The sequence below is a fragment of the Pogona vitticeps genome, chromosome 3, assembly GCF_051106095.1.
Source record: "Pogona vitticeps strain Pit_001003342236 chromosome 3, PviZW2.1, whole genome shotgun sequence".
Lineage (NCBI taxonomy): Eukaryota > Metazoa > Chordata > Lepidosauria > Squamata > Agamidae > Pogona > Pogona vitticeps.
The window spans coordinates 38,703,500-38,775,588 of NC_135785.1; the positions used below are offsets into that span (position 1 = coordinate 38,703,500).

At 39.7% G+C, this 72,089-nt stretch overlaps 1 long non-coding RNA gene across 2 annotated transcripts; it reads right to left on the reverse strand.

Annotated features, from left to right (window-relative positions):
• Positions 1-10,463: 10,463 nt before the first annotated feature.
• On the reverse strand, positions 10,464-41,611 carry LOC140705516 (uncharacterized). 2 transcript variants are annotated; one of them, XR_013542999.1, is made up of 3 exons: positions 32,994-41,611; positions 13,795-13,927; positions 10,464-11,293 (listed from the first exon to the last, which is right to left on the reverse strand). It is a non-coding gene; the product is annotated as an uncharacterized LOC140705516 (long non-coding RNA). The 2 variants fall into 2 exon arrangements; XR_013543000.1 differs by lacking the exons at positions 10,464-11,293; positions 13,795-13,927 and adding an exon at positions 16,024-29,705.
• Positions 41,612-72,089: the final 30,478 nt, after the last annotated feature.

Genomic DNA, 72,089 nt, shown 5'->3' on the forward strand with positions numbered 1-72,089 from the left:
GGGGCCATTGTGAGATACAGGAAGCAGGACTAGATGGGCCCTTGGCCTGATCCAACAGAGCTCTTCTTAGGTTCTTATGTATAGTTTTCATTGCTACATCAAGTTGCACCATGAGAATTTCCCCCCATAGTGAATAAGGTTTGATTAATGTCATTTCATTGACCCAAACCTGTTGCATAGTAAATCACACTAGAGTAGGCTCATTGAATCAATGGGGATTTAGCGAGTCAGCTCTTCCCTGAGTTCCATTGATCCAAATGGGTGTACTCCAACTGTGATTTATTATGCTAAATTAAGTCACAGTAAGAGTAGGCCCATTTGAATCAAAGGAACTTACAGTGTTGACATACAAATCCCTTTGATTAAATGGATTTTGATCCGTGCGTGTAACACAATCAACATGCTTTGGAGTCTGTATCCAGTATGAGCTAACATGGAGGAGGGACAAAGGCCACAAGGGCCTTGTATATTGCATATAGGGTTACAGCAAACAACTGTGAATACCGGTCCCATAGATGCAGGAGTTGTCCTGTAATGTATTTGCCATTTCCTAGTGCAATTGTGCGTAATTTGATTCTTGTTCAATTCTTGTTCCCTCTGAAATTGGTCTGTATGACGGTTTCCTACAGACCAATTTATGTACTATTGCCATGGTTCAAAGATTCCTTTATGTGTGTATTCTCAGAATGCATATACATTTATGTTCATCTGATTAAATCACCCAGTAAGACCAGAAGAGCAAGGGTAAAGGGAATAAAGTAATTTCTGTCACATCAGCCTTCAAAATGTCTAACAAGCCTCTCTACCAAAAAGATGAATTTAGATCTTGATGTTACTTGTTTATCCATAGGTTTCTCAATCCATTATCCAATCCCAAAAGCTTTCCAAAGCAGCATACTAAAAGGTTGCTATCTGCATTTGGAGAACTGGATTGCAGCCCCCAAAACATTATTGTTGTTGTTGCTTAGTTGTTATGTCCGACTGACCCTTCATGACCCCATGGACCACAGCATGCCAGGCCCTCCTGTCTTCCACTGTCTCCCGGAGTTGAGTCAAATTCATATTGGTCGCTTCGATAAAACTGTCCATCCGTCTCGTCCTCTGTCATCCCCTTCTCCTCTTGCCTTCACACTTTCCCAACATCAGGGTCTTTTCCAGGGAGTCTTCTCTTCTCATGAGATGGCCAAAGTATTGGAGCCTCAGCTTCAGGATCTGTCTTTCCAGTGAACACTCAGGGTTGATTTCTTTCAAAATGGATAGGTTTGTTCCCTTTGCAGTCCAGGAGGCTCTCAAGAGTTTCCTCCAGCACCACAATTCAAACTTACAGCATCATATTTTGTTTCTGTCCATGGAGTTTTCTTGGAAAAGATCCTGGTGTGGCTTGCCAGTTTCTGCTCCAGGTGGATCGCGTTTAGTCAGAACTCTCCGCTATGACCTGTCTGTCATGGGTGTTCCTGCACGGCATAGCCCATAGCTTCTCTGAATTACTCAAGCCCCTTCGCCCTAACAAGGCAGCAATCCATGAAGGGATTCTGCCCAATTCAATTTGTTAATCTAAGATGTCACAAGATTGTTGGCTAGCTTTGCTGTATCCGATTACAAATTAACACAGCTACCAAAGTGGAAGAATGGGACATGGTGGTGCTGTGGGTTAAACCCCAGAAGCCTCTGTGCTGCAAGGTCGAAATCCCCACGATGGAGTGAGCTCCTGTCACTTGTCCCAGCTCCTGCCAACCTAGCAGTTAGAAAGCATGCAAATGCAAGTAGCTAAATAGGCACCCCCACGGTGGGAAGGTAATGGCGTTCCGTGTCTTGTCACACTGGCTTCGTGACCATGGAAACTGTCTATGGACTGGCTCTACGGCTTGGAAATGGGGAGGAGCACTGCGCCCTAGGGTTGGACACGACTGGACTAAATGTCAAGGGGAACCTTTACCTTTACCAGTGTGGAAATTTATATACCATATGAAACAAATATGTTATTAAAAATAAGAAATGCATTTATCAGGAGAAAATCAAAATGTATTCTGCTTATTATAAAGCTTTATTTAACCATGCTCTCTTACAAACGTAAATCATGCACAATAGGAAAGCTTGGATGTCTTGATCATCTCTTTCCCAAACTAATTCAGGGGCCATAAATTATTTAAATTGGCACCATATATCCTCCCAATTAAATGCAGAAATGGGATGGCCTTTACAACCATCCAGAGACCATTTGAAACCCCTCACCTGAACCTTCCAGCACACAACGGGAGCAGTTCAGCATCAAATTTCAACCTCTCTCTCTTTTTCTCTCTCTCTTCCTATGGAAATTGTGTTTTAATGTGTAGCCTGTATTTAATCACAGTCCCTGCCTTCTCTGCATAAGAGAACATCAGGAACCAAAATTTTATTGCAGCAGATTTATTTCCCTCCTGATAACCTCTCAAGCAAAAGGCAAATCAGAAAACTGTGGTTTGATTTCCCTTTTCCACCTTCGACTAATAGACCTATAACTATAACGCCAGCCAGGTCCAAGCCTCAGTTAAAATTAAATCTACCTCTGTTGCCCAATAAGAGCCTCCAGCAGGACAAAATAAATCCAGGCCACTGGGAATAATGAAATCATGCTGCAAAAAGTCTGAAATACCTGCCCGTCTGCAAAAACAAGCCCTCTTCTCTCTGAATTTCCCTTGTTGCATGGTGTACAGCCCGGGAGTTAGTTTTGGCTCTTCTCCAAACCCACTCGAGCAGTAAAGCAGACCGGACTATTTGTGCACCCAGGAAGGCTCTTTAAAGTTTCTTCTAACCTTCAAACTATGATTTAGATTGGCTGGCTGACCTAACTCATTTCCTGCCACTTCATAAAACAGAAGGGCTCAGCATTCAGATGCTAGCCAGTGTGCTAAATGGCTGGCTTTTGTGTGCAAAGCACTTTGCTGTTCATCATAAGGCTGGTGGCCTGCTGTGGAGGTGCTAAGTCACGGGAATTTTCTCAAGCTCTCTTTTGTCCATTTCTGTTTCAAGGTCAACAGTATAAAATGAATGCCAAGCAGAAAGCAAGGCCTGTTGGATTTCAAGAATGTACGCGTTCAAGGGAGTGTGTACAGCCTGGCCATAATTTCTGCTTTTGTCCCTCCTGGCCCGATCAAAATGTTCCTAAAAATACTTGATTCTCCCTCTATTGAAGATGCTGTTGTATCTGAGTAACATAATCTTTCTATGCAATGCTCAGGAAACAGTTATTTGCAGTCTGGTATGGCAGACTTAGAGGAAAAAGAAATGTAGCTGATCTAAACTTAATGCCACTCCTGAGCCAATTTCAGTGAAAGCATCCAAGGCTGGGGATCAATCTTGGTTACTTTGACCCATGGTGTAGAGAATAGACCTAATGAGTTTTAGCAACTTTTCAGATGACTAATCACAAAACTAAACAAGCCAATCTGCAATGTACTAGAAATTTGGGGAGGAGGATAAGCATGTTTAACATGAAAAGGAAGGTTTTTCTGAGTGGACAAATGTTTCTTAAATTATTTCTGCAAGTTCATTGCTATTCATTGTGCCAATCAGATGTACAAATGTCGTATTTTTTATGATTATATATATATTTTATATTGATATACTTTATGTTGTAAGCCGCCCCGAGTAGACATGGTCTAGAGGGGTGGGGTATAAATTTAATAAATAAATAAAATAAATAAATGCTTGAAAATCATATTTCCTTCAAGAGTACTTATTAGTCCCTACTATAAGAAACTCACTGAATCAATTGAACTTTCAGAAGTACTAAGTTACGAAGTTCACACTGATACAAAGAGTTTAACAACTGGATTTAGGTCAGAAATATCATACAATCATAGAATAAGTGAGTTAAAAGAGACCTATAAGGCCACTGAGTCCAACCCCTTACTTAATGCAGGAATCCAAATTAAAGCAGATCTGACAAATGTCTGCCCAATTTGCTCTTGAATGCCTCTTTTGTCAGCACATAACAATCAAACCTGGCCTCATCACATTATCAATAAAAGCAAAGAAAGTTCAGAGGGAGGGCATTGGTCATTGTATTTATTTAGATTAAAATCTCAGCAATCCTTTATGGAGCCAAAGTTAGTGTGCACAATTTTCACTCTTAATGTTATCCTCACAATGTGTCTATGATGTCAATTGAGAAATAGCTTCTGAAATCCTATTCTTGAGGTTATGCCATAGGAGGCTGATAACATCATCAGTACTGGCAATTTTTCAGAAATAAAACACATCTGATTCCTCCCCCAACCCTTTTCTCACCAGGAAGACATTGGAAGTAAAATGGGGAAAGTCTTTACTTGCTGAAAATCACCACCTGTGCCAAAGTCATCCCATGAGTGACAACTTCCAATAATTGAGGACATCCTCCCCTTCCTATCACCATCCCACTATTTCAACAGCTTTCCAGCAATGAAAGGAATTCCACAGAAGGCCTGGGAACTTTGGTGGGGGTATTTTATTTCTGAAAAATCACTGCAGCTGACAATGTCATGAGCCTTATGTAGTGTAACTTATGGAACAGGATTTTAGGCAGCATCTGGGAACTGAAACTAAATTCCCATTAACCCAGATGTTTTATGAGTTTATTCATTTGTAGTTCAAAAGACCACAAATTAAAAACATGCATTTTAAAAAATCTACCCATCCTCAGGAGGAAGTCACATGCAGCAGATATTTTGCCCCAACTTCCTTGTGTGTAAATACATATGACTAAAAATGTTTTTAAAAAACAAAATAGAAATGTGCTGTAGTATATGGGGAATATGTGCAAAAATGGGGTCATTAAGAATTATTTAGGAAGATCTATATCAAAAGATGCACATAATGCTCTATACAAAGGTGAGGGGAAGTCTTGCAAGCCGCAACAAAATGAGGATGTGATGAAAATGCTGGAAAATGGACAATTTTCTTATTCACATTTGTGACTGGCTCAAGATAATTGAAAAAGCTTTCATGGATTAGTGTAAATTTGAACCTGGGTTTCCCAGACTTCTTCCTACATTCTAGCCTGCTACACTGCACAGGCTTTTGCAGGAACATGCTTCATTAAGAAAGCATATGGAATCATGTTTCTCCTCCTGTGTTCTGTTTCTCTATGGAGAGAGGATAAGCATTAGCATGCTTGAAGCCCAGGGTAAATTCCATGAAACTCAATTTTTAAAAAAGTATAAGGGTCTTTTCAGCTCCTTTAATCAAAAACATTAAGTGCTTGTGCTTTTAATTATATCCACTCCCTATGAGAAGAGCAATTTGACATTATGCAATACATTTATTAGACTGACCTCCAGAAGAAGGCAATCAAAATTACATTAAAATGTTATCAATTTTCAAAGGCTCATTGAAGCAGCAACGAGGAGGTGGAAATACCAACTAGTTGCTAAATCCCTGATTTATATTTATCCAATACACTGCCAAGACATTTATATCACATCCATGACCATATTTTTGGCAGATGTGTTTTTCTTTCTATATTTTCAATTAATTTATTTTCATGCAATATCCCACACCCTGGAATACTGATGGATGTCTACTGTTGCCTCCCATCATCTGCTGTTCAAACACCTCTGATGGGGTGAAAGAATCCTTTCTTTGATGTAAGGGCGCAAATAGCCAGAGAAAAGGGGATGGAATCTTTTGTTTTGTTTTGGTTTTGACTGGGTTTGGTTTGGCAGTTATAGTCCAAAGAAGTAATTTTCTGTCAGTGCAACTTATACAACACCTTTCAGTGATCTTCCTGCCATCTGCCACCACCGTTCCAAAACTCATCATTTTTTCAATGAGAGGTATTGATTTATTAGAGGAACATAAAGGTATATTTAGGGACATGTTTTCAAAGGCAATACTGTACATAAAATGATTAAAATTCTACTGCGTAGCATAGTAAATCAAAATAAAGTAGGACCATTGAAGTGTTTCATCCACAAGCAAGATGTTTCAGTTGCCAGGTCTTTGTACTTTGTTAGTTTTTCCAATTCTTTATCTTCAACTCTGGCATCCCCTGGAATTGCAATGTCAATGATTCAGACATTTCTTTGTTCTATTACTACTATGCCTGGTGTGTCTATCAGTTTAGATCTGGAGGTGTCTATCAGTTTGGATTAGAAATCCTACAAGACCTGGACTTTATCATTTTCTGACACCTTCTCTACCTGATGTTCCCATGGGTTTTTTGAGACTGGCAAGACATATTTTGCATAACGACCAGTGTACTAATTTTGCTACTCTCTCCTGTCTGATTTTGTAATCTGTTCATGCAATCTTTGGACATTCACAGATGAGGTATGATACAGTTTCATCTTTTTCTTGGCAGAGTTCACATTTACTGTTAGCACTAATTCCTTGAATCTTAGCTTTCATCACATTAGCTTGGAGTGTTTTTCTTGTGCAGCAAAAATCAAGCTTTTGGTTTCTTTCTTAATGGTCCCTAGTTTTAGCCATGCCCATCAATATTTTTCAGGTGTTGTCCATGTAGTGTTTTATTTTTTTTCAAATATCTTTTTCAAATGTTTATATTGAGCCTTTGTTTCTGTTGTTTTCAAAATATTTTCCGTTTTCACTGCCTTAATAATTTTTTTCTCTACTTGTACTAATATAAGCATTTAGGCTCCCCACCCACTCCTTGCTGTAATATGGCCTCAATTTTTTTGTTGTAAATGTAATCTGTTTTTTTTGGGGGGGGGGTTGGACTTATATACCGCCCCCATAGCGCTACAAGCACTCTCCGGGCGGTTTACAATTTTAATTATACAGGCTACACATTGCCCCCCCCCCAGCAAGCTGGGTACTCATTTTACCGACCTCGGAAGGATGGAAGGCTGAGTCAACCTTGAGCCGGCTACCTGGGATTTGAACCCCAGGTCGTGAGCACAGTTTTAGCTGCAATACAGCGTTTTAACCACTGCGCCACGAGGCCCTTCTGTTGAAATCACTTTTTGGATGTACTACATATTTCATTGTTTTCTATGGTTTTTTGACTGAATTCCTCAAATTCATTTTGGGTATCTCATTACTAGAACTGTTCATGTTTCAGTTGCCAGGTCTCTGTAGTTTTTCCAATTCTTGTGTATTTGGCTTTGATTCTATTTCCACCATTTAATTTTGACTTTAAGATTTTCCACAGACTTTTCATATATTCCTTTTTTGTCAGTTCCTTAACTTTCATGTGCACAAAGTTATCTCTTCTAGTATTCCAAGGTATTTATAATTTTCATTAATAGTAATTTTGTAATATTGCCATTTTAAAACTCTATTCCATCTAGTTTTTGGATCTTTCACATTTTGTAGACAGAACTGCACATTTGTCAATTCCAATTTCATTTTAATATCTTCACTAAATATTTGCATTGTGTTTAGCAGTGATTCTATTCAGTGGAACTTTTAGGTCATCCATGTATAACAAACAATTGACTTTTTCCTGCTTGTTCTGAAATATGGTAGCCCAATCCAGTTTTATTTAAAATTATTGACATGAGGGTTAGTGAGATGTTAAACAGCAGTGGTGACAAAGAATACCCTTGAAATAGTCCTCTTTGCTATCCCAACCCTGGAATAAAGATGCAAGACAATGATATGGGTTAAATATGGGCCACACTTTATTGATAACATCAAATGCGAAACTTGCCATCCTTTGGCAAAAAGAGGGGGCCTGCTGTAGTGCAGAAACAAGTGAAAGGCAGGGGTATCCAAATACCCCTTGATCAAGAAATGGGCGAGTCCCCAGCCCCAAGTTCCAGCAGTCTCCAGACAGCAGGAACTCGGCCAGCTGCTAATAAACACCTCCAGACCTCAAGCCATCTTTCGCTGATGACAGTGGCCTAGCACATCTTCCCCCCACAGGCACTGTAATCGCACAGTCCGCAGTGCCAGGAGGTTGGGTGCACTGTTGGCTTACCTGAGATTACAATTGGGACACACCAAAAATACCTGTTCTTTCCGCACTACCCACCTGTGCGAATAAAAATTTTCCACCAAAGTTCCAACAACCCTCCTCCAGTGTGGGATAGGCGGAAAACCCCCGCATCCAAAGGCCAATCAGGATGAAGGTAAAAAATTCCCATCCAGCCCTAAAAGATGACCAGAAAAACTCACACTAGAAAAAAAGGGCGGGCAGGTGGGTGCCTGAAAAAGAAGAGGGTGGTGCGAGGGGGGAAGCCCTTTAAGTACCCTGGGCTTTCCCACCCTTCACACAAGTCTTGAGAGACTTAAAAACGGTCTCGCTCCATCCCGGGTGGATGGCAAAGAGCGTTCGTGCTGCCCAAAGTCAGGGACTTGGCAGTGATCACCACATTTGATGCTAACTGCCAATTTCTTCAAAATGGGCCATTAAGACAGTTTTCCATTTTTCCATGTTTTTCTTGAGGAACATCTGAATATTTTTACTAATGCCAAAACCGTTTAGGCAGGTGTTAATCCAAATGTATGACGATGAGTCAGATTTCTTTTTACAGTCTATCCAGGCCATGCTAAGATTTATTTTCCATCTTTTTGCATTCTTTAGTATAACTTTATCAATAAGTAGATAATATTTCGTGCCTCTTGACTTTTTAAAGTTCCCTTTCCTGTTCAGTTGGGTTAAGGGAGTTTTCAATTAAATAATTATATATTTATCTTGCAAGTACTTCCGTGAGGAGCTTGAACATTATTGGAAGGCATGTAATTGGCTGATACTGGGTTAATTGCCCTTTTGATGAAAGTTTATTATCAGAAATGTGTGGCCTGTTGTCATCCAATCTTCAGTTGTAGAAAGTTGAAGTAAGGGATTAAATTGCATTGCTATATGTTGATAAAGACTTGTTAATTCACTAAAGGTCACACTGTCTACTTCACATTAAGGTGGCATAACTTCATTGTTTTTATTTTTATTTTTCTGTTATATATGCTGATACATGCTAACATGACTCCCTTTTTTGGAAATATTTTTAAAAAACAACACTGAAAGTTGGGGAAAGGGGAGGAAAAACTCTAACAGTTCTATAAAGCAGATACTGAGGTGGTACCAGATGATATAAATAGGGATGCATACTGTCTTTGGACAAAGACATAAATACAGACCATTTAAGGGCCATTTGTGCTTTCCCACAATGACCATGGTGAGGAGCAAAGAGCCCAGGGGTATTCACTAAGTGGTTCTTCACCTCCCCACAAAACACACGCATGCCTCTCCAGTTAAATGTGGCATTTGTATGGCATTTGAGTGATCAAACATCATGAAAGAGGAATCAAAAGATTACAACTTTATAAAGAAGACACTGAGCTGGCACCAAAGGAGGTCAGAGAGAGCTTCCCAAATAAAATAAAACAAAGGAAATCAGGAGTTCACACAAGCTCAATTCTTCAGCATAGAAATGGTTTTAATCAGTCCAAAAGTAGAAATCTATATTAGCAAATCAGTTTGGGAAACAGCTTCCTTTCTTACATTTCCTGAAAGATTTATCAGCCAAGTTTTGATTGTGACTCAAAACACCAGCTAGCAAATGATTCCTGTGGCAATTGAAAAAGGCAAGTGTAGGTCATGATACAGTGGTGCCTCGCTTAACGAGCGCACCGTTTAACGAAGAATCCGTATAGCGATCCCTTTTTGGGGATCGCTATACGGATCAGCCCCAATCGCCACACTCGCTTTGCGATGATTGGGGCCTCCGGCGGCCATTTTGGAGCCGCCGAACAGCTGATCGGCGGCTCCAAAATGGCCACCGCATGACCCGAAATGGCCCCTATCAGTGTTTTCGCGCCCTCCCCTTGCTTACGGAGGTCGCAAAAACGCTGCGGGGGGGCATTTCGGGCCATCCGCGGCTATTTTAATGGCTGCGGATGACCCGAAATGCCCCCCCGCAGCGTTTTCGCGACCTCCGTAAGCAAGGGGAGGGTGCGAAAACACTGATAGGGGCCATTTCGGGTCATCCGGCGGCCATTTTGGAGCCGCCGATCAGCTGATCGGTGGCTCCAAAATGGCCGCCGGAGCGAAAACATCGCTGGAGGGGTAAGTTTCCATGCTTATTGGAATGCATTAAACTAAGTTTAATGCGTTCCAATAGGCTTTGCTTACCCGCACAGCGATGTTTTCGTATAGCGACGGTTAATCCGGAACGGATTAACCTCGCTATACGGGGCACCACTGTATGTCATCAAACTCCAGTTTGCTGCTTTCATCAACCAGCGTGAGAAAACAGCCCCTCACTCCAGACCTAACTTCTAGTACTTATTCATAAATTGAGCAGTGAACAACAGCAGCTGAGAAGAAGGAGGAAGAAAGAGAAAAAGCAAAGTGTAGAAGTGTCTAGCCTTCAAACCTTAAAAAACGGCATGTCTTCAATCTGGCAGAGAGAATCAACCCTCTGAGACTCAGCATGGTGCCACATTTACATGATTGTACATGAAACTACCCCAAAGTTGTAAGTATGTGCATGTCCCCATATAAGTGTTCTTAGAAAGCCAAATATCACAGGAAAATTGAGTTTGGGTTGAGAATCCAGGCAATGCCGTGTCAGATAAGATCCAGTTTAGAGGAGCAAAATAGGCATGCAGACCAAAGCAGGGAATCTATCCATAGCCCTGCCTCAAATACTGTTCGCATTTCTATGTTATGTTAAAAATGCACTCAGCTCCAAAACTAGCTTGGTATTTTTTTCCCCACACATAGTCCCTGAAGAAGACAATCTGCCTATTTTTGTCCAAATCTCAGGCCTTCTGATTTCACTGTCTGCTATATAAGTGTGCCATATGCACAGGATTTCTGTCAGTGTCTTCTAAATGTCTCCTAGTGGAATGTGTACAGATTCAGCAAAATTATCAACAGTGGCGAACATTAGGGATAGCATTGCAAAACATCCACTTTTCTTTCATTTTGTGTTCTTTCTTTGGGTGCCTCTTTAGCTTCTCATGTTTTCTACACTGGTCCTTTCATTTAACATGAAATGGACCACTTCTTTGAGGTCATTTTGTTTCCTCTCCCCCTACCCACCCAACCACTCCATTTTGTTTTCTGGCACGAGTCTTAAAAAGAACCTGTAAAAATTGTAAGAATGCAGAGAGAAAGCAACAGTTAGCCCAAGTACTTAAAAAAATATCAGACAACAGTACAACCAAGAGGTACAACCATCAAACAGTCCCACAAAACCTCATCAAAATATGACCTTTAATGGAATAAACAGTAAAGGAACCAAATAATATATGTTGTTCAACAGTAAATGAACCAAATAATATATGTTGTACCTGATACAGGTACAGGAATGGAGGTAGCACAAGACAGTGGGTTCAAGGAGTCACATATCCACAAGGAATGACACTGAAACAAAAAAGAGAACTTCCAGTAGGTTCCAATCAATCCAAGCACTTTTACAGAATCAAAATTCTCACTCCCAAGGACATTCTGATGGGCTGTTGATAGCAGTCTTTGTGATTATATTGGATGAAAAAATTCCCAGGCAATTTTACATGCAAAGAGTGAAAGAAAGGGTAAACAGACAAGAGAAATACAAAGGTACAAGAAACATTTATTTTCCTCTCTTCCATCAGTATGAATCATCCATGTTTAAAAGGATGTCTTTTGGGAATCAATGACAGAACATTAAAAAAAGAGAGAGAGCCTCTTTTGTGTTTTTCCCTGCTAGCCAACATCTTATGAGAACAGCTGGTCAAAATGGTATTGTCTATTTTGGTTCATCACTACATCATGAAGTGTATCTCTTGAAATTGCTGTGCTTCACCATAAAGTAATGATGTTCATTAAACAGTCTGTTTTTCTGACAGAGAAATGTATTGCCCATCAAAAGGACTGTGCTGATTTTTTTAGAGGTTCTTCTAGTCTGTTGGGGTGATCACAACTAAAACTCTTAATGTACACCACTTTGGATCACTATATCATGCTTTGATTCTTCTGAAAAAATAGCTATGCATTTATATTCTGTAACTGGACATCAAAATAAATACCTTTTGCTTATTATAATCTATCTAACCATTACTTAAATATCCTTCCTTCACGTCCTTCATTGCTATGATTCATCACAACACTTAGTCTTGTCAAAGGAAACATGAAGCATCATGTTGGCTGTAGGAGATCACTCTGGGGAGAAAATTAGGAGAAATTCCTTAACTTCACATGCACCCCCATGCACATACAATCACATGGCATTGGGCAGCTGCAGAATCTTTTTGTCCACTTCTGGCCCGCATAGGTTTCTGTTTTGCTTACAGCAGAGTACCACAGCAGGTATAATAATTTGTAGGTATAATAACTCTTAAAGACAGGGCATTGTGCCCTCCGGAGAGTTACCTTCTGAAGCAATCATAGGCTTGGCAATCCTATAGACTGCTAAATTAAACCTATTATTGTTCAGGTCCTATGCTCTAAGGAGCAGGCTCTGTGCCATCAAAACAGATGGACTAGAGGCAATGCAAATAGCCGAAGTCCTTTTATGCACATTAAATATGTTCACTCTGGATATAATTCCTGATTTGAAACAATGCATTAACAGTCTAGCTTCTTATAAGAGTACACTGTTTATCTATATTCGATTAAATTCATGGGGATGTCTATACGCATTTGTTTGTTTGTTTCTCACATTACTATGCACAACTAATAGCAGCAGAGAGAGTCAGAAATTGTGTTTAGCTTTCTTTCACATGTAATTCTTTGAAACCAATGTATGTATTCATAAAACTATAAGTCACATGAATTGGAAAGACTGCAGTAATCAGACAATATAATCTCATTTCTCAGGAAGATATACAGAAATAAATATGGTCTCTTATTTAAACAGACTTATCAATACCACCTTTGCACATAAAGAAATTCCCAGTAGATCATGTATACTCCATTGTTGATACAGCAAGCTAGTTTGTACAATGGAAGTCCATTTTAAGGCTATTTGCATTATGTGCTTCATGAAAGCAGTAACATACAAACAAAATATATATCTGTCCCTGTGCTAACGACAACTCCTCCTAATTTTAAATAAATTGGGTGCAGAGACATAATTGTATTAAAAACAACCACTCATGGGAGACAGCAGGTTCCAATGAAAGGAACTTAATAATTAAGCTGCAAGTCACACAGGAAGCAACAGATGGAGGAAGTGTAAAAAAGGTGTCAGACTGTGCTGCCTTCTCAGACATAACAGAAGGCATTTCTATTCTCTGACAAACTCTGTGGGCAGTGAAAGTAATGACAAAATGCAGAAGAGTGATTTGTGATAAGATACAGACAGATCATGCATCACGGGTGGATAATGTCATTTTATAATTCAGTCACCAGGTGGCACTTGACTTTGTTGTGTCTGTGCAGTGTCAGGAGTTTCCTGCTCCTGTTCTGTTCTCTTTTGACAGAGACAGTACGTTTTTCTCCACCTTTGTGATTAGCATGTTTTCCAAGCTTTCCATGGCAAACCCTTTAAATTTTACAAAACAAGACTTCAAAATATTTTCTTGTAAAGGATGCTAATAAGAAAAAAACTACAATTAATTAAACTATGTTTAAAAAACAAAACCTAGTATGGATCAAATGCTGCACTTAAAAATAGTCCTACTTAACCACCAGCCATAAGTCAAGTCTCCATCTGGGAGAGTCCTATTTGGCCAGACACTTCTACACAACATACTTGGTAAAATAGTTAATTCAAACTTCCTCTCCTTTTTAATTTTATAACAATTTTAACACTATAGTACTGTATAAATAGTTTGACTCCAAATGATTACTATTAAGCACTTATGTGAGATTAACAAAGAACATGTTTACTCTTTAACCACAAGAACTATAAACACTAAATCAAATTATTTTAAATCCCTTACCTGTCTTTATTTTACTTCAGAATACAGAGTCTCACAATTCAGTTCCTTCTTCTCTGCATGATGACTTCACCAACACCTAGAATTGATGATGTGCAGTTTCTTGCTCTGCTTTAGGTGTCAATTATGTCATCAACTGTTTCAGGGTGAAAAGAGAGAAATATGATATCCTACAGGATTTGGAAGTTAAGAAGTCTTTAAGATTATTCATAAATAGTAGACTAACCTCTAAGGGACCCCACCAATTGAGACAGTTGGGAATTATGCCACCGACTGTCACAGAAGCAACGCTGGGTTCTGAGGGAGTGGTCTGTTAATGCCTCTCTTAACACCTGAACCACTTTTTCTAACACCAGCCTGACAGTATTCTGTACTGAATAAAATCTACCAATGCAGGCAGCTGCACTTGGGCAGATAACTCAGTAAAGCGCCAGACATCCTGTAGATATTTTGAGGCCATCATTGCTGATTTATATTTTGGCTGTAGCAGTCATTTTTCTTGCTAAAATAAACACTGAGGCTGCACATGAAACATTTTACATTTTTACCGTGAGGAAAATTGTGCACAGAGTTGCAAATACACCTTAAGTTTCCAAGTCAGGGGTGTGGAGTTCCGCTGCATTCTGTGTAACTGTCTGGGACTTACCTCCCACTGGTGCAAGATGGCTCCAACACAAAATGGTGCCAAGGAATCTCATCGCTGCAAGATTCTAAAAGCACCATGCCTGTAATTCCGAAGAATTCTTGGATCATAGATGAAGTGCTGAAAGACGTGTTGTTTAGTCATTAAGTCATGTCTGACTCTTTGTGACCCTATGGACCAGAGTATAAAGATAAAAACAGCATTAAAATAACTTTGATCAGAAAAGCAAAAAATCGATAAAGAAAGCAGGATCCAACATGGGAAAGAAGTTATGAAATGGGAGGGAGGGAGGCCTGCTGGAAAGACCAAGTCTTCAACTTGTTTTTAAAAATTTCCAGTGAGGGTGCTAGTCAAATCTCTGATGGTAAGGTATTCCAAAGATGTGGGGCCACCACCAAGAAGGCCCAGTTTCTTGTTCTCTCCTTCCAGGTTGGAGTTAAGCCCCTCAGGCATCCGGTCTGGCTTGATTGGGTGACATGAGTAGAGCTAGGTGGCAATAAGCGCTCTGTCAGGTATTGAGGCCCTAAACCATTTAGGGCTTTATATGTAAGCATTAGTACCTTGAAACCAACACGGAAGCAAATGGGTAACCAATGTGAGGCTGCCAGAGTGGTGGAAATATGTTGATGTCTTTTCACCAACATAGGACAATAATGTATGTGAAGAGCATATAGCGATATGTGTGACTTCCCTTTTTCTTTTTGTCTCCATTTTCATTTCCTTTTCTTTTTTTTCTCTCTCTGCAAATAGTTTTTTCTCTCTCTGCAAATTCTCTCTCTGCAAATTGACCAGGGAAATGTTTTACATTTGCCGGAGTCGCTGTCTAGCTGAGGCTTTGGGCAACACAACTCAATCTTTGTCCCCACCCCCAACAGATGGCACGGGACCTTACAAGTCTCTCTAGAGTTGTTTGAGGATGCAAAAACAAGCATGGCTATATAAAGGGTGCTCCCCTTCTTTTTCTGGCACCCACCTGCCTGCCCTATTGTATTGTTTTTCTGGTCGCCTTTTGGTGCCGGATAGGAATTTTTGACCCTCATGCTGATTGGCCTTTGGATGGTGGAATTTTTTGCCTATCCCACATTAGTATAGGTTGTTGGCAATTTATGGTAGAAATCTGGTCACACTGGTGGGTAGTGCAGAAATAACAGGTATTTTCTGGTGAGTCCCACTGTTAACATCAGGTAAGCCAACAGCGCATCAGACCCCCACAGGGCTGTGGATTGTGCAATTACAGCACCTGGGGGAGAAACATGTGCTGGACCACTTCCGGACCAACAGTCATCAAGTAAAAATGGCTTGAGGTCTGAGGGTGTTTATTTAGTGGCCAGCCGGGTTCCTGCGGTCTCTAAGACTGAGAGAACTGGGGGCCGGGGACTCGCCCATATGTGTATGGATTTACGTGTTCCTGCGCTACTGCAGGCCCCTCTTTGCCAAATGATTGGCAGATTTTGAATTATAATTAATAAAGTGTGGCCCGTGTTTTAACCCATACTACTTGTCTCGCGTCTTTATTCTGGGTTTGAGGGGGGCAATGTTATAACTTAAAAAAAAGGGAATGTTCATCATATTTGCAGATGGCACCAAGCTGGGAGGAATGGTTATACTTTTAGAAGACAGAGATAAGATTTAAGATAATGTTGGTATGATAGAGAATTAGGGTAAAACTAACATAGTGCAATGCTGGTAGACAGAAGCATAATGCTCTGCATTTATGCAGGAAAACCAGACATGCAAATATATTATGGACATCTGGCTTGACATGAACGTATGCGAAGAGCATATAGGGATTTCAGAAGATTGGATATTCCATATTGCAATAGAGAATGTTATACTCTACTCTATTGACCTCACGTGTGTAATGTGCAGTTTAAAAAGGACATTGACAGCTGAAATAGTTCAAAAGGAGGATGTCAGAAACAGTGAGGGGACCTGAAAAGCTAACACTGTGGGGAACGATTGAAAGAACAATTGAAAGAAAAGACAAGTACTGTATCTTTAAATACCTGGAAGCCTCTCATACAGAAGTGTAATAAACATGTTCTTTGTTGTTCAAGAGAGCAGGGGCTGAAAGAACACATTAAAATTACAAGATATTTCAGCTATATAGTAGGCATCACTTCATGATACAATGAGCTGTGGGGTGGTGGTCCCTTATTAGATGGCTGAAAGCAGGGAAAATATGGCCAACTATCACTCATGCTATAGCAGCAGATTCCCTACACCAGCAGGTTGAACTGGAAGATAATTAAACTGCTTTCATGTCTGTGAATTGACGAAAGTATTTGAAATCTCTGACAAAACTAACGAAGGATACAATCACTTTGTCCAGTTCTGGCATAGGTTATCCAGCAATGCAACCACATTGTAGCAGCCCCCAAACTGGGCCATCATATTGGGTACTTAGGACAAATCCTGAGGTCCCATTGAAAATGGAGGCCTTATAGAAAGCAATCCTCTTTCATGTAGCATCCAAACACAGGATAAGAGCCTAATGTGCAGAACATTTTGGAGGAAGAAAGGACAGATTTTCCATGGAGCACCTGCTTTCAAAGGCAGCCCTTTGTTCATCTTGTTCACTTGTGGTGAAATAATTTTCAGTTCTGTAATCTTAACTACATCAGGTATGAAAAGCTTCTGTGTAAAGCATAGCTTATTGTAACCCCTATGAAATATTGGTTCAGCCCAAAGGGGTGGGACTAAGAAAGAGACGGGCTATAAGAGGTTTGAATCTCAGAAAGAACAGGAAGGCTGAAGAGGCCGGAGATGATGCTGCCAGTCAGACTACTAAATCCCTTGCCAACTTGGTTTAGATACAATTTTAATATGTTTGTGTTGGAGGGGATGAAGCTACATAGTGAATTCACGAATTGTATAGAATTGTATTGATACTTTATTTTAGGGTTTTAAGATTATACGGTATTATGGATAACCAATTCAGTTGAGGAAAATATCTTGGAATTTTGCTTGACTTCAAAATCAGAGAGACACCTGAACTTGGCAAATTCTCCAAGCAGCTTCTGTATTAGTGCTGTTGCCAAGGTCTTGGGTGCACAAATTGTAGCATTTTCCTGTTGTTGTTATAATTGTTCATGTTTTCTGTTATGTGAATGCAAATAAGTGATTTATTTTATGAAAATGTGTTTGCAAGATTCATCAATAGTAAGCAAGTAGCCCCATATATTTAAAGGTGTTACATTAGCATTTCTTACTAAATACTGTTCGTGTTCACTACAACATACATTTGGATGGCTTGACATATTTTTTTTAGAATTTAATTTGGCTTGTCTGTCCACACCATTTAAATGGTGTCTAATACAGCCTGAACAAACCCTAGTGCAGCCAGAGATTACGTATGAAACAGGGTGCCAAGTCAGATTCATCTTGGATTTATTTTTATGCACTTGCCTCAAGTGCAAAGCTATATGTCATATTTCACTCCAGCCATTTAAAATATGGCACACTTTCCTCACAAATCTCTCCTACTGAGTTATTTGCAGTGGTGACTTTATTAGAAGGGTTGCGCTTAAATTAAAGTTGTGATTTCTTAGAGTCACAGGGTTCCTTTCTTTTTTCCTTTTTTTTAAAAAGGATATTTCAAGAAGAATCTGGTTAAATTTTTTGAAGCCTTTATTTGAGATACTCTGTGTAACAAAGGGAAGCATAAACATGTATCTCATTGATCAGTTTTTATTTGAGTCTTACTCAAAACAGAGACCCCACAGAAAGGGTGCCAGTTGTCAGTCACCAGCAACCCCTCATTTGGCCCAGCCAGTAGGTGCAAATGCCTGGCTCGCTTAAAGACATTATGCCCCTGAACCTGAAAATAGCATATAACCATTACATAAGGTAGATTCCCAGTGTGGTGTAATGGACAGAGTGATGTACTAGGACTCTGGAGAACAGGATTTGAATGGCCATGGAAGCTCACCTGGCCGTGAAAGCTCACTGGGGCAGTGCAACTTATAAAACCACTCCTTAAATACAGTGGTGCCTTGCAAGACGAAAGTAATTCGTTCCGCAAGTAGTGCCATCTTGCGAAATTTTCATCTTGCGAAAAGCGGTTTTCCATAGGAAAGCACTGCAGTGCATTCCTATGGGAACCTCGCAAGATGAATGAATTATTTTCATCTTGCGAGGCATTGGTCTTGCAAAAAAAAATCATCTTGCGAAGCATGGCCATGGAAGAAGCCAGCTTGTGAGGCACCACCGCGATCGCAAAAACCATTCGTCTTGCAGGTTTTTCATCCGGCGAGGCGTTCATCTTCCGAGGCACCACTGTATCTCACTAACATTAAAAGCCCTATTTGGGTCACTATAGGTTGGTTTCAACTTGGCACCACAGAACAGAAACACACACACACACACACACATCACATAGGGTGAGCTGAAGATAAATTAATGCTTGAGATAGAACAGCAAACATAGAGTTTAGGCTATTATATCTAAAAACTAATTCACCACACTACTCAGTACTGTTAGGCATTGTTATTGTTATTCAGCTGGTAAAAATAAACAATTATATTTCATGTTATTAACATGTTGTATTGTCAGTACCAGTATAATTAGAAGACTACAGAAAAATGCTCTCAAATTGTCTGTAGTGGCGAATTCTGATATTGTACCTTGAAACACACAAATACCTGTATTAGAGAAGATAAAACACAATACTTCTCTTGCAACTTAGAAACAATATGAGGGCATAGAACTTGAAGAATTAAAAAGCCTTAAAATTACCTTCAAATGTAACTTTTGAAATTAATATAAAAAGTAGTTTTAACTAATTAAAGGTAACTTTTAACTACTCAACACATTATTTTTGAAATGTAACTTAGTTATGCCATTGACATCCAAAATGTAATTGGTTACCACATTTCTTATAACTAGTTACCTGGTATGTTGTGAATAAATGGCATCCTCCTTCCAGCAAGGGTACATATTATCCAAAGCCAGCCAAGTTAATTTTAGCAGAAGGCAGAAACGTCCATGAATACCTCCCTGCCGCTATGGTTATAACAACAAATGCAATAACCATTGATTTTCTTACTGAGGTAGCTTCTTCACTCTGCCTGCTGGTAGACCTACCATCATGATCTGTATCAGTTGATATCCTCCATAATTTATCTAATCACATTTAGATGTTTGACCTACTAGCCATCATCATGTCCTGTTGCAGCAAACACATAACCTATAGTGACTTCAAGGGAACTCTGATCATGCATTTTGGAGAAGTGGAAGTGGTGATCAACGTGTCTACTAGATTCTACATAGACTTTGGAGTCAGCATAGCTTTGGTATGAACAACTCACTGCCAATGGGAGGTGTTATTAATCTTTGAGAGGATGAAAACTCTTCCAGCTTTGCTTAAATGAACCAATTATCATTAAGGTGTCAGTGTAATTGTTTAGATTTATAACATACAGAGTTTGGTGCCATTATGGTCATTGGAGTTGGAGCTGAGTATCTTTGGAAGTCAATACCCCAAAAGTGATGGAGTCATTACTGCAAATACTCTGCCTCCTTTTTAAGGTTTGGTTGCCATCTTGATTCTGCTGGCCATGGTTATAAGCTCTTAACTATGTTTTAGTGCAAGAGTCACAGTTTTGAATCTATCTTCCTTTTGCTTTCATTTGCACATCTATTCAAAATAGTAGATTTCTGGCTGCGGAGCCAGAGTTTGGGAGTTTGATTCCCCACCATGCCTCCTTGACAGGGGCTGGACTCTATGATCCATAGGACCCTTTCTAGTTCTGCAGTTCTGAGAAGAAGAAGAAGAAGAAGAAGAAGAAGAAGAAGAAGAAGAAGAAGAACAACAACAACAACAACAACAACAACAACAACAACAACAACAACAACAACAACTTTTAAAAACAGAACTGAATTTCATGTGCTCCATCATCATGTGCCCTTGATGATGGGGTAGGCCACAGACTGGGACAGGGGCACCGCATCCCAAAATTCCAGGGGATACACCATCTAGTCACAAGCCATGTATGATTGATGACTAACAATTCAGATCCTTGTCAAAGAGCTAAAGACCTTCATTTGATCACTTAACAGATAACCACTGATTTAAATCCAACAATTTTCACTGACTGTATAGCTTTTCATAGCTGCAATACAACTCAGACATTTAGTATTTTAGAAGGGTTCTCTCAAGCATTTTAGAAGGGTTCCTAGATTGAACCCTTCTAAAATGCTTGAGAGAGAATTATTTAAACTATCATTCTGACAGCTCAGGCCTTTTAACATTCAGAAATACATGGCAATATATTTGCAAAATGAAGCAGAATTACAGTATGATTGGAGATACTTTTAGAGCAAGGGAAAGGTTGAGGCTGGACAGAGTCCAAGACTGCAACAAATTGTATTCTCATGTACAAGCCATGTAGCTTCACAATGGAAGTCAATGAAGGGTATAGCTAAGAGCATAGTGTGATCTATTAGTCTGTGTGACATGGAGGAAGCAGCTTTCAAAGGCACAAGGGTCATAATAAAAAGAGAAAGTGGTGTTACTTCACCAGACATAAATTAAGTAAGGGTTAATTTAATTCAGTTACACAGAACCGATTAATTTATTTGTGACTGTCTGTGATATGTTTCCATGCATTTATTTTGCCATTAATACTGATATCAAAATTAAGGGGGAAAGCAGTCCTACTGAAATATTACCAAGAAAGCAACTGACACCCTTTTTTTTTTGAACTGCTGTGAATGATCCTGAAGCTTGGAAAGAAGTTAGCAAGAAACTAAAACAAATAGACAAACAAATAATCAAACAAGCATTCTCACTAGAGACAAGCATGAATTAAAAAAATGAATCACCAAATTTGTTCAAAACCACTAATGCATCAATTTGTTTTCATATTAATCAATGCCCTTGATAAACCACAAATCAATTAATTTTTAGATATTTTTGATTTGTTTGGCTAGAAAATGCACACACCTCGGCATCTAGAGACACCAAAATTGCAGGGAAGCTTCCTCTGACTCTTCTCTATAATTCTTCAAATTTGGTGAAGATTGACTTTTTCAGATATCTGAGTAATACACCCACAGAGGGCCTCCCTAGGAAAGTTCGCCTCAGGCACCTAGAGACTCTAAAAATACAGATATGCTTTCCCTGACTCTCTTCTACGATCTCTCCAAGTTTGATGAAGATTGGATTTCCCCAAGACAGCTGCGAAAGTGCTCTTTCCTGGGCGGACCCAATTTATAGGTGTATAACTTGGATGTCTGAAACCCAGTCGTCACCAAACTTGGAGAGATTGTAGAGAAGAGTCAGAGGCTTCTCTGTGATTTTGGTGTCTCTAGGTGAAGGGGAAAACCTTAATGGAAAGGTCCTATTTGTGGGTGGATAACACAGACATCCAAAACCCAAACTTCATCTAACTTCCAGGCTTGTAGAGGAGAGTCAGGGTAAGCTTCTCTGTGAATTTGATGTCTCTAGGTGTTTTGGGGGCGTTTGTTAACCTTGACAAATCATGAATCAAACCAAATCACATTGTTTCTGATTTGTGCCCATCTCTAATTCTCACATGTTTTTGAATACCAGATGAAAAATCAAAAAGGTATGATTTTTATTTAAAAGTGTGGATTGCTTGCCTTCTTGGTTTCTTTGTCTAATTTATCAGGTTGTCAGACAAGCATGAATATTGAGATGACCTTTAAAGGTATTCAGATGTACAAGTATCTTATACTGCCACCCTTTGTGTCCATATCAGGTACGTTGAATTGTCTTATTGTAGCCTGTCAGCTTCAACATATTTTCACTAACCCATATTCTTCTGGATTTGGCAAGGTGCACAGAATACAGTTGAACTCAGCCTGGAAGTAATGTCACAAAAATGTCTAGTGTAATCAGCAACTTTCACTTAATAGTCTTAAAACATTATTTTTGTGGAAAGTTAAGAGGTATTTTCATCTCTTTGTAGTCACACCTGTATTTTACATTCTTTTCATTAAGAGGTGTTATGAGTTATTCTTTAAATAAAGCAAAGCACTCTCTGGGTGGGTTACAGTTAAATTACAGAGGGTACATATTACGTGCACCTCCAGCAAACTGGGCACTCAGTTTACCAACCTCAGAAGGATGGAAGGGTGAGTGAAGCTTGAGCCATCTACCTGCGATTGAACCCAGGTCATGAGCAGAATTTTGGCTGCAGTACTACAGTTTAACCACTTTGCCAGGAGGCTCCTCATACAGGTAATATTAAGGACTATATATATTTTTAAAACAACGAAATATTTTTTTTAAAAAAAATAACATTCCAAAGCCTCTTTGAAGAGACAGGGGGTTGTGAAATATCCCCACGAGGCTATAATAGAATGCAAGTATTTGAAGTACATGCTGGAAAATGCAGTGAGAATGAAAAAGGTGTGGGTCCAGGTGGTGGCATCAACCAGCTCAGATACTGGAGATCTGTATCCAATACTGGCAACTGCAAAGAGTGGAGGGTATGCCTTTTTAATGAAACTGTGAGTATATGTAACTGGAATTATCTGGGATGAACCTCTGGCATGAGGAACACAGTGTGCCTCGTGTTGATCTGTATAGCTTCCACAACTGTTTATGTAATTCTGAATTCTAAATTGCATTTCTTACTCTTTAGTGGCTGATCAAAATTCTCAGTGTGTCTTATAATCTCCTTTTCTAGAGTTGACTGTATTTATCCACCTTTATTTACCTAAAGGTCGCATGGAGATACTTTCATTTTTATCTCCTCCAAAAAGTTTTAAGTAAAAATGGAAATAAACATGGTAGCTCTCACTTTAAGAGGTGTTTCCATTACACTGTGTGAACTGAATGCTTTCTGTGAAAGTTTAGGGAAATATTTCCTTGACTGGATCTCAAAAATCCAGATATACTGAGGAAAAATAACTTCTCACATGTGTCAAATTCCACTGGTAAATCTTGATGCAACTGGAAACAGTTAGCTAAAATATATTGATTGCTCTTTAGTGGCCAACCAACATTCTCAGAGTTTCTCACAAAAACTCCACCGTGTATATGATGTACAAAGGTGAGGTTTTCTCTCAATTTGTATAGTAGAAAGGAGGATGAACAGCATACATTTCATCTCAATACAGCGTATTACAGAAAGCATGGAGAGTCTTTATGGCTTTTATAGAAGCTGCTTGCTTAAAGATGGGGTGAGAGACTCTCATGATACAAACAAATGTAGAGCTAAGGAATAGTAGTATATACAGTTGCCATATTTGCAATTTAAAAATATGGCAACATAATTCATCTAAACAGACTAAAATAATGTGTCATGAGGTGGTCTTACCCAGAGGCAATAAAGAAAATGTGCTGTATTCTCCTCAATTCATTTAATTATATTTTTGGCACATCACCATAAGCAATAAAGTTCAGCAGTGCTGAGAATGTAGATGTGTCATGTCCCTTCTTTACCGTAATTTGCTGCTACTGAATAAAATCAACGTCATTTTGTCATTTCTAACATCAGCACTGAAATAAGTAGGTGAATAGGCTGGGGGGGGGGAAGCTTTGTAATCTAGTATTTACCACTTATTGAACAAATGTGCAACATTTTTCAACATTTATTAATTTAAATATGTGTATTCTGCATGCAACACTTGATAGCTAGTAAAAACAAAGGTGGGATAAATCCAGATCAACATATGTGAGTTTCAGCTGCTTGATACCAGAAGAATTATGACTTCATCCTACAGGATCATGGTATTCATAGCTGAGGGGAATACTTAGAATTCTGTGCTATAGAGTCTAGTGTCTATAATAATCAGTTCTAAGTTTTAAGGCTAGTTTTCTGTTGGTTTATGTGATCACAAAAGGGAAAACATATAACTATTACCCCACTCCTTCAAGCTTCTCTTTGCTTCCCGGCCTTAAACTGGTTTCATGATTGATTGCACAACTAGATGTGTGATCAGTTGCACAACAAGAAGCAAGCCAAACAGAGAAGCAGTTATGCAATTGTCCTCACATTCTGAATAAGGATACTGGCCTAAGTCTGTAGTACCATACCACTAATACCACGATTCCAAGTGAAATTATAGAAGTCTCAAAGTGCTCTAAATATATATCATAGACTCACTCCAAGACTAGCCATAGATAACTGCTGGTTAGTAGCTCAGTAGGTACAGTATCTAACTGTGGAGCCATGGATTGGGAGTTGAACTTGATGAGCTACAGAGTCTCTTCTAGCTCTGCAGTTCTAAGATAGAACTCCATTCCTACAACGTTGCCTTGACATCTTCCCTCTGAACCCTCCTTGGCCCATAAAAAGCTGATCCACAGGATCAGGGAAACATACAGTAGCCTCCCAGGATAAAATGGTACTGTGGACTGTTGCAGGAGGAAACAGCACTGGCAAAAATCTACCCACCCCTCCTTCCTTTGCTCATTTTCAATCCCTTCTACAAATGAAAACAGTCTTCCCATTAATGGAAGGGTGATTCTGATCCAGTAGAAAGTGATGATGATGAAAAAAATATTAAAACTTTAGGCTCTCAGAATAGTGAAGTACTAAGGGGAGGGGAAGGTATTCCTTAGTTTTTCAATGTATGTTTTATTGTATAAATCTGAGTACATTCCATGATTCCCTGTGAGGGCAGGATCAAAGGAGAGTGTAAGGGAGGGAACAAACCAATGGGAGCTTTGTCCACACACCGGAGGTACAGCAGTAGTTGTTGACACTGACTTTGCTATCCCCTCCATCCCAGGTCAGAGCCCATCCTCCCCCCCCCCCCCCCGTTTTCATGTGTTTAAAGATATCTGGCTACAAATTTAAGTGGACAGTCTATCAATTTGCTTGAAGCAAATCAGTTGCTTAAGGCAAATAGTCTGGACCAAACTGAAGTGAATGTTATTCACACATCCCTATACAAAAACCTAAAATGAACTCTATTCGGGTGTTATGGATTTATGTAGAATAAACACATCAACAGCATCTTAAAAAGCAGAGACATCACCTTGCCAACAAAAGTCCGCATAGTCAAAGCTATGGTTTTCACTGTAGTGATGTATGGAAGTGAGAGCTGGACCATAAAGAAGGCTAACCGCTGAAGAATTGATGCTTTTGAATTGTGGTGCTGGAGGAGGCTCTTGAGAGTCCCCTGGACTGCAAGGAGAACAAACCTATCCATTCTAAAGGAAATCAAATCTGGAACAAGTTGTCCTGAAGCTGAGGCTCCAATACTTTGGCCATCTCATGAGAAGAGAAGACTCCCTGGAAAAGACCGTGATGTTAGGAAAGTGTGAAGTAAAGAGGAGAAGGAGACGACAAAGATGGTTGGACAGTGTCTCCGAAGCTACCAACATGAATCTGACCCAACTCCGAGAGGCAATGGAAAACAGGAGGGCCTGGCTTGCTCTGGTCCATGGGGTCACAAAGAGTCAGACACTACTAAACAACAAGAATAAACACATAAGGAAGTGAAGTGTGCTAATTCTGACCTTCTGCGACCAGCTCCATATGTCTAGAGGTGAGCTTTGTGAAGAAGAGGGCTTCCACTATCAATGGATGTGCTGATCACTCTTGGAAGCAGATGTCCAAGCATAAAGATCTTCTACAGAGACTGGAGACTCTACAGAAACTGCCTTCTATACATACAGGGTTGTGGAATGGACAGTGCTACTATGCCCTGCTCCTCATATATTCATTCTACCCATAGTCTCTGAACACACCTGGAGACATCCTGTTTGGGTTACTCTAACGTGTAGTCCATGATGCTGCTTACAGAGACTATAGCTAGCAAACAAGCTCACATGTTAAAACGTGTGTTGTGGGAGTATAGAATCACTTCCACCACTGTTTATAAGATTGGATTTCACAGCACCCCCAGATATGCAGATGTCACTGTTTAGAAAGAATGTCTTCCAGAACAGGTGAAATATTTCCTCCTAGGGCATATGAACCACCTATTAAAAGCACCGTCATTGCGCCCAGATGGAATTCAATTTTCCGGTTTCTCACATTTCATAACTGATTTCAGGATCTGACTGAGCATGTTCACAATTTGAACTGAATCAAATTAAAAGGAGAAATAGAATTGAGGGTCATCCACATGTTGAAGAAATTTGGTTGCAAATCCCTGCATGACCTCACTCCATGGTTTCATGTAGATATTAGATAGCACTGAATTGAAAAAAATAAATACCATAGTACAGCAGACACAGGCCAGAACAATACTATGTACAGGGATGTGTGTTGTTGCTTTTGAGATGCAGGGATCATGTGTCTGATACACTCAGAAAGAGAACGATGGACTGCAATTTGTGGAAGAAGATTGCTGAAGTATACAACTAGTCTTCTATCTCAGAAAATTACTACTTGCCTATTATTGCCTTTTTCCCCCTCAGTGGGGTTTCCCTGCTGCTTTAGAGAAAGATCTCAGCACCATTTATTCCAGGCTTGGAATTCCAGCCAGAGTAGTTTCAAAAGTTCAGTTTAGCTTGTTTAGCTTAATTTAATTATATGCCACTTTTCTATAGTAAATTGTGTCTGAAGTGGCTTGTTAATAAGTTACACAGTAATAGGAAAATGGTAGAGACAGATGAAGCTGATTGAGGTACTGCATACTGGAAGTTGTACTCCAAAAAAAGTAACTTTTCTTACCTCTGAGATCTCATCACATGTATACAAAGCATGTACAGATTGAAAAAAGACTGAAACAATCAACTTGACATTGAACAAACTCAGTATTACAACAAAATAATCCAAACATCTTATGGTATGGAAAAAAAGAAAGTGAACAAAGCTTTTGATAATATAATAAAAAAAGCATTAATAAGAGTATGGGAGAAATATAAAGGGACATTTTATTGTGGGATTCCAATGTGGATGTCCCCTCATGAAGCTCTCTCAAAGGAAATTGACATAAAGAATGATAAATGGTTAACATATAAAGATCTACTCATTGAGGAAAATGATGGACAACTAAGATTAAAAACAAGACAAGAAATGAATCAAGTAGGAATAATAGGTCAGTGGTTTCCACACAGACAGCTATCAGAAAGAATGAAAACGGATAATAAATTAAGATTAGTTAAAGAACTTACAGAACTAGACAAGAAAATATGGAGAAAAGAAAATCACCAAATCGCAAAGTTGTATAAATTATTATTGGAAAGAAATATGGAACAGGAAGTAATTAATGAAAATATGATAAAATTGATGCAGGATTTTGGTAGAACAGTTCAAATAGAGGATTGCTTTAGAAGATCATGGAACAATAACCAATAAGTACAGATTTGAAAGAAAATTATATGAAAATATTATATAGATGGTATATGACACCAGAGAAATTGGCAAAGGTGAAGAAAAATAAGAAAGATAAATGTTGGAGATGTAAGACAGTAAAAGGAACACTATATCTTATGTGGTGGGATTGTAAATTTATTAGGAAATTTTGGAAAGAAATAGAAAAAATAACCATCATAGATTTAAAAATAAAAATGGAGATGAAACCTGAAACTTATTTGTTCAATATGGTAAAGCTAAACTCAAGACAAGAGACAAAAATGTGTTTATACATATTGGGCGCAACCAGAATTCAAGTGGCAAAATGGAAAGACAAGGAGGAACCTTTGGTAGAGGATTGTTTAATAAAATTACAGGAACTAATATTAATGGACAAACTAACAGACGCATTGAAAAGAAAGAGTAGAACGGAGCATGAATCTCAATGGAGGAAAGTAAAGAATTATCTTAAAGAGAAATGGAAGAAAGATTCCAAGCCTGTACCAAGTGACTCAGGCATAAATTAGAAGCAGAACTGCTTTCAACAGAAGTAAAAACAAAGTAAAGCAGATTGTTAATATGGATATAAAATAAGAATTAAGAAAGGTATTATTAAGATCGAGAAGAAAATAAATGTCTGGTGGAAAATAAGGAAGTAAAAATGTTAAAGACTTACTGTTTTGTGAAAGAAATAATAGAAAGTTATTTTGGTTATGTGCTAATATTGTGATAATTATTTAATTATTTTTATAATTTCTATTTTAAATGCCAAAAAGATTAAAAGTTTAAAAATAATAATAATCCTAGCATGATACATAACAAGTATGGGACAGACAGAGGGAGAGAATTATCCCTCATCGCTAGCAGTAAGTCTTACTGCTCTCCAAGGCATCGCGGTTTACTGAAGCAAGTACGGTAGAGGGTGCATTCAGATGGAGGACTCTTACCACCACCAATAAAAAACATTATCCTTTTCATTACTTATCTGTGACTTAACTCCATCTTTAAAGAGGAATTTCTAGCCTTCCTCTTTTCTTCTTTACTTCTTCCAGTTAAGTAGCAACAAGTTTAAATTGGAAAGGTTTCTGCTTACATGTAGGCTCTCGATATAAGAAAAAGATTTTCTAGCATGGAAGCAGTGATGGAGACAGGAAGGACTAGGTCATTTATTTATTTTATTTATTTATTTCATTTATATCCCGCCTAGCTGGTTGTGTCAGGACCACTCTAGGTGGCTAACAACATTAAAAGATAATACAATAAATATACGTATAAACAATTTTACATAACAGAAATACTGAACAGAATGGGAGAGCTGAAGGAGAGGGGGGGAAAAAAGAGGGTGTCAGGAATTATCTGGTGGGAAGGCCTGCCTAAACATCCATGTTTTTAATTGATTCTTAAAGATACCCAGCAAGGGGGCCACGCGAATCTCAGGAGGTAAGTTGTTCCAGAGGCGAGGAGCCACCGCCGAGAAGGCCTGATTTCTTGTCTTCTCCTTCCGGGCCTCCCTCGGCGTTAGGCTCCTCAGCCTCACCTCCTGGCTCGCACGAGTGACACGGGTAGATCTTGGCGGGAGAAGGCGTTCTGGCAAGTATCGAGGTCCTAAACCGTTTAAGGCTTTATATGTGAGCATCAACACTTCTCTAAGCATGCTGCCAAGACCCAAGTAAGTAACGACTGAGTAAAGCTACTGTGCAGCGGTTCCATCCCCCCCCCCCCTCTGTGTTTGTGTTTTCTTTCATGGTTTGAAATTCACTTCCCCCACAGAGGAGTACAAGTAGTGTACTAGTTGAAACAAGGCAGTATCACTCTGGCCACAACAGGAACCCAGCCACAGTGGATCCTAGAACACCCCCAAACTGCAAACCTGATCATGGAGAGATAGTCAACCCAACCAAAACAAGGATGCATCCAATCCCAGGTTGGATTTTCTACTGCTGGACAGACCTTTAGTCATGCCTGGATTGAGTTTTCACCACATCCTTTGCCCTCACCAGGTCATTCTAGATGATGGCTGAGAACTTCCACTACTTATTTGAGATCTGTTTAAAAAAAAAAAGAATACACATTTGAGTGTGTATGTGTGTGAGAGGAAAAGAGAAAGAGAGACTGTGAGAAAGAGCTGGCATAATAATGAGTATCAGCATAGTGGTAAGACCCATAGCCAGAACTCCACATGACCTCTCTCAACAGCTCCATGTATATGTTAAAAGCATAGAGGTCAATCAAGACCTGAAGAACACCATTAGCCAACAATAACCAAGCAAAATCAGAAGAAAATTTCCTGAGGTTTTTTCTCACTTAGCAATTATTTCGTTCCAGCCACAGCTGAATGCAACATATTTGCACTCGGGTTAGAAAAATGGAGAGCATTATAAACTCTGAATAGTAGTTCTTTGGGGGCCTAATTTTCTCAGCTCCTACATACACAGAAAGTAAGTACAGTTGTTCAGCAATATCTGTTTCCTGCAAAAATTATAAACTTTAATTTCAAGGAAGACTTTGGGGGGTGAGATTAAGGTTTATTCATGCAGTCATGCAAATAAGTCACCTGCTCATAATACTAAAAATGTCCTTAAGTGTTTGTGATCTCAGAGTTCAGGTCAGGGTCTACTGGAAAATAATCTTTAGAGGATTTACTTGTTTTTTTAGCAGTTTCTTACACCTTCCCTCTGATAAGGTCATTTACAGGGAGGGATTTTGCAGTGCAGGAAAAATGCAGACAAAACAACATGAAGTAAGACTTTCACAGAAAAATGAATAGTACAGGGACCATGATTTCAGACCAGGCAACCTGAGAAAACAATTGTGCTGGAATATTTATTTTACTTACAGAGAGCACAATCCTAACGTCTCACACATACACATACATATAACATCCTAGTGTGGAAGACTGGTAACAATTATTGTGGCACGCTGGCTTCCCTTTGCTAGCTTCTGCTGGTAGAAAGAATTATCTGTGGCGGCAGCGGCGGCGGGTGCTATAGCATGATGAAAGATCTTCATGTATTGAAGAGAGTGAACAGATGCTACCTGTGGTTCTCAAACAAGTGATAGCAGATAGATGCACTGAAAATAGGCCATTCTGTTGGCAGGGTGAGAAGGATCTACTGGATGTAACACTGCTCCATTCCCCCACTTTTTGGTGCACTAATAAATGTACCACTCATTCTCACCTTTGGATTATCCCAGAGAGTCCCAACCAGAACTATAGCAGGTATATTAATTTTCTTCAATTGCAATTAATGCAAGACTGTAAATACATTGATCCACTGGTCTGACAAATAAAATAAAAATTCCCCACACACATCTTCAGACCTAAAGACCATGGGTCAGCACTGCTGACGATAAGATGACATACCTTCTACTCCATTTAATATATTCTCTGTGTTTTTAAATGTAACTTTATTTATCCTCCTGACCACATTTAAAGGGCTAAAGATATCTATATGGAAATAAGCATGGAAAATCTGTTTAAAACAATCAAAATTTTGCAACTTGCACTTAAAACCTTGCCTCCTTGTCAAGGTATGAGGAAGTGTCTTCTGATTGATGAACGTACAACAAAGTTACAGAAATCTGGGATCTATGACTGGAAACGTGCTTATCAAGCAGCACTGTTTTAAATCCAAGGATCTGTCCTGAATCTTAACCATGTTACTTCAGGAAGGGAATGTTAATAAATCAGCATGATCACTGGTATTAAAATGCTCCCTTCTAGCAATGGAGGATGAGTGGGGAAGGTGAACTGAAATGTTGACATTTGCAGCTACCCAAATCAATTCACAAATTCCAAAGGCCAGTCCGTTTCAGCTTCTGAAGTTTCCCATCCTCAGATGTGTGAACAATTGCCAACTTACACAACTGGGCAGCAACTAGACAGAGTTAATGGCTTTCCTTGCTGTGCCAAAAGAAGGCAATAAAACACATGGAAACACAGTTGGCAGAAGGAGAGAGGTTGGGAAGGGAAGAAGAAAAACACAAAAATATGTTCTGGGCATAGTAAGGCTTTGCCTGCCAGCGTGATCTCTGAGACATCTCTATATTAAATATTAAATAAATCTAAACAGCTGTCTCAGCCCACCGAGGTAACACAATCCAAAAAGTCTTATTGAAGAAACTTTATTTTATTATTCAGGGACTCGCTTGGCTATTTCTAAGGTCTAGTGTCCTCTGCTTGTAAAGCTTTGATCACTCCTAATCTGCTATTATTGGAGAGAGGGTAGCCAAGAAGGTGCACTTTTGTTTTCATGGCCAGGCTTACACATGCCCTGCATGAATATCAAGCTTTTAGAAGGCTGAATGAAGGCAGCATTTGTCTCTGTAAATACACCACACTCCCTCCAAGAACAGCTCTATACAGGGCATATTTTAATGTGGTTTGATGCCTTTCCAAATGCAAAAGATTAAGTCACCAGGAAGTGTGATCCTTCCCTTTCCAATACCCTCTTTTCAACAGTATTATTTTGTGATGCCATTAGATATCGGTAGCCAGGCTTGGCAGCAGTACATAGTCTGTTTAATTGCCTTAAAACTATTTCCCTAGCAATATCATTAATAACACTAAGCCAAAATTGGATTAAGCATTACACCGCTATAAAGTTAATTCAGTGTGATACTAATGAAATGTCATGTGCAGCTTCCTGTAAATCCAAGTGAGTGTTCATTGCTAAGGTTTAAATCAATGGCCTGCTCAGCTCCCATTTGTAGCAGGTATTGTTCTAATTGCTGCCAGGTGATTTTCATTAATGCAGGCAGCCTCACTTTCTCCAGCTTAAGAAGCTGCAGTTTTTGCAAACAGCAGATGTGGCAATAAATTTGTGGTTAAACCTTTGCCAGTTGCAAATGGGATCACGTGACTAAATGCTTCTACAAAAACTGTAACTCCATTCTTGTACAGAAAAAATATATATCCAGAAATGTTTTCTGGATGATACCTGTTGAGGTGACAAGGAAGTAATGAAGTTAATTTCAAAAAGAAATTCTTCATAGGAACAAAGTTAATTTAAAGGTAATGATTTTTATTTATCTGAAAAAAGTTACTTCTCAGTGCCATTTTAAGGCATCGTGACAGGAGATTTTTCGAGTCATATTTCCTTCTCTTTTAATTCCTACATGTGTGTTTATTTAGTGGCAGGTAGTAAATGAAAAAATAATAAGCAATGCAATGATTTCTCTTATTTTATTTTATTTTACTGTTTTATAGACCCCCTTGTTCCATATAAGGCAGCTGTAAGGGGACTGAATAAGCCATGTAATGAGTTGCTTTTTTCCAAAATGTAATGAGTAATGTTAACAGATCATATTTAAAAGTAACAGGAATGATTTACCTTTGAAATGTAACTTTTCAAGCTGTAGATGTTTATAGGGAATGGATCTTAGTCTTGGAGGAAAATTGCAGACTCCCTTTTCATGCTGGGGCTTCCATTTACTGAAATAGCTTGAATGATTGGATGCAAGTGCCAGATCAGGCAGCTGCATCACATAACCCTCAGACTTTTGCAGGTGCCTTGAATCTGATCCGATGGATGGCTTCTTGCCTATGGCCAGCAGTGTACATCACTGCTCCTGTATTAAGCTTTCCCCACACATTGCAAGAGTCTAAAAATGTAGCTACAAAAAGCATGTGGAGGTAGCACATGAGTGGCCAACCATGGAGGATGATATGACACGTGAAGCAATTTCAAGCAATTGTCAAAAGCACAACCATTGTCTGCATTGAACCTAATACCTTTAACAAAGAATTCAAGACCTATCATGCAACATGTAAGAAAGGGCATGAGTCTTCCCTTTCCCTTGTCCATATCTTGCTTTTCAGAAAGAATATTTAAAACCACTTCCACCAATATGAGAATAAAATACAACATATGAAAAACATAATGGGGGAAAAGCTGAAACAATAGATAAAATAATAAAGAGCAGCAATAAAACTATAAAACAGTGGTCATAAAAACAGCTGTTGTAAACCAGCTTGAAAACAGCAGTCAATAAAATCCCTCAAAAATAACATAATGGATTGGGTGTTAAAAGCTCATTGAGACAAGTACACAGAGCAAGAGTGACAGCATGAGCTGGTTAAACAAATCATGTTTTTCCTAGTAACCCCTTCCTACTGTTGAGAACATTTTTGTTGTATCCCTTCTTATACTTCTGAGCCCTTCCATTGTCACCCTCCTTCAATCTCTCTACCACATCTATCCATCTGTATCTATATATCTATATCTATATCTATATCTATATCTATATCTATCTATCTATCTATCTATCTATCTATCTATCTATCTATCTATCTATCTATCTATGGATGGATGATTGGCTAAGGAGAGTCTCTACTTTCTTGGTTTGTGTTCCTTTGTTTACTACAATAGTTCCCAACCTTGGTTCTCCAGATGTTCTTGGACTAAAACTCTCAGAAGCATTCATCACTAACTGGCCAGGATTTCTGGGAGTTGTAGCTCAAAAACATCGTGGGACCCAAGGTTGGGAGGCACTGGTTTACTTTGATGGCACACCATTGGAAGCTAATATCTCTCTAGAGGTCCAGGACATGATTTTGGCAGACCTTCATACCACAGCAGTCCAAGTTGCTAATTAAGCATGTTTCTATTCCCTTATGACCAATCACAAAGTGAGACTGTGACTACATTGTTAAGTCAAATCACCAGTGCTTGCTGCAGTTTGATTAATAGGCCTATCTTCCATTTTGGTTAACAGTTAACAATCACATGAGGGCCATGGATCCACATATGGATATTTTGTGATCCACATTTCATCCCAAGCCTTTCCCTCCCCTCCCCTCTTCTTCCTTCCTTCCTTGCTCTCTCTATTGCCACTTCTGCCAATCCTGTTATGGTTCACTATCATGCTGCTTGGTTTTTAAAGGGTTGCACAGTATTAGGGAAAAGGCATCAGCTTTCCAAAATTTTTCATAATGTACACAGAAACACACCACAGAAACATATCTCATCTTCTGTGTTTCATTGGGATTGCTTCTATTTCATAGCAATTTTTTAACTGAAGAAACTGGCTGAAGAACTCTCAGAACCACTGTCTATTATTTTCTTGAAATCATGGAGAATGGGTGAAGTTCCAGATGACTGGAGGAGGACTAACATTATCCCCATATTCAAAAAGGGGAAACTAGAAACTACAGGCTAGTCAGCCAGGGAACATTCTGGAGCAGATTATAAAACATTCACTCTGTAAGCATCTTGAAAACCATGTAGTAATAACTAGAAGCCAACAGAGGTTTGCCAAGAACAAATCCTGCCAGACTGATTTTATTCATTTTTTTTTCATTGAGGAACCTCTCTTGTAGATGATGGGAATTCTGCATATGAAATATATCTTGACTTCAGCAATACTTTTTGGCAAAGTGTTCCATGGGCTAGCTAACTAAGCATGGGATGGATAGAACAACTGTCAGGTGGATACACAGTTGGCTACAGAATTGTACTCAGAGAATGCTTATCGATGGCTCCTTCTCAAACTGGAAGGGGGTGACAAGTGAAGTACAATTAAGACTCAGTCCTGAGCCTGGTGCTCTTCAACATTTTTACTACTCGTAATAACTTGGATGAGGGGGTGCAGGGAATGGTTATCAAATCCTGATGACACAAAATTGGGTGGAATAGCTAATACAGACGGCAGAAACAAAATTCAAACATATCTGGATAGGCTTGAGCACTGGACTAAAAGAAAAGAATGAAATTTAAAATGAATAAGTGCAAAAGTTCTACACCTGGGAGGGGAAACAAATGTGCAGTTACAAGATGGGGGACACTACATGCAAGGAGGATCTTGGAATTACTGTAGACCATAAGCTGAATAAGAGCCAACGGAGTGATGGGGCTGCAAAAAAAAAAAGGCCTATGCTATTTTAGCATAGTCTCCAAATCCTGTGAAGTACTAGTTCCCCTCAATTTGGCATTGGTTAGGCTTCATTTTTAAGAAGATGCTGGCAAATTGGAAGAGTTATGAGCACAGCAACAAGGATAACCAGAGGACTGGAAATAAAGCTCTATGAGGAGCGACTGAAAGAACAAAGCATGCTTAGCTTTAAGAAAAGAAGACTGAGGGGAGATATGATAGCACTCTTCAAATACTTGAAATATTGTCATAAAGAGGAGGGGCAGGATCTGTCCTCAATCTTCCGCAAGTGCAAGACTCATAATAATGGGCTCAAGTTAGAGGAAGCCGGGTTTCAGTTGAATATCAGGAAAAGCTTCCTAACTGTATAGAAGAGCATTATGTCAATGGAACCAATTACCTCAGGAGGTGGTGAGTGCTCTAGCACTGGAGGCATTCAAGAGAAAATTGGACAACCATCAGACATACTTTTGATTTGGGTTCCTGCAATGAGCAGGGGTTTGGGCTCGATAGCCTTATAGGCACTTCCAAATCCATTCTTCTATGATTCTATGACAGTGATGAACATCAAGTAAACATCCTTTCCTACAACCACATTTCAGATGGGCAACTAACATTCTGAATAAAATAGAACTTTAAAGGTATTTACAGGAAATATAACTTCCATTTGAACCTGATGTCCTGCTCCTTCAGTCATTTTTCCATGGCAATTATTCTTTCAGCATGGATGATTTATCATAACCTTGTCAACTCTACTCTTCTCCAGCAGTCTAAGGTTGTGGGTCATACAATAAACTACTCTACTGCCACTAGGCCCTATAAAATTGCAAAGAGACAGTTGTTCCAAACATCAGCTCTTGACCAGTGACAAGGGTCAAAGATGAACTTTGACCTTAGCTGGTGACAGAAGATACAGTATATGACATTGTCTACAGAAAAAATTGAACTCCCTCCTTTGACTTTCCAGCTTCTAAATTTAACTCCAAAGTATCCAGATTAGTGAAACCTTTTAGAGACAAGATAATAAAATATCATATTTCACCCAGGAACAGAAAGTTTAATTAAGGCTTTCCCAGGACAACTCAGTAATGGTGATTTTTCTTAACATGAAAAGAAGGTCCAAGATATATGAGTTTAAAATAGACAAGAGGTAATAATTTAGAAAAGTAGAGTGCTTGGTACAGAGGGTTAGTAATTTCTGAGCTAGCATATTCCGTGTAACTTTTTCCCCTCGCCAAATTATATTGTTCTTGCTAGGAGCAGAAGTCTGTAACTGTAGGTCTGTTTGAACAACCATTAAAATTTTATCCTTCCTTACAGGCATTTTAGAGCTATTTGTGATTCAAAAAGAAGTTAAAGAACTGCCATGATAAAGCTGTTCAAGTCAACACTGAGACAGTGTACTCTGCTTACTATGTTGAACAGCCATTGTACTCTGAAGCATAGTTGTGAATTATTGATGAAAATAGCACAGGGAGTCCTGACAGCTTCTGCTGGGTAATTATGAGGTGAAACAAATAAAGAAAATTAAAGAGTTCAGTTCTTAATTCACACCTATAGGTGACACAGCTTAAGATTCAGAAATGCAAATGTTGTCAGTATTTGTTTTTTAAAATGAAGATGCAACTTGAATTTGGCATTCTTAAATCTGACTCTTCACACTTGAGTTTCAGGATTTGTGCCAACAGCTCAAATGAGAGATCATTTTCAATCAATTGAAATATGAAGCATTACACTTTGGTCATTCTGCTTTTTATCAGCTCTAGTATGTTTGTATTTCCATGCTATGCTCAACTTTGCTTTCACCTAAGCTGGAGTGGGTAGACACTTTTCTTAGCTTTATTACGTATGGAGTGGACAAAGGGCCAGACAACACATTAAAGCAAACATGTATTTCCTTCTTTTGCAACTTTATCCCTTCAGGCACACAAATCTTTCAGCACTAGGTGTCTGAGACATGAGATGTGCAAACATAACTACTGTATACTGTCTCCCAGTTGAACAATTACATTTCAAGGTAATTTGCCAGATGCTGACTGAGATGAGTCCATAGTAGAACAAACAGACAAACTGCTTCTAGGTATGGAATCAGCACCTCATCTACATTGAATAAAGGGAAAACACTCCCAACATTGGTCTTCAAAATCCATGCCTCTATACAAGAATAGAGTATTGGGTAGAGTGATATAGTTGGAGACCTGGGTCAAATCCCTGTTCCAACATCAGCAATCACTGGAGGCCAGCAATACCTTAAATAGCTCACATACCTGTTAGCAATGTTCCATCTAATTTTCAGCCCTGCTGGGTGGGGCTCTGCCCCTCATGCACGTGGCTTTGCCAATGTGTGATGCCCCCCATGCAGGGTTCTGTCACAACCAGAGCCAAAGGGACTGAAAACTATAGCCGTTAGTGCACAGAGGAGGAGGAAGGCTGCACAGAGGGAGGCAGAGTCACACGCAGGCATGCACCTTAGAGGGAACCTTGCTGTTAGTATACCTGTTCGTGTTTCCATAAGTCAGAGGCACGTATTGTAAGATTTAACTGTATAATAATATAATAGTAGCAGTGTCATATCTTCATGCCACTGCTGCCCATGATCACAGAGGAGATCATGTTTAAAATCTTCAAGAGAGGCCAAAGGATAAAAGTATAATCCTATCTATGTGTTCTCAAAGGTAAGTCTGGCTGTGTTTAGTAGATGTGCTCCCAAGTAAATGATTATAGTCTCCAGCAGTAGAAACCAAATCTTGTCCCTGCTTAACTTAACTTAATTTTCAAGCCATTAAACATAATTCTTCTAGAGATAGTTAAATATAGTGCTCTCAGTGTCTCATTTGTATTCTCACATACAAAAACTTATCAGTAAGATTTATAACAGGATTGCTCAAACATGTTAGCTAAGGTTAAGTAACATGTCTCTTTGCATGCAGGGGTTTCTTACGAGGAGCTGTACTTTACCAGATACAACATATGTAGGTCTTACTTATTATTTGTTGTATCATTCCAACAGAGTATAGAAATAAACTCTAATTTCAATAAACAGTCCAAATAAACAGTCCAATTTTAATCTGAAAGATAGTTTCCCATGTAGTGTCCAGGGTCCTATTACTTATGCCCACCATCATAAGTGCAAGATTGTAAATAATGGATGCCATGTCATATTGTGTGACAAAAAACCTCAAGCTTCAACTTTTTAACTGGTGGCAGCTCACTGCTGAAATTTATGTCGTTGCACTTATGACCAGCTGGAGTCAATAATAGGATTCTAGCCAGCATTTGAAAGCTCTAAAGAAGAAGTAAAGTATCTGTGTTCCTCCAGATATCGTTAGACACCAACTTCCATTAGCCTGAACCAACATAGCCGCTGAGAAAGGAATGATAGGCACTGCAATCCACAATATCCAGGTTGATATCTGGTGAAAGGTTGATGCCCTGTGACACTTTGTCTTCAACACAGACACATCATGTTAGCTGCACAAACAGACCATATGCATTGTATGTTCAAACATGGATGGATAGAAACCCTACAAAAATGCAGGAACTCCAGTCACCTTAACCCTGTTATGTGTTCAATACCTATGCATGTGGGTATAAGTATATTCATTCAACCTACAAAACAATAGAGTCAATGCATGGAGCGGTATGAGTATGTTCAGGATTTGCACAGCATTAATGAATCCCCAGTATCACCCTAAACACACAGGATAGTTTTTAGAAGCTGAGCAAGGCCAGGCCTGGTTAGTACTAAAATAGGGAACCATGAAAGAATACAAGGGATTTCCAAGATGTGAAAAGAGTCTTACCTGGAATCTTGAAATAAGTGTTATCAATACAAATTGACAATGGGCAAAATCCTGTTCAAGCCAACTTAAAGTTATGCTGGCATAAATGTGCAAGGCATTACATGCACCTGGCAACAAGGATTGCAATATACAATGGCACAATCGGTTACACACACACACACACACACACACACACACACACACACACACACACACACCGGTTGCAAAATGTACCAGCAGAAGGGCTTTGGAATCACACCTCCACCTCTGCACTAGTGCAACTTCTACTAGTGCAACCTTGAGTTGTGCACATCTGGTTGTGCAACAGGATTTCGACCAATACTAGGATAGAAGGACCAATGTGGAATAAGACAGCATTTTCTGTTCCATATATTCCCTTTTCTTCCTAAACTCTAAAAATCCAGACAGGACACAGTGTGCCTTGCATGCAGCTGTAGCTGTAAGCTGGCAAAACAACAGGATCCTTGAAAGCTGCTTGATGTACAATTGGCAGTCAGGCTTCTTTTCTTCTTCTTCTATTATTGAATAACTGACAGCAGCATACTGGTGTATAATGTGCTGCTTATTCAATAAATGCTGGAGTTTTATGTTATGATGGACAGGAATGGTTAAAGAAGCAGAACTGACAGGCCTTCTTCATTAAACTGCATTCTGCCAATGGATAATGTCCCCATGTTCAGAGAGTGAGATTTGCTCCCTTTGCGTTAAACGTTCATAAATATTAATTCACGAGCATCACATGTTCAGGGAGAACGGTCTATGGCAGGACAATCCCCCTTTGCAGCAAACAATTTAACTGATGCTTCCACCCCCTCTTCCCCCTGCTGCCATTTTCCCCATTTGAAGCTAGCTTGTGAAACAACGCTGGTGTTTTTACTAATTAGCTAATGTTTGGGAAGCAGGGAATTAGACAAAACATATCACCGCTCCTGAGGGGTCAATTGTTTCCAATCCACGTACTTCACACTCACACTGTGAAACTGGTCATTTTACAATGCAAATCTATTTTTCTGCTAATTAGGCAGCCCCCAAAGAGCACAAATAGTCCTTTTATACCTAACTCAGAAATACCCAGATAACTGAATATTCGTAAGAGTTGCTTTCTTATGAGGGCAGAAGCAGTCAGAGTATTTAACTATATATGAGCTAAAGCCACTGGTAGCCCAGTTTACAATGGACCCATTGAATTTAGTTGGATCTACATGAGCTAATTATGAGTAATAAGCAAAATTCATTTTAACCAGTCTACTCTAGGTAGGAATAACATTGGTGTCAGTCCTGTATTACCTATGTACATCTACTGAGAGATGTATTGGCCGGGATCCTCTTTAGTGAAACCATGGGTACAATGAACTGTAATGTGGTGATTCTGAGGTTTTCTGTGCTTTCACAACAAGGTGCCAGGTACTTCCTTGTGCATGTAGGAGCTCTGTTTGTTCAAATGGGCAACCTCTAATTGCACAAGGTTGGTAAGCTAGGAAATTGAAGTCCAGCATTCCACTATGTTGGGATTCAAGATGATTCTAAATATTGAGCAAAGTAGCATTTACTCCTAGGTAAATGTGATTTCCAGTGTGGTGTAATGGATAGATTGATAGAGTGGGGCTCTGGAGAACAGGGTTTGAATCTCTAAATGGCTATGGAAACTCACTGGGGAATGGAGTAGTAAAACCGCTTCTTAAATATCTCATTTACTTTGAAAATGGTGTTCGAATCCCTATAAATTGGTTCTGACTTGATGGTGCAAGATACACACACACACACACACACACACACACACACACACACGTATCTAGGATTGCAGTGTAAATATCTGCTCTCCCAGCCAACTTTGTATGTGTGTGTTTATTTTGTTCTAATTTATTTATTTATTTATTTATTTATTTATTTATTTATTTATTTATTTATTTATTTATTTATTTATTTATTTATTTATTTATTTAATTTCTATCCCGCCTATCTGGTCATATTAGACCACTCTAGGCGGCTTACAATCAAACGACAACGGAGTTTTAAAAACATTACATCTAAACAAAGATAGAGTCAGAAATATAAAAGGAGAAAATCGTCAGGAGTTATCTGTTGGGAAGGCCTGCCTATACATCAGTGTTTTTAATTGTTTCTTAAAAATGCCCAGCGAGGGAACCGCTCAAATCTCAGGAGGTAAGTTGTTCCAGAGGCGAGGAGCCACCGCCGAGAAGGCCCAATTTCTGGCCTTTTCCTTCCGGGCCTCTCTCGGCGTTAGGCTCCTCAGCCTCACCTCCTGGCTCGCACGAGTGACACGGGTAGATCTTGGTGGGAGAAGGCGCTTGTTCTTGTTTAGTCATTCAGTTGTGTCCAGCTCTTCATGACCCCATAGACCAGAGCACACCAGGCCCTCCTGTCTTCCACTGCCTCCTGGAGTTTGGTCAAATTCATGTTGGTAGTTTCAGTGACACTGTCCAACCATCTCATCCTCTGTCGTCCCCTTTTCCTATTGCCCTCACACTTTCCCAGCATCAGGGTCTTTTCCAGGGAGTCTTCTCTTCTCATGAGATGGCCAAAGTATTGGAGCCTCAGCTTCAGGATCTGTCATCCCAGTGAGCACTCAGGGTTGATTTCCTTCAGAACTGATAGGTTTGATTTCCTTGCAGTCTAGGGGACTCTCAAGAGTCTCCTCCAGCACCTCAATTCAAAAGCATCAGTTCTTCAGCAGTCAGCCCTCTTTATGGTCCAGCACTCACTTCCATACATCGCTTTGCAGTCCAGGGGACTAACACTTAGTTTAGACTGATTCAAATGTATGGGAAAAGGCTTAATCGGAACAGGTGAGGAAAGATAGCATGCTAATATCCCCCATTGTTATTCTCCATATGTGAGACTGTATGAAGACAAACAGAGTCTCACTAAGGAGTGGGACGCCCTGAAAAAAATTGGATTCCCTATAAAGAGCATTTCTATATGGAGAGATGATTTGTCTCTTCAGAACAACAGAGGCAGGCTAGGCTATTTCTCTCCTCATAGTAGCTGATGCAATTTGCATTTTTAAAAGAAAAGACATATTAAATCCAAAGCCCATTTAGAATCCCATTTTCTGTGGTCCTATGTTCCCCTGTCTTTACCATTCCCTTGGGCATTATTAGTCACCTACATTTTAGGATTCTGACTTCTATTTGCTATTCATTTTATATTAGATAGGCTGCATGTCTTTGTGGCTTTTTAAGCTGCCTGAATAGTTTGGTGAGCAGGAACACCAGAGCTTAAGACTTTGTTTCCCCATTCTATTTTGTAAAAAAAGAGCCAGCCTGTCTGACCTTAGGCACACTACATGGCCCTGAAGCACCCACAGAGTAAGGGAAAGGTAAACCACTTCTGAATACTCTGTACCTGGAAAAATATGGAAAGAGTTGCCATAAGTCAGAATTGACTTCATAGTGTATTATTATTATTATTATTATTATTATTATTATTATTATTATTATTATTATTATTATTATTATTATTATTATTATTATTATCATCATCATCATCATCATCATCATCATCATCATCCTTGGGAGGAAAGGAGAATATTGTTGTTGGTTTTACAGTTTTATTTTTATTTCAATAATACCTTGTTTCCCCGAAAATAAGACAGGGTCTTATATTGGTTTTTGATCCAAATAAGGCATTTGGGCTTATTTTCAGGGGATGTTGTTTTTTTTTAATGTGCAACAATCTACATTTATTCAAATGCAGTCATGTCATCTTCTGGTTGCTACACAATGGTGGAGGGTGGGGTTTCACTTAACTAGAGCTTATTTGGGGGGATAGGGCTTATATTACGAGCATCCTGAAATATCATACTAGGGCTTATTTTCAGGAAAACAGGGTATAGATGTTGAAGACTGCAAACAGTGAGCAGGGTCTAGAAAGCAATGGGAAACTTAAATAAGGATATTGAAAATAAATAGTATAACCTATGGATCCTGGAATGTCTGTCTAGCAGTTCACAAGCATTAAAATTCTATACTAATTAGAGATGTACAAAAAATTACCCACAAAGCAAAAAAAACCCCTCAGAAATCAGGATTTCATGATTTGTTTCAGTGCACTTTGGTGAAACATGCATGCCAAGATTGAAACAAAAGACCGAACTATTACTGCTAAACCTGCTGGTGGGGGTCTGCTTTTGGGGGAGGCTATAACTCAGACATGCAATCTTCACCAAACTTGGAAAGAATGGGGAGAAGACACAGCTGAAGATTCGCTGCAAGTTCGGCGTCTCTAACGCACATGGAGGCTGTTCTACCTATCTTGAAATTCCCAAATTGCACAAACCACAAAACAGTTCATTTAGTCAGAAAGTTTGTAATTTGTGATTCAGGAATAGTAACGAGATATGGGCTCTTACTGTGGTTTGCTGCTTTGGTGTGGTTCGGCAATTGGGCATGCAGGCGTTGCTTGGGTGATCCAAATTCCGTGCCCTGCCTCCTCCTGCAGGCGCCCACTCAGAGGAGAAGGCAGGACAGGGAAGCCTGTGGTGCTACTTCTGATGGGGAGCCCCTAGGAGGAAGTGGGGAGCAGAATCCAGATTGCCTGCCCAACACCTGCGGGCCCAATCCACCGAAACACACCAAATCACCAAACTGCAGTAAGTCCCCATCTCTAATAGCGACAAACCATGAACCATCAAAACCCACTATTTTCCAGGTCTGTGCCCATCGCTTATGATAATCAGATTTTTAAAAAGCCATACAAAAAACATTCTAAGAAACAGTAAGCATTTATCAATGCTAGAAACAATACTGGAAACAATTTAAAAATTTTTTTCAAACATTTAAAAAATATCAAAATTCAATGAATTGAAGTATCACAGTTTCAGCTGGAGATACTAGAACATGAAATAATGTTCTTGTTTGCAGCCAGATCTTAAAAGTATTTTTCATGGAGATCTATGACATAATAAAAAGTATTACAAAAGTACAGTGGTGCCTCGCAAGACGAGCGCTTCGTTTTATGATGAAATCGCATAACAACGAAGTTTTTGCGATCGCAAAAGCAATCGCAAAACGATGTTTCCTATGGGGTTTTTTCGCTTTGCGATGATCGGTTCCCTGCTTCGCTAATCGATTATCGCAAAATGATGATTTTCGCACAGCTGATCGGCGGTTTCAAAATGGCCACCGGGTTAAAAAAATGGCCGACCACTGTTTTCTGGGACAGATTCCTTGCTGCACGGGCAGCGAAAATGGCCAAGCTATGGAGGATCTTCATTGGATGGTGAGTTTCAAGCCCATAGGAATGCATTAATTGGGTTTTAATGCATTTCTATGGGCTTTTTTAAAATCGCTTTACGATGTTTTCATTCTACAGTGATTTCGCTGGAACGAATTAACATCGTAATGTGAGGCACCACTGTAAAGTGCAATTTATAAAAAATGTAGAATAATTGCATTGATAAAAATTATTTCAAATGAATAAAAGCAATTATATTAACAACTGTTGATTTCAGAATAACATAGATATTACACTTCGACTCAAGTGGTCAGGGTTTTATTGCTCGCAGGATATGCTGTTCACCTGTTCTGTAATTGTGTGTTTATAAATGGACACGACTTAGGCAATATCATTCTTTTTTTAAAAACACTTTTTTTTATTATATAAATCCATCCATATTGGTTTAACATCATGTCACCAGGGTACACCTTATAATCATTTGTAAAACAACTACTACACACATTATACTCCTAATCTATACAACATCCTTCTAACCATTGATAGAATAAGTCCCATGTTTGGTAATATTTTGTATCTTCTTTTCCTTTGATTTTCAGTGTTAGTCTGTCCATTTCGGCGCAGTCCAATATCTTTTTAATTATTTCTTGATCCGTAGGTGTTCCTTCATTTTTCCAGTACTGTGCATAAACAATCCTCGCCGCTGTTAGAATATGCAGTATTAAATATACATTTTGTCTATCAACACTTTCTGGTATTATACCTAACAGAAAGAGCTCTGGCCTAAAATCTACATGTTTTTTGATTATTTTAACAAGCCATGTATGTATTTTGTACCAAAATTTTTTTGCTTTATCACAAGTCCACCAGAGGTGATAATAGGTTCCAGTTTTTTTATGACATTTCCAACATTTACTTGACCTGTTAGAGTACATCTTAGCTAATCTATCAGAAGGTAAATGCCATCTATAAAACATTTTATATAGATTTTCTTTATAAGATGTTGCCATTGTCATCTTATAGTTTCTAGACCACAGCCCTTGCCATTTTTCTAAGTCAATATTGTACCCCAAATTTTTTGCCCATTGAACCATTGTTTCTTTGACCTGTTCATCCTCCATTTTCCAATTTAGAGGGTATTTATATACTTTCCTAATTAATTTGTCATCTGATGTTAACATTATTTGGTCAAAAATTGTCTGTTCTTTATAAAAATCGTACATTTTTAGGTCCTGTTCATATCTTGATTGTATTTGCATTATAGACCACCACGATGCATCTAACCCCTGGTCTATAAGGTCTTGTTTTGGCTTTAATTGCCTATCTTTGTCTAAAATATCTGTATAAGTCAAAGTTTTTCTAACATTCAAAAGGTTGGGATGAACAAATGCTTCTATGGGTGAAACCCATCCTGGCATTTTCGTGTACATTTTCATTTTTATTTTTTCCCATATTATATACAAGGAGTTTCTAATATAATGGTTTTGAAAATACCTATGAGATTTGGCTTTCTGATACCATAAAAAGGCATGCCAACCCAACTGTAGATCATGTCCTTCTAAATACAGAAGTCTCTTGTTTTTCAGGCTAATCCATTCTTTCAGCCAAGTTAGAGCAGATGATTGGTAATATAAGGTCCAGTCCGGTAGACCAAATCTTCCGTTTTCCTTGGATTCTTGGAGCATTTTTAGTTTGATTCTGGCTTTCTTCCCTTGCCAAATATATTGTAGTATCACTTTGTTTAGATCGTCAAAATATTTCTTCTCTATTTTCACTGGCACTGTCTGGAACAAGAAAAGTAGCTTTGGCAAAATGTTCATTTTGATTGTTGCAATTCTTCCTAATAGTGATAGTTGTAAGTTTTTCCATTTTTCTAGATCTATTTTTATTTGGTTAAATAGTTTCATATAATTATCTTCTTTTATAGTTACACATCTAGCAGTTACATATATTCCTAGGTACTTAACTTTTTTAACTATTTGTAAATCTGACATCTTTGAGAGTTGATTTTTTTGCTTGGCTGTTAAGTTTTTCACTATAACTTTAGTTTTTTCTTTATTTATCTTCAATCCTGCTACTTTCCCAAATTCATCGATTTTGTCCAGTAGTCTCAATGTTGTTTCCAATGGGTCTTCCAATATAAACACCAAGTCATCTGCAAATGCTTGTAGCTTGTAGCTCTCGTCCTTTATTTTGGTACCTTTAATCTCTGGGTCATTCCTCACATTCCTATTTAATACCTCCAGAGTTAATATAAATAGCAATGGAGAGAGCGGACATCCTTGTCTTGTGTTAGGCAATATCATGCTTGAAACCTCCACTTATTGCTTAAAAGCCAGCCTGAAAAGAGTGATATTTGCCTAAGGACAGGAGGACGAGCACAGAGCATGAGGTGAGGCAACCCAGCTTCAGTTGTCTCATTCAGACATTTTACATAAATGTTAAATAAAATGCAAGTAAGACAGCATGCATGTTCTGTCCCCTCCATCATTGCCTCACTCATATAAAACCCCAGGAAATGTAGTAGATCTGAAGAAAATAACTTCATTTACATGTGTAGGCTCTCCTCAGATGTCAGAACTGAAAATCAAATACATAGTTCATGAGGAGAGCCTCCATGCATTGGGGAACCTTTCTTTTCACACCTTTCTTTTCTCATGATCAAACTGTCAAGAGAGCAGCACTGAACCCACTTCCTGGCCTACAGGGATAACTGGCGCTGAAGCTTTATTAATTATCTAGTACACTGAAAGGCAGGTGCACGTTGCTGTCTTGCAAGCCGATTGGGCAAAATATCATGCTGCATCAGAGCTAGAGACAACAAGAACAACAATAGCAACAACAACGAATAGGCCTTTGAGAGCTCAGGGGAGGCTCTGGCCATTTCACGTGTTTGGGAAAAGGGCTAAACAATATTTTAATGTAAAGAATACTATGTAAAAGAATGGCCTTTTTCATTTGTAGAATGTATGATGGCGTACGTTTATTTAGCCTTCTGTTCGGGTTCTCTGTCTCAACTGGTTTTCATAGCATAATAGCTATGTGTAATGTCACACAATCATGCACCCTTAGCAGAAACCCCCCCCCCAAGGTGAGGCCAGGGCCAAATGATTCCTGCTGTCCCCACAATAGGGCTTTGTCCACATAAATAGAAAGGTATCTCTGCCTGCCAGTGGAAGGAGAACAGGGAAGGGGCCAGATTAGGTTCTTTTAAAAAGCCCTGAGGAGTCACCACTAAGGAAACAAAGAGCTTGCAGGCTACACAAGAACATCAAACAAGAAGAATAACTTTTTCCATGATAATCCAGCATAACAGAATTTTGCAAGACTCTCAGTAAGCTAGTGGATGTCACTGTGCTTTACTGACACACAATATTACATTTTTTAATAATGAATTCTCTGACTCCAGCCAGTCCATTGTTTTAATTGTCATTCAATATGCTTTGGTGAGGGGGGGGGAGGAATCAAAGCCAAAAATGTAGTATTATCATAAAACAATGGTTTACAACAAGTATTTTATGACAGTAATAGAGGGAGGTAAATCAAAACAATACAAATGGTTAATTAAATAAAATGAAATTTTAACTTAATGTAGTTCAATAAAAGGCAGATAACCCGACCATTTAGCCAAATTCAAAAGCATTTTCTTTTTGTATCAACCTCCCGCACAACCCCTTTTAAGATTTATTTAATTGGTCATGAACCACCAGAACATGAATGAGATTTTTCACTTTGGCATCTCTATGCCATCATTACAGACACACTGTGCTTTATTGACCTTGGCATGAAGAAAGTTGCATAGAAGGAAAGGAAGCCTTTATACTTTATTACTTCCACCCAAGTACATTATCCTAAATTATAGCAAGCTACTTTCAGTAAAAGCTGAACAGCAGAAGCCAGAAATATCAGTTGACACTTTAGACCATTTAATACACCTTTCCCCCAAATTAAATTATTTCCACCAAGAATGTTATTGGGTTATTTCAAGGGGCTGTAATATCTGTCCTAGACATGATATTACTCAAAAGCATTCTGATAATTCACTAACATTTCACGTTCATCTTCAGTAATGCTCACAGTCTCTCATTTCCCTATGGCTGGTTGCACTGCTTGTAACACAAAGAGAAAGGTGTCATGGACATGCTGAGATAAACTAGCCAATGCGGAGGGAAAACTGAAAATCTATTTAAACCATGGGGGAGAGAGAGAGAATAAAAGAGGGGGAAATCCACTGGATTTTAATGTTTCTTTATTTTCTTGCTGTGGCCATGTCTACAGTGACAAAAAACTTAGTGTTTACACATTGCTGATGGCCTGTCACTGCCTCTTCCTACAGAAAGCAGTACATATACTGTTTCCTCTAATTGTATGGCTAGGGTTAGTGCCTCATATTCCTTGTCATACATATACTGTAGAAGAAAGTTCCCTGCCATCTGCCTGTTTGCTAACAATAGACACATACACGATTTCGAAACCTTTATTGGTATATGAACGGACAACAACAAAACATGGGTACAAGCCAAGCGATGATCAGAGTAAACATAAAATAGGAGATACACTCAACAAGTAGTATCATAGGTAATGGGTTAAATTGGAAATTTCCAAAAGATATCTTGCAACGGCAGATGTACAGTAATCCGCGGGCAAGAATCATTCAGGAAAAAGGATAGGGAGTTGGGCAAGAGAGAAAGCCACGGTTCGAGAAACAGCTTTCTCAGAGATGAATGAAATAAAATATGGTCCAGGGAATCTGGGAGGGTATGACAGAAAAAGCAGAGCCTATTTGCACGGGGGATCTTAGCGAATCGGCCTGCATGAACCGCCGAAGGGAAGATATTGAGGCGAGCTAACATAAATGCTCTTCTCTGACCAGGGTTGGTCAGTGAAGAGAAATAGTTAGAAGGACGTCCTAGGGAAGGAGGAAGACTGAAAAAAAGGGGAGAACAAGTGGGGTTTAAGTCAGCTGAAAGTGACTCAAACTCAAGCTGCCAAAGTTTGTGTTTAATCAAGGAATGGGCCTGTTGTAATCCCAGGTCGAAAAGGGATTCTAAGTTCAGTCCTAGAGAAAGAAGTTTGGAGTCCATCAGTTTAAACCAATTCAAAGTGTAGGAGTCACTAAGAAGGTCAAAGAGAAGAGAATTGGAATTAGAGTGGAGATGGATACGGAGCCAGTATTTGAAAGTGGAGACCCAGGCAAGAGTAGAAGGAAGGTGGGTTCCCAATTCAAGTACCATGGTGGAGAGGCGAATCATATTGGGAACACCTAAAATCTTTCTAAAGAAGACAGTGGCAATGGAGTCAATGTCGTGGTTTACAGCCTCTATCCAGATGGGGACCCCATAAAAAAGGTGGGATAGGAGTTTGCACTGGAAAATATGCAAGGCTGCTGGGACAAACTGGTTGCCCGAGAAGTAATGGAATTTTGAAATTGCATTGAGTTGGGATGTTGATGTGGAAATGACCGATTTTTTGTGTGAGGCCCAGTTTAGTTTGAAATGGAAAGTGAGCCCAAGGTATCTGAAAGTTGGCACTTGTTGGTAGGATTGTGAACCAACTGTCCAAGTGGATAGAGGGCTAGATTTAGAAAAAACAACTATTTTAGTTTTGGAAGAATTTATGCTAAGATCGTTGATGGAGCAGTAGTCTTGGAATTTGGCTAGAAGAAGACGCAGCCTGGCTTTGGAGAGGCATACACAACAGAGGGCGTGAGGGGGTACAAGAATGAGCCAAAATCATCCATTACTTCTGGGAACAGAAGGCATGGTGGAGGGGTACATGCTAAGCTGAAGCTGCCAGTACTATAATTTCTCTAAAATTAGTAGTAATATTAATAATGGCAACATTAATGTGATAGGCACCTTGCGACCAGAGCAGAGAAGGTTAGTTCTAAGCATTGAACAAAGCAGTATATATACCGTAAGAGCCATCAAAACAGCTTATAAATTCTCTATAAGATTGAGGGGCGCGATCTAATGCTTGTAGCTGATATTTCATATGGATTTGCCAGCCAACAGCTCATATTTTCAGATAAATTTGCATATATTTGCAAAGGAAAAGAAAGTGACACTTGAACCTTCCAATTCTTAAATTACAATAATTCTCTTCCCAAAGTTATGCTTTTGGGGTAAGTGTGCAACAGGATTAAAGCAGTGCATATATGCTGATGAAGGATGATTGTTCCATGGGTTTTGAGGGGATAGTTCAAACAATTATAACCCTGTATATGATCTCTACACATCATAATCCATTGTTTGTTTCCTCTATTCATGCATAAAAAAATAGAGCTGCAGAAACACAAAGATAATTTTACTGAGCCACAGAAGTGCCTCTTAGAATGAGTTTACCACTTTTCCCCCACACCATTTGTGATCAGGATTCCTTTTGTGTTAGTTGGGCATGGGTGGCAACATCCTTGGGCCACACACACTATTGGCATCTCAATACACACAGTTACCTGGGCTTCCTCATTTATTTTGCAGCTGCTTAGGTTGAGCTGCAGCTGCAGAAGCACCAATAGTCTCTTTTTTTAAAAAAATCTTGATTTATATTCCTAACATTATTAGAGTAAGAAGTAGGTGTTTGCTATGCACACAGGAAATTTGGCTCTTTCTCTACGCCTTTGGTCCCTAACGCCCAAATAAATAACTTTTAGTTTCACAATTCTTTTGGCTAGCACCACAGCACTGTAAATTAATCTGGCTCCTCTGAGAAGCCTGTGACAGATTTCAACCAGCTAGGGACTTTGGCCCTTTATCTTGTTTCTCCTCAGCACAACTGTGTTTGTGTTTCCTTTTAATCTGGCAGCAGCAACACTGAATGCTAGAGAGATGAGAGGTGACTCATCCCCATCGAACTTTTTTCCAGGTAATTAGCCACAGTATCAAAGGCTCTCTCAGCAGGCATCTTGAGGTTACCATGCAGATTGGGATACCTGCAGACTGTTTTTCCCCCTCAGGTCTCGGTATGAAGTTTCAGCTCTTGCCCAACTGTAATTATTTTCTCACATTCTAGGGAAAAAATGGTTTGAAGAATCACAACAATCCCTTAATAAAAAAATAAAATAAAATAAAACCCACAATGTAGAGAGAAATTGAGTTGTTATTTTCCCAGGTAATTATTTCATCATATTTATTACTTAAGCTGACTCAAGAGAACAAGAGCTAAAAAGCTTCGTTTCACCAGTGACTCGCCTGACAGTTTGAGGAAAGCTATTGTGAAGAGATTTTTTTTCTTTTAACATCACAGCCCTGACAACCACAAAGGCTGCTTGACAATCTTGATAGCTCTATTTATGATGTTACATTATCCAGCAACAGTCAAGAATGCTATTTCTGCTAAGCGGGGTGGGTATGAATACAGCAGTGGTCTTTCTTATGACTCTCAGCCCAAGGACAAGAGGTAGAGACAGCAGTAACCATAATTCCATTTTGGGAAGCAGATTCTGTGGCACTACTAAAGGCAGACAGTACCCACTATTTAATTTGTTATTTCAATTTTAACCTAACAGGACATCATTGGCATTTGCTACCACGTACATGACAATGTCTTGGATTTTCTGTAAAACTACATCACACAAAACAACTATAAGACAAGACTATTAATTCGGAAGGAGACTATTATATGATTGAGAAAAATAACAGAGAGAAAAATAACAGTGGCAAAGAGGAAATTTACACACCACTTTGAAAATTGGATCAGAAAAGTGAGCCAATAATATAGTGTGGTGAAAAAAGACTTGTATTCCCTGGATCTGAATCAGTCTAGAAATTTGTGAAGTTGATGCTTTGGAAAACCAAAAGAGCTTTAAGTGTTTTACTCTGATGTACATGGAATTTGGAAACATGACAGAACCTAAAGAGAGAGTCAAGGAGCCAGATTTCAGGCGGACAGCTTCAGCTCATCGTCGTTTAGTCGTTTAGTCGTGTCTGACCCTTCGTGACCCCATGGACCAGAGCACGCCAGGCCCTCCTATCCTCCACTGCCTCCTGGAGTTGTGCCAAATTCATGTTGGTAGCTTCGCAGACACTGTCCAGCCATCTCATCCTCGGTCGTCCCCTTCTCCTCTTGCCGTCACACTTTCCTAACATCAAGGTCTTTTCCAAGGAGTCTTTTCTTCTCATGGGATGGCCAAAGTACTGGAGCCTCAGCTTCAGGATCTGTCCTTCCAGTGAGCACTCAGGGTTGATTTCCTTTAGAATTGATAGGTTCGTTGTCCTTGCAGTCCAGGGGATTCTCAAGAGCCTCCTCCAGCACCACAATTCAAAGGCATCAGTTCTTCGGCGGTCTGCTTTCTTTATGGTCCAGCTCTCACTTCCATACAACACAACAGGAAAAACCATAGCTTTGACTATTCGGACTTTTGTTGGCAAGGTGATGTCTCTGCTTTTTAAGATGCTGTCAAGATTTGTCATCGCTTTCCTCCCAAGGAGCAAGCGTCTTTTAATTTCGTGGCTGCTGTCTCCATCTGCAGTGATCATGTTGCCCAGGAAAATAAAATCTGTCACTGCCTCCATTTCTTCCCCTTCTATTTCCCAGGAGGTGATGGGACCAGTGGCCATGATCTTAGTTTTTTTGATGTTGAGTTTCAGACCGTTTTTTTGCACTCTCCTCTTTCACCCTCATTACAAGGTTCTTTAATTCCTCCTCACTTTCTGCCATCAGAGTGGTATCATCTGCATATCAGAGGTTGTTGATATTTCTTCCGGCAATCTTAATTCTGGCTTGGGATTAAAGAAAAAAAGAAAAAAACGCTGAAACGAATTGTGCCCCATCTATGCAAAGGGTTGTTTAGTGAGAGGAGAGGCTCTATTTACAGAGCATAATGGGTAGCAAGACTACCCATCCTATGGAGTGCTGAAAAGCCTTCCAGGAAGCAATAGGACTGGAGAGGCATTGCCTTCTTTTTTCCAGCCAAAGAAAAAAGAAGAAAAAGTGAAGCAGAAAATGAAGATAGGGATCTCTCTCTTATGCCTTCTGGTTTCTTCTCTCCCAGTCCCTGAATTCCAGCTGGAGGATTATAGGTGAACTCAAGGACTGGAAGTCCTAAAAATACACAAAGACTATTCCTAGTAAATTTGGCTTGATTCACTCAGGTACTCATCTGACCAACCTGCTTTGATCTGGATCTCACACAAACCTATGTAGTATAGGCCAATTTGAATTGGGGTTTGGGATTTGTCTGAATCCAATGTACACTCCTAATACTATAGATAAAGGATTTGAGTAATCCCCTGACCTGGTCCATGCAGAAATAGTAGCATACAAACACACGCTGCGCTCTTCCAGTGACACTCTGACCTGATGCTTGCCCAGGTCCTTGATGGTATCTGTGTATTTTTGGGTCTCCACATTCCCACTAATAGGGAAAATGCAAACAGAGATGACCTGAGGGATCCTTGTAACAACTGCACAAAGGACAGCAAGCAGTGAGATTTCTACCACTATGAAGACCAAAAAAAGAAGGCGGGAACAGGTCCTAATGCACTAATTCTGGCCTAGCCACTAAAAGACCATACAAGAGGAATGCAAGCACTCACCCACAGTCTGACACAAACTCTCAGTCCTAATGGTAAGTGTTTAGTAAACTGACAAAGATAAGAAAAAAAGGAAAGAAAATTCCAGAACAAAGATACTAGTCATCAAGAGTAATGCACACCTTTCACTTCACCCTACAACTACACATAAAATGGCTGACTGAGACACAGCAAGGCAACACTTTGTCTGTAATGACCTTACTCTGAGCCCACCAGAGGTAATTGTGTGGCTACCCAGTCCTGCCTCCTCTAGTTGGTTTCCACTCGAGAGGCAGCAGCACTGTGGAGCTGGAGGGCCGAACCTGCACCAGCCACTGAAATGGCAATTTGTGACCATCTCTAGACTTGACTCCTCATTCTGCACTGTTTGGAGGCTTGCTTTTATAAAACTTCAGGAAAGAAAGCAGAATACAGAATGGCTGGAATCTTCTTGCTTTATTAAGCATGTGGAAAACAAATCATATAATACTCTGTCATTCCTAGCTGACAGTTACAATTCCCAGCTAAGATTCTCAGGGGCCTGGGTGCCTCCTGTCTTGTACACTAGGAAGGACAGATCCTGAAGCTGAGGCTCCAGTACTTTGGCCATCTCATGTGAAGAGAAGACTCTCTGGAAAAGCCCCTGATGTTGGGAAAGTGTGAGGGCAAGAGGAGAAGGGGACGACAGAGGATGAAATTGTTGGACAGTGTCATCGAAGCCACCAACATGAATTTGGCCCAGTTCCGGGAGGCAGTAGAAGACAGGTTGGCCTGGCGTGCTCTGGTCCATGGGGTCATGAAGAGTCGGGCACAACTAAACGACTAAACAACAACAAGGGAATCCCAATGGGGACTCTTTACTGCTATGTAGGAAGAACTGGATGTTACACCTTTTTCCGTCTTCATGCATAAAAATCAACAGGATTTTAGCCAATGAATGTCAGCCACAACACTGCAGCAGCATTATTAGAACTATGGTGAGTGGCAAGCTGCTTTGCCCCTGCTCAGCTCACCCACTGTGCTAAATCTGTTGTGGCTATACACAAAAAAGGCTATGAACTCAGTCCACGTCAGTGGCTTGAAAGTGTTCTCAGTTTTTTTATTAAATAATTGACTGCTGTTTGAAATTCATATTCATCAGAATAATTCACATGATGCTTTGCTGATGCTGGCTAGTCATGAATTATTGCACACTGCCCCAAACTATGAGATGTAACATCTTCCATACATCATATTGCCAGATAGGGGCACATGCTTTCTTGCAGAACAATTAGATTTATGCAGCCAATCTCCTCTTACCGCCAAGATTTGCAAAGCATAGTGGTAGGCTAGAAAGGAAAAGGCATAATGTATGCTAAAACTGTGCAGGTATCCCCTGATCTGATCTAGAGACCAGATAAGGCCCTATAATGTATCCCAATACATTCTGGAATGATTTGTGGCATAGATTTGCACCAATTTGTAAGCTCCTCATTAATGTACATTGGAATATCAATGGATATAGTGGATATAGTGTCTTTGGTTTTGCACTAATGTACACGAAATTTGGAGGCATGATAGAGTCCAATGAGAGGATTAAATCTGCCAAATTTCATGCAGCTTATTTCATGGCTTTGCATACTAGGTACCTTTAGATTTTGTTTTTTAAAAGAGGTGGAAGTAATGTGTCCCCTTTCCATTCCGTGTTGCTCCAGAACCAAATCTAGTCATTCCTTTTCAATCTGGACTTCTTAAAAATCATACCAATTCAAGATGACGTAGTTCAGAAAGTGTGCTTAGTTTGATTCTGTTGCACAGTCCTAATACATCCCCTTCAAGTAAAGAAAATAGTGAGACATACAAATATGACTAAATCCAGTGTACGGTAAGCCTCGGGTTGGAGAACATCAGTCAGTATCCTGATAGAGACTTCCACATGTGCAGCTAGTGGTGCGCTATTTGGTAAGATGTCTGTGGAGTGACTGGTTGTATAATTGGCAGTGGACTCAGTGCTAAAGGTAGTTGCACAACACACATCACATATACATTGTTAGTGGCATGTGCAGAAATCCTGAACAGAATTCTGACTGAGGGGGTGGACTTGGGGTGCAAAAGAAAATGCAGAAGTTTTGTGAAGAATTACAGATGTCCAATGATGAGTTTCAGTAACATTTCAAAACTGTTATTATGTGAGATGAAGCATTACTAAATATAAGATAATGGTGGCTTTTTCTAGTGCCAAGCCTTTGTTCCCTGTCCCTTCAACTCCCACTGAATGCCTGAGAAAAAGTATGAGTCAGCAGCTGGCAGGAAGAATTCTAAAATCTTTGAACATAATTATAATTTCTAGGTTATTAGGTTTGGAGGCTGATTTCCCCCACTTTTAATGATTTATATTTGCCTAGACCTCTCCTTTTCTCTTTCTCTCTCTCTCTCAATGAATATATTTCCTTTTGGGTTTTCAATACATTGTCTAAGGCCTCAGTTTGGGATGAGTCCAAAAAATAATAATGAATGAATCACAGAAAAATAGCCATTTAAATGCAAATGTATGTTCCATGCTGCTGTCTCTCGTGTAAACGTGTAGTAGCATTAAGAGTATAAAGAACTAAAGAATATGGGGAAAGATTCTACCACAATTACATTATAAAAAGAGATAATTTAGAAACTATTAATTTCTTTGCCTTTGGTTTATATGTTGTTCAGCCACAAGCTAATCAGTCTAAAATTATAAGAGTTGAGTGTGATGAGGCTAGAGTGGCTTGTGCCTAGCCGTTGCTGATGCATTCCCAAGGTGAACTGGCCTATCCAAACTTCCCATACCATCCTAGTTCAGAAGAGATGTATACAGTCATACTGCATGCTGGGAAAGGCTCTATTAAATTGCAACTGGGCATGTGATGAAGGTGACCACATGGTCATTCTGCCATGTAACTTGATGGCAACTCAGTGCATAAAGGAAGTGATTTTGTTTAAATTCAGTATCAGGAAAGAGCTCATATATTTTGCTGCCCGAGACAAATAACTAGATAGTGATCTTCCTCAATTCTACTGTACATAAAGAAAACAACAGGATCAACAGCTGAACCTAAATTCAGGATTGAGTATATCAGAGGAGTAGCTAGGTTCATGTAGTGGATAGTGATGGACTATCAGAAGACATAGTTCTGAATCCCCATGAAAGTTTATGGGGTGAATTTGACAAAAAAAGAAAAAACATTCCTTAAATGTCTCACCTTGAAAATCCTGTTAAAGTTGCTAAAATGGGTTCCAACTTGATGGTACATAACATGTGAGAAGGCCTTCCTCCATATCTGGAGGCAACAGATTAGGAGGTGCATGAAACTCTAGAAACATGCACAGCTTTGTACTCTAAAGGAGGGGGATGGCCAAACACCTCAAGAGGAATACATGGGAGCCTGTCACTCTTGCACCTACAACTACTTGAGGCAAATGGTTACTCTGTCTGATGGTAGGGCTGGCTCAGCTCAGTATTCTACCATATTGTTCAATATGTAGCTACTACCTGTCAGACATCCACTTGGCTGCAGGCTCAATCACTCCATCCTTAGCAATTTTAAGCTGTTTGTCATAGTAGGTAAAATATTAGTGTCATTATGTCTGTGGCTGTTACTAGTGGTGAGAGTGGTGGGGTGGGTTTAAGCCTGTAGCTCAGTGGGTGCTTTGCCAGAATGGAATCTTAGAAAGGAGCCACTGGATTTAATATATTTGAGGCAATTGCAATACATGGTAAGAATTTGACTTTAAAAAGACAAAGCCTATTCCTATTCTTATGGATGTATTTCAACTTCCCTCCTCTACACACCTAACTGGAAAACGTTGGGACTTCATTCTGAGTAGAAATGCAAAGGATCTCACTGTTAAAGCTGTGTAGCACAGGGGACAGACTGATCACCTTAAGGTTGTGATAACTGGGTTTGTATGCTTGGGTGAATTTGGGTTAGTCAGTATATAACAAATGGGACAAGTGCAGAGAAGGTCACAAAGCTCATTTCTGAGGTTCATGCCGGTTCAGTGCTGAGTCCACACAGGTGTTGCACAGGTACTGCATACTTCCCCTTCTGCCTTTTCTGTGTGTTTGCCCATCCCCTGGGTGATGCATGCTTTACTCCCTGCCTCCTCCACATAACTGCCCACTCACCATTCACAACCATGCTTCCCTCCTCCACCTCCTCCAGCAGCTGCCCACTCAGATGAGTCAGAGCAGGGATTTCTCTTGTGCTGTCTTGGAGTAGGCAGTTGCCAGAGGAGGCAGAGGAAGGAAGCACAGCTGCAAATGGTGAGTGGGCAGTTGTGCAGAGGAGGCTGGGAGGGAAACAAGCATTACCCAGGGAATGGATGAGTATGCAGAGGTGATAGGAGAGGGAAGTATGCAGTGCCCGCACCACACCTGTGCAGGTGTGGTGCTGAACAGACATTTCTATACAAATGTATGATTGTCTAACCATCAGTGGTTTTCCAGGGCTTCATGCTTATGTCTTCCAGTTCTACCTGGTACCTCTTTGGTACCTCTTGCATGCAAAGTGCATACTCTTTAACACAGAAATACCGGTTTCTGTTTACTTCTTGGTCTCATTTATATCAACAGGTGACTTACAGCCTCTATCCTGCTCTGAGCTTTGCCTGAGAGAGGCACAATTCAAATGCTGTAGCTACTGATCATTCATTCCAGCTGATGTATCTCTTTAATAAGTTCAAGTTTAAAAACAGAAAATGATTAATTTTGGAAATAAAGACTATACAATGAAATTTCTCACGTTTAAGGAATGGATGCTGGGTGAGTTACACTGAGATATTACTTGTATGCATACTTTATTCTTTCCATGTACTTCCTATGCGACTGTAATAAATTGACAATTGGGAACTGGTAGCTCTCCAGGTGTTGCTGAAACTCCAATTCCCATCAGCCCCAGCAAATATGAACAGGAATTGTAGGAATTAAAGTCACATGATATCTGAAAAGCCTCACATTCTCCACTGGTGCAAACAAAAACTCAGCCCCCATTCACCTCTTTTTTCTCCTGAAATCTCTTCCAGATTAATAGTCTTTAATCTCTACACACAAAAAGACGCCTTCTTCTTGGGAGGAAAGTGATGACAAATCTTGACAGCATCTTGAAAAGCAGAGACATCACATTGCCAACAAAAGTCCGAATAGTCAAAGCTATGGTTTTTCCTGTTGTGATGTATGGAAGTGAGAGCTGGACCATGGAGAAGGCAGACCTCCGAAGAGTTGATGCCTTTGAGTTGTGGTGCTGGAGGAGGCTCTTGAGAGTCCCCTGGATTGCGGGGAGAACAAACCTATCAGTTCTAAAGGAGATCAACCCTGAGTGCTCACTGGAGGGACAGATCCTGAAGCTGAGGCTCCAGTACTTTGGCCATCTCATGAGAAGAAAACAGTCCTGGGAAAAGACCTTGATGTTGGGAAGGTGTGACAGCAAGAGGAAAAGGGGACGACCGAGGATGAGATGGTTGGACAGTGTCATCGAAGCAACCAACATGAAATTGACACAATTCCGGGAGGCAGTGGAAGATAGGAGGGCCTGGCGTGCTCTGGTCCATGGGGTCACGAGGAGTCGGACGCGACTAAACGACTAAACACAAACTCTCGGGTATTGATCCATTAGATCAAGAAATTCACTTGAAGTCTTCTCCTACAAACCTCAAGCATGATGAGCTAGTGCTAAAAGGCATCACTTTAGGAGACCCAGAGAAGGGGGAAACAATTGGCAGACAATTGGCAGGCAAGTCAAATCATATCCTGAGTTTTGTGATTCTATCACAGAGATTTATATATATATATTTTACAAAGAATCATACAGCTCTTCTGTTCCCCTAAAGTGAGCCTGAAGTGAACTTTTATAGTGAGAATGTTTTGATATTTTCCCTCAGGGCAAATTGAACAGAAACCTTTTTAAAGAATACTGATGTGCTGCAGGAAACAATCCCGCATTGACCAACCTCTGAAAAAAGGGCTCAATTTCACAGTGGGATAAACGCTGCTGTGCTTGTTGTCAATTAGCTTATATATGAAACAACAAAAACCACAGTTGCTGCCTCCCCGCCCTCTGTCCTATCCCTGAATCCTGCAAATGAATTGAATCATTAGAATTCAGAGACCAAAAGGGTGGGGATTTAAGAAACATTGGCAACAGACTGGGGGTTGAACTTTGAAAGAAAGAAAAAGAGGCATGAGCCGTTTGAGTTCTTGTTTAAATGTGTTGCACTCTGCTCTCTGTTAATTTGTTTTTATTCTATTCTTCTTGTTAATGATATAGTAGTTTCAGGTTCCAAATCTCTTAATGCATCTAAATGGCAAACACTTAAACTTACTGTTTTTCACCTTCCATTCTTTTCCTTTTTCCTTTCTTTTCTCGGGCTAATAAGGTTAATTTCAGTACAGGCTGTGATTTATTTAATTTTTTTTCCCCAGATTCACAAGGATGGCCATTTCTGGCTTGTCTTTTTTCTGCAGATGATGATCCCATTCTGCCATCTACTGTTGTACAAGAGAAAAACAAGTATTCTGAAAAGATTGTTAAAAGAACCATTATCACAAGTATAGCGATAAGCTCACTTGCCCAGAATGCTAACTTTCGTTGAACCCATTTGGACTTTGACTGACAATGGACTGATTAGACTGTATTTCTTTCTTTGGAAAGGAAAGGCGTATTTGAAGAAATCCCATGTATTAAAAACTACATATAAACGTCTATTGTTCATTGTCTCATTTCTCTACTGCATGTCACTATAATTGACTGTATTAATTTCTGAGATACATAAAATCCTCCTAATCCAGTAAAAAAGCAGACACTTATCTTGCAGTGACAAAGGCTGAATTAAACTGCTCCAACAAAATTCACAAGCAAGGAAGAAAAAAGTTAAGTCCAAGCCAAAACAGGAAATGTATCTGCCACCGTCCTAAGATCCTGAACGGTCAATGGTGACAGTGCTGAAATAATTGGTGTTCATGATTGCAAGACAGAGTAATCACTCAATTTCTCCCGTGTGTGTGTGTGTATGTGTGTATTTCACTGGCAAGAAATTGCTACAACTGAATCTCATGCAGCTGCCATGAAAAATGCAGCTGCCACAAAAAGAACAGGTTCATTAGTCCTCCAGCCCACTGAGGTCAAAAACAGACATGGCAGCAGCTTCATAGCAAAGAACATTATAAAACGTTATCCCTCCAAAGACTGCACTCTTCAAAGCGGCTAGGTTTTTACAGCCAACACACAAACCCATCGCTCATCTTCTGATGATCATTCACCGAACAAAAAGAAGTTAATTTGTAACTTGCAGAGCTGCAAAACTTTGAATACTCAAATATTATTTACCTCATAAGGCAACTCTTTTTTTAATTATGAAGTTGTTCCATCTGATTCATCCCTAAGATTGGATAGATCCTGCGGGTGGGTGGCCCCAATGTCAGTGGTTTGGGGAACTGCCTCTCCTTTTGGGGGGTGACTCTCACCACAAAGAATATGGTTCACCGTCTGGGGGTCCATCTTGACCCAGCTTTTACCATGGAGACCCAGGTAGCATCCGTGGTTCAGTCTGCCCACTTACAACTTTGGGGCATTGCCCAGATGCATCCCTATCTAGATGCAGGGGTGTTCTCCATGCTGGTCCTTGCTCTCGTAGTCTCAAGAATAGATTACTGTAACGCTCTCTATGTGGGGCTTCCTTTGAGACTGATGCAGAAGCTCCAGATGGTCCAGAACACAGTGCCCAGGCTATTAACAGGGGTGAAAAGATTTCAGCATATTTCCCCCACCCTGGCCACCTTACGCTGGCTACCTATTTGCTTCCGCATTGATTCAAGATTAACCTGAAGACATGGTTATACAGGAAGGCCTTCCCCTACAGATATTACTTAGGCTGTTTCCCCTCTTCTTTTTTCCTCTCTCTTTTTTCCTCTTCTTCTTCTGTTCCTTTCCCCATCATGGACTCTGTAATTAACTTGGATTTTACCTTACTTTATTTTTATATGTAAACCGCCCAGAGTAGGCACATTCTAGATGGGCGGTATATAAATCTAATAAATAAATATAGGATTCTGGCACTACTGTCTTTTGTCCCACAGCAACAAAAAAGTGTCTAGAACAATAAAAGAAACTTTATAAATCTCCCCATGACACACAAATGTGAACAAATCTGAGGCAGTAAAACCATTACTGTATATATCTCTGATCAGTCATCTCTTACCTGATAATGAACAGTGCACAAGGTCTTTTGGAAAGTCTATGTCCTGAATGATTAGTAACCCAAAATAAGGCACTCCTCATCTTTTCCTAAATTGTTCAAAACAATCTTGTTTCATGACCTAAATGTCAGTTAGTCCAATAGGGTCTACTCATCCATCCCAGAAATGCAATGATTTCATTATAAAGACAAGATCTAATTCTCTTCTTCATGATTGAACTAGTCAAAAATATATTCTATCTGGATGAATAGTTTTGTTGAGGGATAAATGAAAAGAGAAATAACTTTAGTGGTTGCTGACAAGTTTTGTTTTAAGGTATTTAGTTAGTTGTCTAGACAAATCACCATTTTACTGACTTCCCTCCATTTATCCAGCAGCTATTAGATAGACCCATGAAGCTTTCTGGATAGCACACTGCTTTTTTTTCCCTAACAAAGCTGGATTTTTCAGGTGCTATAGAGAACATCTGGGTTACCAAGTCCCAGGATGGCTGTTCATTTGGCCACACACTAAGGACATCTTTTTAAATTATGGGCTATTATACATATGTGCTAAGTTGTCTATGACAGCTAGGGATCTCTCCATGCTATAGTCTTCCTTTTAAACTGCCCATAGGGGGAAGTTCATGAATGAATGTATGAATAACTGTCTTCAGCAGGAATGAATACAGGACTGTTGTTTTAGTTATTCCTTCCCCACTGTCTTCTTCCCTTAGATATATGCCTATGCCAGATATTATTATTCTATATCTATAAAAAAAGTTCCTGCTCATGGACGTTTCAAACCTGTGCTTCTTTCTTCTAATAGGCAGTTTCTCCCAACGTTTTCAGTCTCTCCATGTTCTAGTTGACCCAATACATTGTCTAACAGAACTGCTGAGTTAGAAGAGATACCAAGAATAATCTAATCCCCCCACTGGTGAAGGAAATCCTCCACTAAAGTTCCCACAACAGATGGACATCCAACCTCTATTTTAAAACTTCAAATGGAAAATAATCTACTCCCTTCCAAAGTAATCCATTTCACTATATACAGTCGTATTGTTTGCAAAGTTGGATTGGGGGGCTTCTTGGGCATCCATTTTCGCTTCTTCTGATGTCATAGTTATTCAGTTTGCCATCTACTGCAGTATTAATGACAACCATAGGAGTGCCTGCCCATTGACTTCACAGATACAACCATCACACTTAGAAAGGAAGATGTGGCCCCTTCTCTCCCCTGGCAGATTTTGCTTGCCTGGAAACTTGTTTGGAAGACAGGATGGTTCCCAAGGGAAATGAACATCGGCCAGCTGTATTTTAAGTGACCAAAGGCTCTAAACAGATTACTAAAATTGCTGGGGTCTCCCTATAGTCGGAATTAAAATCAAAGCTTGCCTTAGGGTGCGTATTCTGAAGTACTTGAGGCACTCCAGGGAGCCTCCAGCATTCCTAAACCTGCCAGTTGTTAATTTAAAATCTGATTAAGTCTTGAATGAAGTGTGACCTGATTTTTACAGAAGTGACGATGTAGAATCCTCTGTTTAGCTGCTAGGCAGCGTTTTATTATTCCTGCAATTTAATACTAATAAAAGTAATAGATTGAAGCCTTGATTTTATCTTGTTTAATGTTTCCCATTCTGAGCAGAATGCCTCCATGCATTAAATGATCACTTTCTACAAAGCGTATATCTGCCTGCTGGTGTCCATCAACCAGTTAAATATTCAGAGCAAAATCTTGAAGCATTCTCAACTCCAGGACTGCAGCAGGAGCCATAGATAGAAGCTTCACTGTCTACTGATTTGTTTCCAGCTACAGAAGTGCTGGTCTTAACCTATAAAGCCCTAAAGAGTTTGGGTCCAAGCTATTTTAAAGACCATAACTCCCTTTATGAACCTGCCTGGGTGTTAGGATCATCAGCAGAGGCCTTTCTCTGGGTCCCACAGTTGTCACAGGTGCATTTGATGGGAGCACAAGAAAGGGCCTTCACTGCTTCTGCTCCCAGACTCTGGAAGTCCCCCCCCCCCCATGGAAGTCCAGGCTAGCCCCATCTTTGCTGTCTGGCAAGCAGGTTTTCTTTCAAGACTGAACATCTAACAAGTTAAGTTAAGTTAAGATCAAGATTGTTTTAATAATGGTTTTATCTAACATTTTTAATCCATTTATTTCATTCTTTTAAATATTTGAATTATTTGTTTTAGCTATCTTTTTTAATGACGTTAGCCACCTTGGAACAATTTATGGAGAAAGGCGGGGTAAAACATATTTTAGATGAGTGAATACATACACATCCATCCATCCATCCATCCATCCATCCATCCATCCATCCATCCATCCATCCATCCATCCATCCATCCATCCATCCATCCATCCATCCATCCATCCATCCATCCATCCATCCATCCATGGGTATAGAAAACATAAGTGGAGAGCAGGAGGTAACACTTCTTTGGCTTGCTTCTGAGATTACCATGTTCTAATGTGAAGATTTCCTCTCTGCACTTTATTCCCTGTCATCCAAAACCACCATAGCTTTGTCATACTGTTGTCATGTATGTGTTCCTGGATATATCTTTGTACTTGCACATGTGGCAAAATGTTATACTCCCACATGGTGATTTGGGTAATAAAAATCACATGATGGAAGAGCAGTAGTACTGGCACTGGACAGTACATGCAGGGAATAGTGTTGCTATTGTTGTTTAGTCATTAAGTTGTGTCCGACTCTTCGTGACCCCATGGACCAGAGCACGCCAGGCCCTCCTACCTTCCACTGCCTCCCGGACTTGAGTCAAATTCATGCTGGTTGCTTCGATGATACAGTCCAGCCATCTCGTCCTCTGTTGTCCCCTTCTCCTCTTGCCTTCACACTTTCCCAACATCAGGGTCTTTTCCAGGGAGTCTTCTCTTCTCATGAGATGGCCAAGGTATTGGAGCCTCAGCTTCAGGATCTGTCATTCCAGTGAGCACTCAGGCTTGATTTCCTTCAGAATGGATAGGTTTGTTTTCCTTGCAGTCCATGGGACTCCCAAGAGTCTCCTCCAGCACTACAATTCAAAAACATCAATTCTTCAGTGGTCAGCCTTCTTTATGGTCCAACCCTCACTTCCATACATTGCTACTGGAAAAACCATAGCTTTGACTATGCGGACCTTTGTTGGCAAGGTGATGTCTCTGCTTTTTAAGATACTGTCTAGGTTTGTCATCGCTTTCCTGTCAAGAAGAGGAGTATGTCAATTTTGTGGCTACTGTCACCATTTGCAGTGATCATAGAGCCTAAGAAGGTAAAATCTGTCACTTCCTCCATATCTTCCCCTTCTATTTGCCAGGAGGTGATGGGACCAGTGGCCATGATCTTGGTTTTTTGATGTTGTGCTTCATACCATTTTTTGCACTCTCCTCTTTCATCCTCATTAAGAGGTTCTTTAATTCCTCCTCACTTTCTGCCATCAGAGTGGTGTCATCTGCATATCTGAGGTTGCTGATATTTCTTCCGGCACTCTTAATTCTGGCTTGGGATTCCTCCAGTCCATCCTTTTGCATGATATATTCTGCATATATAGTAGAGGGCCCATATAGTGGGCCCTCTACTTACGAACGGCCCTAGTTATGAACATTTCAAGTTACGAACCCAATCTCATAGAAAACAGCAGGCCCTACTTACGAACATGTGTCCGAGTTACGAACCCGATCAATAGAAACAGTGGGCCCTACTTACGAACCTGTGATTCGAGTTACAAACCCAAAAGAAACCAGTGAGGGAGGCAGGGAAAGAGCTAAATTTGAACTTTCAGTTAACCGTTGGCCAGCAAAGAGGGTGGTTGTCTGCTTCCTTGCTCTTCCCAGCATTTAGAGAGTGGATAGAGAGACAGTCTTCAGACTGCCTGGTACTGCCTGGTACTGGTACAGTGCTGTACAGACAGGACAGGACAGGACAGGACAGCATTCTACTTTTTTTAGCTTTTTTAAAAAAATTGGATTTTTGGATTTTTTATTTTTGACATTCTTTTTTTAAGCAGAGAGACTGCCTGTTCTGGGTGAGTACACTATGTTTTTACTTTACTGTACAGGTGTTTATTTGCAGCTAGTTGGGGGGATAGAGCTAGGTGGGGGGGTTCTGAGCTCTGATGGGTCTTGCTGGGTAGATTTTACAGTTTTAAAATGGCTGCATGCTTGCTGGAATCTTGCTGGAAGCAGGGTAAAAATGGAGTTCAGAGCCATGTCTCTCTTTGTGCTGAGGAATTCTGTTGGGAAGAAAGCTTGCTTGCAAGCAGGTTAAAAATGGAGTTCAGAGCCATGTCTCTCTTTGTGCTCAGGAGTGTTTTTCAAGGTGTTCTGTTGTCTGAAAGGTGCTTGTTCCCTCTCTCATTTGCTGTCCCTTTTCCCCCCAAAAGGTGCTTGTCTTGGCTGAAAATGTGCTTTTCAAGGTGTTCTGTTGAAAAGGTGTCTGTTCCCTCCTTCCCTCCCTCTTTTCTTTCCTTTTTTTAAAACCTAAGTCATCTTAGGTTAAAAGGAAAAAAAGAAAAAAAAATCTGTTCCTAGTGGTAGGAACGGATTAAGCAGCTTAATCCCATAGGAACCAATGATTTGAGTTACAAACCGCTGCTCGACTTAAGAACCAAAAACAGCCGGAACGGATTAAATGGTTTTCAATGCATTCCTATGGGAAATGCTGATTCAATTTACAAACTTTTCGACTTACAAACTTCCTTCCAGAATGGATTAAGGTTGTAAGTAGAGGGCCCACTGTAAGTTAAATAAGCAAGCAGACAATATACAGCCTTGTCGTACTCCTTTCCCAATTTTGAACCAATCGGTTGTTCCATATCCAGTTCTAACTGTTGCTTCCTGTCCCACGTATAGGTTTCTCAGAAGACAGATAAGGTGGTCAGGCACTCCCATTTCTTTAAGGACTTGCCATAGTTTGTTGTGGTTGACACACTCAAAGGCCTTTGCGTAGTCAATGAAGCAAAAGTAGATGTATTTCTGGAACTCTCTGGCTTTCTCCATAATACAGAGCATGTTAGCAGGGGATAGTATTTAGCATTAATTGAAAGGGAACAAAATGAGTTAATGCTTGTGAAGAAGGAGAGGACATTTTAGGGTCCAATCAGACAGCTGCAAAGATCCATGCTTTATTGCACCAGAAAGGTTTGCTCTAATGGGAGCCTTCCACCTGCCAGAGAACTGCGACAGCTTGATCCCAAAATGTAGTAGCATACAGCTGGACTAAAAAAGTCCAGCTTGGGCATAGATCAGGCTCAGGCTGGAGTGCATTTCCCCATGTATCATATGATTGCCAGGAAGCAGATCATACTGGACCACTCCATAGGTGGTCCAAATAGTGAACTGTTTTCCCATTTGATCACATCATTAGTCCCCCAGAATCACATTTTCTTGACTTACAAGGGAAGCATTCTATGGCATTGTCACATGAAGAGTTATGAACAGTTTGTCTGTGTTTCAATCACTGGAGAAACAAGAGGAAAGGGAGCAAAATATGACGGCATTTTAAATATTAAAAGATTTATTTAAGTGTTAGCTTTTGTGGAGCAAAATCCACTTCTTCAAACATAAAGAGTGGAAACACATGTCCTCTATATTTATACATATCCCATGACAGTCAGACTAATAAACATGTGAGAATACTGACAATGCACAAAGTGACAATAGTTTGTTAATAAGTTTGGAATGAAACTCTCAATATGTTAATTACTTGAATTGGCTGGCCCTAACCAGGGTGAAAGTTTGTCTAGGGACTCAGCTTTCCACAAAATCTCACATTAAAGTAAATCTGTTTGTCTTCAAAGTGCCACATTATTTTGCCTTTATTCCCTTTTCTTCCCCTCAGTTTTGCCAACACACTGAAAATGACTAATACAGCCAGTACTTTGATCAGTGTAAAAATCCTGTTGAATGAGGTTAATGTGCCTGATCAAAATTGCATAACCGGTTTCAGCAGAGTGTAAAACAACTCTCTCTACATTTGTTAACATATATTTGAGCCCTGCCTCAAACAGGAACAAGAAAGCAAATATTGTTTTAAATGGTTTCCTCCCTCTGTCCTTCCATAAGCCAAGCAGAATTAAATCTAATATAGTACAGGTTTGGATGGCTCATCCATATAAATTTGGGTGGTGCACCCCCGCATGCCTATGGGCAATTTTTATGTCTGCAGTCCTGATCTTTGAGTATTTTCAAACTTCTGCTATTTTTCCAAAAGAAAAGAAAATGGAAACAGAGATGAAATGGCAGGAAATGAGTTTTGGCATATGCTGAAACAGATTGACACAATTTATGTATGTTTCACCAGAGGTGTAATCTTACCAGGTTGCAATTGAGGAAGCTCTCAGATGGGTAATTTCCTGAATCCATGTTTATATTTAAATTATTTTTTTAAAAAAATCTGTTTTTTTTTAAAAAAAAACAGCCCCCCATACAATTGTAAACTTGATGCTACCTGTTTCAAAACTGTATGACATGACATTCACAAGTATAAACCACCTGAAAGAGCAATTCCGTCAGCAATTTCCAAGGACTGAGATTCTATAAACATGGAGAGACCTACAGTGTAATTCCTCTTGATGGTAAAGAAACTGACAGGGTTTTCATCTGGCTCAGTCAGCATATCAGATTGGCAATTTCTTCACTAAATGAACAGGGTTTAAGAAAACAATTGGGGCAGCGGTAACAAAAAAAAAAAAAAGGAAAAAGGGATCAATATTCCACCAGCAATTACATGGTTCCTGATTATATTGACTGTATCATTTCGGGGCGGGGGGGAGTTAAATTTGTTTGCATACAGCAACGTTTCTGACAATTCAGCAACAATGCCTAATAGTGAAAAGGATAAAAAGTTCTAGTTCTTGTCTAATGTTCACAATTGTTCCTTTTCAATTAGAAGCACCAGTCAATTTAAAATACTCAAAGAAGAAAACGGGACTGAGTTGCTATCTCCTTCTATATATAGATCCAGTAATAACTGAATACCTGGACACAGTATCAGCTTTACTTTCAGACAACAGCAAAATCAATCATTTGCAACAAAACATCATTGTGATCCTCATTTTAGAACTGCAGAGCTGGAAGGGACCCTGTGGATAATCGTTCAGAGTCTGCCTAGGAGGCCCAGTGAGGGTTTGAACTCCGAACCTCCAGCACCACAGCCAGGTACCTAAACCACTGAGCTATCCAGCAGTTTAAAAGGTGATTAGTTCAATGGCATAAAATGAATTCAAATAGAGCTTTAGATTGATACTTACGCATTCCAGCACATAAATATAACTTGAGAATAGTTGTCTACAGATTATTTCATAACTGTGCAAAGAATGGAGAGTGAGTCACAAAACTCACTGTGTGACCTTATGAATTGCTGTTGGGAGCATTACAACAGCAGTTCGACTCATTTCAAAAATACCTTGATAAACCACTATGCTAAACACCCAAACCAGCTCTCCATGTTGATCTCACTCATCATCATCGGCATCCTTCAGTATCGAGAGACTATGGTATCATGCTCTGCATGGAGGACTTGGAACAGCGTCTAGTGTGGCTGAAGAGGCCAATTTGAGAGTAACAATCCCTTCCACACTGAGGACAAATACAATCTGTACCCCACCTAGCTCCCTGATTTTGCTGCTTTCGTGACTGCCTCTTTGCCTCAGCCTGCTGGACAAGGGTCTCTTCGAATTGGGAGAGGCCGTGATGTACCGCATGCCTCCAGGCTGAGCGCTCAGATGTCAGGGTTTCCCATCTGTTGAGATCCATTTCCAAGGCCTTCAGATCCCGCTTACAGATATCCTTATATCGCAGCTGTGGTCTCCATCTGGGGCAAGTTCCCTGCACTAATTCTCTGTACAGGACATCCTTTGGAATCCGACCATCAGCCATTCTTACAACATGCCCGAGCCAATGTAGACATCGCTGTTTCAGTAATGTATACATGCTACAAATTCCAGCTCGATCTAGAACTACTGTATTTGGAACTTTGTCCTGCCAGGTGATACCAAAAATGCATCAGAGGCAATGCATATGGAACGTGTTCAGCTTTCTGTCCTGCCATGTATGAAGGGTCCAGGACTCGACATATAAACAGGGATCCTCTCACCAGAGAGGTGATCTCACTCACTTGATCTGTATTCCTTCCTTCCTATTTTGCTTTAATGGACACTGATTCTCTAGGTTTCAGACAGATTTTCGGGCACAGAACAGCCCTCCTGCAACTCAGTCCCCTTTTTGAAGTAGAGATGCTATAGATGAACATTTATTGTAAGCAAAACATGTCCTCCACCACTAACTCTCAGTTCCTTTCCTTGTCAACTATTCCTCCTGAAGTCACTTTTATTCTGGGATTATACAGACATACTCATTCCTCCACTGTCTAGGAATTCACTGATAAGTAAATAAGACTCATCACTTTATGCTGGCAGAAGAATCTCCATGTCAAGATTGAACTGCACTGTAATCCTAATCTATACAAAAGAAGTGCCCTATTCAGCCACTCTTTAATCTGTCATCATCAACACAGTTAGAGATTAACAGTTGGCCCCAGTCTTCTTTGTTAGTTTTCTTCATAAACAAGGACACGTCTGGTGAGAGGATCCCTGTTTATATGTGGATTCTACATGCAAACAAAAGCTCAGTGCATATTGGTTCTTGCTCATATGTAGAGCTTGTATGAAAGGCTAGAACCTTTCTTCTTGAGACTTGTGCCTTCCTATGTGGAAAAAACAATGATGGGGATAGGACCTGTAAGGGAATTATGGTTTATGTAGCTAACACCAAGTCTATAACATCTGTGGGGCAAGGGGAGAGATAACATCAAGTATTTAAAATGCTGTGAAATGCATCATCTGAGCTTACTTGGTTTGAGAATCTGGATTGCTTGTGTCTCTGGCTCCAGATAAGGAAGGATGCCTAATCTCTTGACCTAGAACATTCCTTTCACCTGGAATAGAGCTAATTAATTAACTTGGATGGTACAGCTAGGACCAATTATATGATGTTACATGATTGGGGCTGGTCTGTAAGCTTGTGGTTGATAGGAGGATGAGATTTAAGAGAGAGTTAGAAATAACAAAGGACTCTCCATTTTGAATCATCATCATGGACTGGTCATCTTGACTTGGCTTGTTCATGCTACATTATTATGTTGCCTGCTATGCAGAACTCTGTCCATGTCTGTAAGTACAGCTTAGAGAGTTAGCTTTTTTTAAAAGGAGGATTGAAGGTACTGAGAATGCTTGAAGATTTTGAAGCATTTGGGTTCTGTTAAATTCTGTGCAAGGTTTCCAACTAGGGGCAACAACCTGCTAGTGTGTATATTTCCTCTGAGCACCCAGGAGTAAGAGGCTCAGAATGTGCTAGGGAAAGCCATGGGTCTTAGGAGGCATTTCCCAACCACTGTGCACTATCCTCCTGGACATAACCCATCCAGACAAAGAAGGTAGTGTGACTGAGTGGTGAGAAGAACCCTCAACCTGTGGGTAAAGAAAAGCTCCTTCATAGGGCCCAGTGTTTACCTCTAATCACATTAGTGAAGATGGATTAGAAAAGGACTGAATAGGGCTAAACATTCTCCCACTAAATGCCAGGAGAAATTAAATGATATTTCATTCAATGTCAATTTACTTAACTCACTTCTAATATAGGCCGTGTCTCCTAATTCTGGCTCCTATTTTTGCACTATTATCTTCCATCAGTTTATTTATAGGATCTCTGAGAGAACATCAGGCTGACTAAAGATTTAATGATTGTATTTAGCCTTTCTGAGACTAAACAGAAGCTTGAGATAACCTGGGGAAAAGGTAATCGAAAGCATATATGTGACCATAATGGAGCTACATTTTATACGCAAAACCA